The following is a 72,089-nucleotide window of genomic DNA, read 5'->3' on the forward strand; positions in this document are numbered from 1 at the left end:
TGTGCTTGTTTTGCAGTAAATGCTGCACGCCTCGCTAATAATAATCAGCTGTGTTTTTTTCTTCCTTCTACCCCAAGATGCACAGTTAGATATATATAGATAGATAGATAGATAGATAGATAGATAGATAGATAGATAGATAGATAGATAGATAGATAGATAGATAGATAGATAGATAGATAGATAGATAGATAGATAGATAGATAGATAGATAGATAGATAGATAGATAGATAGATAGATAGATAGATAGATAGATAGATAGATAGATAGATAGATAGATAGATAGATAGATAGATAGATAGATAGATAGATAGATAGATAGATAGATGCAGTGTGCTTGTTTTGCAGTGAATGCCGCGCCGCGGTAATAATAATAATATACCCAAGATGCATAGTTTATCAGGTGACTTCCTACGTTTGGTCCGCGTTTGGTCCGATGAAGCGAACTGAGACCTATGTTTTTGGTCGGACCCGAGTTCGACGCACATTCACACAAACCCGAAAAACCGGACTATCGAATTCTGGTCCGATAGTCCGGACCAAACAGCCCCTGTGTGAAAGCGACCTAAGTGACGGTAAAAGTCTGTGACAAATCCTCTCGATGTCTCCCTTTCATAAAAGAACTTGTGATATCTGTGGTGCTCAAGTGGTGCCTTTAATGGGACTCCATGAGCCTTCAAGCATGCTAATAACTGCCTGTAGAAATAATATGTGGAACTGGTGAGGTTGTTATGTATATCTTGATAGCTACAGAAACCCCGTTCGTTGAAGATATCTCCCAATGTATGTATGCCATTCTTTTCCCATTTGGGAAATCTGATCTGTTGTTGTGCAATAAGGAGTGTATTGTTATTAAATATGGGAGAGTGTCTATGCCATTTATGTTGGTTAGTAAATTTTGTTTGTGTTTCACGCCATATCCGGATCACATGTGTAATAAGAGGGCCAAATTTCAAGTTGCATTGCTTAATTGATAGGTTGGTGTATACTACATCCTGCAGTCTATGTGGTGTCACAATGTTTTCTTCTAATGTTCTCCAGGATACAGATGATTGAGAATCAAACCAGGTGATCAGTGGTCTTAATGAGTACGCTTTAAAATAGTGGTAGAAGTCTGGAAATGCTAAACCTCCGTCGGCTTTGTTTCTCTGTGCTGTGAATCTTTTAATTCGTAGAGGTTTGTTGTTCCAAATAAATGTATATGCGGCGGAGTGTAATTTTTTCCAGTAACCAGCAGGGTGGGGTAACGGTAGCATTGAGCTGAAGAAGTTGATTCTGGGTAAACATCCATTTGAACTATTGATACTCGGGCCTGTACTGAGTTTTTATGTTTTGACCACCTGTCAAAGTAATTTGTGATCCTTTCTTGGATTCCTGTATAATTATACTTCACTGTTTGGCATATAGTGGGGAATATTTCAACTCCAAGACATCTAAAGTGTTCTACCATTTGTATATTTCCTGGAAGGAAGGTAGCCTTCGCAGTGACATTAAGTGGAAGGAAGGCCGATTTTGGCCAGTTTATCCTAAATCCTGATAGATTGCCAAAATCGTCTATCAGCTTGAGAAGATGAGGCAGTGAGGTGGTAGGGTTTTGCATGAACAATATTACATCGTCCGCATATAAACTAATATGATGCTGTGTGCCCCTAATTGAGATCGGCTCTATGGATTGGGATTGTCTTATATACTGTGCTAAAGGTTCTAAGGATAGAGCAAATAGTCCGGGACTAAGAGGACAACTCTGTCTAGACGAACGCGAAACAGGAAAGAGAGGGGAGGTGAATTTACCTGTTATAACCATGGCCGATGGCTCTATGTATAGTACTTTTATCATATTAATGAATCCTACTCCTAACCCCATCCTTCCGAGTACTGCCCATAAATAAGACCATTCCAACCTATCAAAGGCCTTCATCGCATCCAAGGATAATATAGCTGTAGGAGGCACGGCATCCTTGCTGGCGTCTATCACATGTAGTAACCGTCTAATATTATCCGTGATCAGGCGGCCTCTTATGAAGCCTGTCTGATCAGGATGAAGTAGAGATGTCATATGCTTTTGAAGTCTGATGGCTAGTACCTTAGCATACAGCTTGAGATCGGTTCCGAGGAGGCTTAAGGGTCTATAACTACCACATTCGGTGGGGTCTTTGTCTTTTTTAAGGAGGACATATATGAGTGCCATATTGACATCCCTGGGGAAGTTCCCCTCTTTGATTGAATATAAAATCATATCAACTAATAGGGGTCCGATTACATCCCAACATGAGAGGTACAGCTCTGGTGGGATACCATCCCATCCAGGAGCCTTACCACTTTGCAATTCAGATATAGCCTCCCTAAGTTCCTCTAGTGTAATAGGTGTTTCTAACTGTTTAGCGTCTTCCTCTGAGAGTTTAGGTAGATTAATTTGATCAAGAAATGTATACATTTTATTATGATCGAAAACCACTTCTGATTTGTACAAGTTGGAGTAAAATTCTCTGAAAGTCTCGTTGATTTTTTTGGGGTCTGTAACAAGTCCTTGTTGGTCCTTAATAGTAGGGATATCAGCAAATTGTGCATTGGATCGTATCTTCATAGCTAGTAGGTGACTTGGTTTAGAGCCATGAAAGTAATAATGTTGTCTTGTACTGCGTATTTGAAATTCAGATTGTTGTCTTAAAATGGAGTTAATCTCTTTTTTTAACACATTAATTTGAGACTCCAATTGACCCGAGTAGTTGTGTTGTAAAGAAGAGAATAACGACGAGTGAAGCGTTTCCAGCTCTACCAATTTGGAATGCCGTTTCTTACGGAGGATGGAGGCAAAGACCGTAGTGTTGTCCTTGATAAAACTCTTTACCGAAATCCATAACATTCTGGGGTCCTTTACCGAACCCGCATTAGTCTCCAGGAATTTATCTAGTTTATCTTTGAGTTGTAAAAGGTATTCAGTGTTTTTCAGCAGTGTCGAGTTGAAGCATCATCTTGGGGCTCGGGATGTCAGTCTACCAAATGAGCCCTTCAGGAGTAAATATCTGTGATCTGATGTGCACTAGGTTCCAATTCCACGTCAAATCTATCAAATAGTCTAGGGGATGCAAAAACATAATCTATTCTGGAGAATGACTTGTGTCTTGCTGAGAAAAAATAATACTCTCTGGCCGTTGGGTTGAGTAATCGCCATAGATCATTTACACCTGTATTCTTGGCCCAATCCGTTATGCATACTTTTGACAATAAATAAAATATGAATTTGTTCTTACTTGCTTGCCTGGGTAAATAAAGGTTAAATAAATGTAAAAGAATATATATATATTTTTTATTTTTTTTAAACCGATACCGATCATTTCCGATATTACATTTTAATGCCAATATCGAACATCCCTAGCAGAGACCAGGAGCCTATAATCTGCAGAGACCATGCATGATTGGGAGTCAGGAGCCTCATCGTGGCTCATGCCACACCAATCCCAAGTTAATCCTTTCCTTTTACAGATGGACTTGAACAAAGTAGTCACCCTGGGCAAGTGGTGCAGTGGCAGGGAGGAGATGGGCCTAAAATAATCCCAACATCCTATACAACGGCATCTGTTTCTATTAGAGGTGTAACGGTACACAAAAAACATGGTTCGGTAAGTACCTCGGTTTTGAAGTCACGGTTCGGTACGGGTTTTCGGTACAGTGGGGGAAAGTTTGGCTTTCCATGTTCCACTCAGGGGTGATGTAGTGTGCAGTAACTAATTGTACTTGTAGGGCTGTCAACGAATATTCTATATTGAAATTAATAATCGAGTTTTGAATTCAATTCTGCACGTGCGTTCGTTAGTGGTTAAAGGGGAACTCCAACATTTTGGGAAATTAGCTTATTTAACATCTTCCCTGGAGTTAGACAAGAAGATACATACATTTTTTGTCTCTGTGCGTGCATTTTAGCTTTGGGAATAGACGCTCCGTTAGCATAGCTTAGCTTCATCACTGGAAGTGAGGCAGGACAGTAGCCTTACAGTGCCTTACAGTGTATTTCAAGGTCTGACATTGACCAAATTTGATATGCATGACCTTGGTGGGCTCTAGGTCAACTCCTGAAAAGGGGGTCAATGTCAGACCTTGCAATCAAAAGTTAGGGGGCGCACTGAAATTATGGCAAGGGTTATTAGCCCCCTAACTTTTGATTGCAAAGTCTGACATTGACCCCCTTTTCAGGAGTTGACCTAGAGCCCACCAAGGTCATGCATATCAAGTTTGGTCAATGTCAGACCTTGCAATACACTGTAAGGCACTGTAAGGCTACTGTCCTGCCTCACTTCCAGTGATGAAGCTAAGCTATGCTAACGGAGCGTCTATTCCCAAAGCTAAAATGCACGCACAGAGACAAAAAAGGTATGTATCTTCTTGTCTAACTCCAGGGAAGATGTTAAATAAGCTAATTTCCCAAAATGTTGGAGTTCCCCTTTAACGTACCGTTGTATTCGTTCGGTACACAGCCATACTGAACCTTAGGTCCAGGACTGAAACAGTTCGGTACGGATATGTGTACCTTTACACCCCTAGTTTCTATGTAAAGCCATTATTGAAGATTGCCCAAATTATCTCACTTCACTATTGGAGTGGACATCTGGACCCTATGGTACACGATCTAATGATTAGATTCGATTAGATTTGATTAGATTCAAATGTATTGCCATTATACAGCACAAGTACAGTACTACGAAAAGAAGAGTGCAAATGTAACAGTAAAGTGCAATAACAATATACAATGTACAGGTGATTAAACAGGAGTATTTATAAATGAATACTACTGAGTAATAATGTTATTGTATTATTTTGGACAGTGATACAGGTATTAAGACATTATAGTAGTAAGTAACACTGGCCTCTTGCATCAGATGTCTGTAAACAATACTCATGTTCTATCATGGCATCAATCTTATGCAGAAGTACTATGGTCTGATCTAAGTATGTTTTCCATCAAGAAATGTAGTCTGTGGTCCTGTAGCTCAATGGGTAGAGAGCATAGATATGAATGGAGTTCCCGCCAGAGTTAGGGGTTCGACTCCCACCAGAGCCGCCCATTCTAAAATGTGCACAAATGTGTAATGTAAGGCGCTTCTGTTGGCATATGGCATATGTTATGCTATGAGACAATGGACTGAGTCTCTCAGTAATGGATATCAGAGTAATAAGCAGGATTTCACAAGAGAGACCTCCAAAAGGCTTTCGACACTGTCAATCAATCCATTCTGATTGACAAGCTAAAAGCAATTGGTTTTGATAGTTCATCAGTGAGCTGGATGCAATCCTACCTGGAGGGGAGAGAACAGATGGTGGAGGTAAACGGTACACTGTCCCCCCCGCCTGAATGCCTTCTACAACAGAACTTTGTTTCCGCGTCTCTGATTGGCCAGGTCATTTCTGGTCATGTGACATGTACGCCCAATCGTGGGACCGCAAGTTTCTACACTGGTTAAGCTTAGGCGCTCTTTCGAAGTTGGTTAAGGTTAGAGTTTGTCTTAGAGCATGGCGATAGAACGCCTGCCCTGATTCCGACGGTTAAGCTTAGGCACTCTTTCGAAGTTGGTTAAGGTTAGAGTTTGTCTTAGAGCATGGCGATAGAACGCCAGGTAGTTTGCAGGCTGTTAGACCAGGAAATAGGCTCAGAACTTGCTGTCCCACGATTGGCGCACATGTCACATGACCTGGCCAATCAGAGCGCAAAACTTGAATGTGGAAACGAAGTTCTGTTGTAGAAGGCATACACACGTCGTCCCCCCCCCTCTCAGTGAGCTGTGGTGTTCCACAAGGAAGCATACTAGGACCGTTACTGTTCCTAATTTATGCAAATGACATGTCATCAGCTTGTCACTGCAATTTGTTCCTGTTCGCGGACGACTCAGCCCTGCTGGTCTCTGACAAGAACAAGTTGCAGGTTGAAAAAGCCCTCAGCTCTGAACTCGGCAGAATCTGCACCTGGCTTGCTGATAACAAACTATCATTACACCTGGGTAAAACAGAGTCTATTCTCTTTGGATCAAATAACAAACTCAGCAAGGCCAACGGCTTCTCTGTTACAGTGGGTGACAATATTGTCACAAGGAAAGATGAAATGACATACCTGGGTTCTATCCTAGAGGCAAATCTTTCCTGTGACAAAATGGCAACCAATGTAATCAAAAAAGTCAACCAACGAACAAGATTCTTGTACCGGATCTCCTCTCTGGTAAACAAGAATACCCCAAGACTCTAACAGGAGCACTCATTCAAGGGTACTACGACTATGCTTGCACCTCATGGTACCAAAGCACCCGAAAGGCACTAAAAACAAGATTACAAACATCACAAAACAAACTGGTCAGACTACTGCTTGACCTTACTCCTAAAATCCACCTCACCCCTGCCCATTTTGACAACCTATAGGATGGCTTAGAGTAGACGACAGAGTACAGCAACTTGCAATGGGCCTGGTCTACAAGATACACTACAACACTAAGGTACCCATGTACTTGTCGAAATACTTCCCAAATGTCAGTGAATACCACGACCACAACACCAGAGGGAGTTCCACAAATCATGTTCAACCCAGATTCGGCTCAAACAAGGGACTAAACACGTTTCACAATTATGCCACAACAATGTGGAACGCCCTACCCACAAGTTAACAATTGTGTGTATTGAACCGTACTGTATTGTACCCATTCTGAAATCTGTTAATACAATTTTCAATCAATCAATCAATCAATCAATCAATCAATCAATCAATCAATCAATCAATCAATCAATCAATCAATCAATCAGAGTGCATGCACCTTTCTACAGCCCTTCATTTACAGCCTACCAGTAGTTACATCCTCTGAGACAGATAGAGACGATCACTAAAGCAGATAGACTTTAAGCCCAGCGACTGTGACAAAAAGATTTCAATCTTATCATTGAAATGTAAAATGTATTTCAAGGAATTGCAATGTTAATTTCATAGAGTAGCCTAGTCCATAGGTTTATTTCGTTTTAATCTGGTTTCAGTTCATTCTTAGTGAGATATAGGCCCTAGCAGAAGTGAATAATGGTACTATTGTCCAGGCTATATAAAGAGGCATATACATACATGATGCCAACATTTGCATATAACAATACGCAAAATTGCTTATTTTTAAAGCAAACTACAAAAAAATTCTCATATCCAAAAGTAGTAGATAGATAAATAGGTCATACATGTAGGTATGCATTTGGTTATAGGCAGGTGGGTGGGTTGTTATATATTATTATGTACGCAGTATACAGTATATGCATGTATGTACTGTGTGTATGTATGTTTGTATTAACATGTATCTTTTGAATGTATTCTGGTATTTTATAATATGCATATTTTTGTATTTTTGTATGTTTGATTTTATAAAACAGGGGAAGTTCTTGATAAGCCTCTAGGCTTCTAACTTCTCCTTCACAATCGTTATAACTTATTATGTATTGTTTTTACTTCTGTTTAACTGTGTTAATAAACAAACAAACAAACAAACAAACAAACAAACACGTAATCGTTGATGTATCGACAAATTACATGTTTGTGATGTTTATTGTCATTCAATTCAGTGCAAGGCGGTGGATGTTTTATCACTTTATTGATCACAAATTCATTTTCCCCACTGTCATCCTCTGTTTCCATGCATCATCATAGGCGCATGTGTCATTGTGTGTGTGTGTGTGTGTGGGGGGGGGGGGGGGCAGTTGGGGTGGAGATACAGTACAAAGGGGCTGATTCGCTCAGCAGCGAAGTGGCATTCATCCGGTTTCTACAGCAAGCAGTGCGTATGGCAGTGTTCTCGCTGATGTTCAACCCAGCAGCAACACTATAGCCAACTGTTCTGCAGAATATGTCTGCGTCATATTCAGCGTCCGTGCATGATGCTTCAAAGTAAGCTATTAATGAGAGGAAAGTAGCACGCAGTCAGAGAGGAAGAGGCAAACCCGAGAGAGGCAGGACTTCGCTGGAACAACCCTGCAGCAGTCTCCCTCCTCATGCTTCGTCCCGGGCACTTTTCCCCGTGCACACTGTCCCCACTCCTGTCGACATTATTATTGTGACATTATTTATTTTGATTTGTTGTTATTAAGGACGGAGAGAGGAGCCCGGGACCACCATGGAACTGCTTTGCCTCGAGCCGGACACAGTCGTGAGAGCCCAATCTGACCCAAACCTTCTCTGTGATGAGAGAGTGCTGCAGAGTTTATTAACTATTGAGGACAGGTTCTTACCACAGTGCTCCTATTTCCAATGCATCCAGAAGGATATTCAGCCCTACATGAGGCGAATGGTTGCAGGTTGGATGCACGAGGTTTGTGGGGCATTTTATTGCATTGATGTTGAATGTTTGTATAGTTCTGCAGTGGAGTGACGTTAGGTATTAGCCTGGGCATTTGGTATTTTGCACTATGTCCATAATTCGGGGTGACGAATACAACTGTCATGGCTTGTAACTGTGTTATACTGTATGGCCATTGAATGAGAATGACTCACCAAAAGGCGTGGGAGCCTCGGAAATTTCAACATGAAGAAAACACTCTGCTTCAAAAGTCTTAGCTAGCTATTTACATCATGAGCTAAAAGCTCAAACATCGGGATTTGTCATTCAGTTGATAACGCAGAAGAAAGACGAGGGTTTAAACTTAATTTACATAAAGAAAGTATCTACATGCACCCTCCCCAATAATTATAATACATTTTTGAAAAGGTTATTATTATGTCTTGCTTGTGGCGAGCTGCATGCATGCAACCACTTTAATTTCATGAAGTTAGCTTAAGTTTCAAGTGAAACTGTGTTTTCTCTATTGTCGGTGTATAATCGTTTTTCGAACAACGTCTTGACATGTTGCACACGTAGTGTTACGCTGGTAGACAAATAATTGATATTTGAATATGTTTTTTGAAGATATGATGGTTAACAAGCAAGATGAGTTATGTATGTTATATGGCGTGGGTGTTTTGGCTTGACTATACTTCCTAGTAGAAGACTATTGAGTGTGTGTGAGCCTTGTCTGATTTTAGCCTTTGATAAAGTATTAACATGTCGAATAATTTTCACTCATAACATGCACCTAGAAAACAAATAGGCCCAAGCCAAGCACTCTGTGTGTGATTTTTCTTTTGCTGCAAGGACTACAATCAATTTAGAATGTAGCATTATAGACTATGACAAGCCTAGTCTAATATAGCCTATTTAATAAAATAAAATGCATTTTCTCTCTTTCTATAGGTGTGTGAAGAGGAGAAGACCGAGCAGGATGTCTTTCCTCTGGCCATTAATTATTTGGACAGATTCTTGGCAGTTGTGCCCACCCGAAAGTGTTATTTGCAACTTCTGGGAGCAGTGTGCATGTTCCTCGCCTCCAAATTAAAGGACAGTCGGCCTCTAACAGCAGAAAAGTTATGCACGTATACGGACAACTCCATAACACCACGGGAACTGCTGGTAAGCATGGTAGTCTCTCTCCGAATAGCATCATCCATCAAGAGGTGTGAAGTCCTGTATCATTATTTGGCTGCAATTTTGAATTGGTTTGCAAAGGGTTTATTTCCTATTTTATCTAAATTAAGCTGCACACACAATACACAGGACAGGAACCATCTACATACAATACAATAACCAATTGGGACTGAAATGGCCTGTGGCGCCATCTAGTGGCTACAGTAGCCTACACGTTGACTGTTACAGCTCCCATGCATGTTGGAGATTAAATTACAGAAATGTTCTCTTATCAGCCTATAGGTCTACACTGCAGTCGATAGAATCTTCCAATTTATGTGGCACGGGAGACCAATGTCTTGACCCGTCAAACCGGAGACTTGGAGCTTGTAGCCGTTACCACAATACAGATATTGATGGTCAGCTCGTCCAGTTTAACTGATGACGACATAGGATGTTAATCCTGTGCAGCCCAATACCTACAGTATGTTGCCTACTTGTCTTATCCTATACACTAGTCTACAGGCTTTGGGGGAAATATTAATTATTTCTGTTTGATCCTCTAGTTTGGTGGTTCCCAAAATGGGGTCCTCAAGGATGAGGAATAGTTTGATTATTATTCACCAGAAGCTATTACCATAGATTAATGATTGATTGATTCATTTGATCACAAGTTTCACTCTCCCCACCCTTATCTCCTTACCTACTGTATAGACAATTATGGAATTCTGTACTCAATCATATACACAAGCAACACAAATCTTATCAGATGGGAAGAATCTTTCAAGATGGGTGTCCATGACCTCATCAATGTGAGAGTCCTTGCCTTGAGAAGGTTCTGGATTGGAACCTTCTCTTAGATTGTCGTAATGCTCTTGTTTCCTGGATATCCTCCCAGGATGCATAGAGAAGTCCATGTGTGCCAAATAATGGAAGACATGACAATGTTGTCGTTTTCCCCCCCCCTTGATGAAGCGCTGTTGCTGGTGCTTCAGCTGGTGGAGAGAGAAGTTCGGGGGATGGGGATAGGGGGGGGGGGGTTGTGTCTGGGGCAGCTGGCCAGGAAGTGAACACTGTACAGCAGACCCCCTTCCTACTCATCCACTGTCAACATGCTCCATGGGGGCTAGCATACTGTAGGCTAAACGTTAGCATGTGTGTGGTGTCCTGGGTTCGAGTAGGAAGCTACTCTATAGGCATTTGGGTGACTGTGTTCACTACATTCACGTTTTAGTTGACACAGCGAGTTCACAGCCAGAGTTTTCCTTTTCGTTCCGTGAACTAATTTATACAGATTAAACCAAGTTAACCTGTGTAGCCTTGTTATTATACTGTATGTGCATGTTATTAACTTGCTTCATTAGTTGCAACTCAAAGATATCACTGAGTTAAACTGGGCATAGACCAAGTGGAAATAACTACCTGGACCCTACAAAGTGTCTCTTTGCTGTAGTGATACATCTGGTTGCTTGTCTTTGGAGAAAAGGATAGTAGTATAAATAATGAAAGTGGTCCATTTTAATTATGTGCACTCTATATGTAATTGGGCCAGTTATACTAAGTTAAATCTACAGTAAGTAAAGAGCTGCCAATAATATAATACTGTTAAAATGTTTCCCAGCCTATCTACCACTCAACTCGTGGAGAAGTTACTCCACCATGACCAATTACCGATTAATGTGTCAGATCAGCTAGAAATAACGACCCATTCATTCAATCAGTCATTTAATTATGGTTATTGAATTACTTTCACTGAGACACACTGTGTGTAGCTGTGTCTGCTGTATGGCATTCTGAAAAGCAATGAAATGTTGACTGTGTAATGTAAAATCATTACACATCATAGAAAAACTGATGAAATGTTGAGGTTGATCCAACAAGTCGGATTACTTTTATGCAATGAAAGAATGACAACATAGTGTCACTTCCTTTTTCCCTGGGGGGTGCGTAGGAGTACTCTGTGTGAAAGCAGCTAGTCTCCACTGCTACGAAAAAGTACTGCAAACCCAGAGATGCTAGCCATAGTTGAGGCTTGTGACAGGAAGGATGTTGCTCTTTGGCAGGGCCTCTAAGCAGGGCAAGGCTCGTCACATGAGGCCAAAGGCAGAGAGGAATGAGAAAGGCATGCAGATAATAAGAGACGGCAAAGAAAGATAAAGAAGAGAGAGATGTTACTCGTATTACGGGTGTATTTCATCTTGGAATGAGTATCACCTGTTATATTTAATTGTTAATGGAAGCGTGGTATTATGTGATTGATTTCCCCCCCGATTAATCGATTTATTTTACAAATCAATAAAATTGCAAATAACTCATTCAGAATGATAAAAAGAAGCACAAGAAAATGACTAATCGACTAAAGAAAAGTCTTAGTCAGCAAAGACTCTAAATCTAAATTGACTAAGAGAAAGCAGCTCTAATGACAGAGCTTTTAGTTGACATCACTGAGTAATATAACCAGTACTAACTGTTCACTATAACCAAATCAAATCTGTAGTAATCTTTCATCTTTCTGGTGTATACAAACTCACAAATGAGATTAGAATTGAACATTGAGAACTTGAACATTCTAATGACGACGGCTACTGGCCATTGGAAGCTATCGAGTGGTAGAATCCTAAAATGGAATTCTGAGAAAGCATGAGGGGGGGGGGGGGGGGTGTTCACCTAGAACGGGTTCTAAAAACCCTTTTCTTCTCTTCCAGGAGTGGGAGCTGGTGGTATTGGGGAAGTTGAAGTGGAACATGGCGTCGGTCATTCCTAATGATTTCATAGAGCACATCATGCACCGGCTGCCACTGCCCAAAGACAAGCTGGCCGTTGTTCGCAAGCACTCGCAGACATTCATCGCTCTATGTGCAACAGGTAAGACTGCTACATATTTTTTATGTGCAACAGGTCAGACTGCTGCATGTTGTTTATGTGCAACAGGTCAGAATGCTACATATTGTTTATGTGCAACAGGTAAGACTGCTACATATCTTTTATGTGCAACAGGTCAGAATGCTACATATCTTTTATGTGCAACAGGTCAGACTGCTACATATCTTTTATGTGCAACAGGTCAGACTGCTGCATATTGTTTATGTGCAACAGGTCAGACTGCTGCATATTGTTTATGTGCAACAGGTCAGAATGCTACATATATTTTATGTGCAACAGGTCAGACTGCTGCATATTGTTTATGTGCAACAGGTCAGACTGCTGCATATTGTTTATGTGCAACAGGTCAGAATGCTGCATATTATTTATGTGCAACAGGTCAGACTGCTGCATATTGTTTATGTGCAACAGGTCAGACTGCTGCATATTGTTTATGTGCAACAGGTCAGAATGCTGCATATTGTTTATGTGCAACAGGTAAGACTGCTGCACATAGTTTTGAGGGATGCACCAATGACAATATTTCCACAGCAGATACCAATTCCGAGTCCTAAACTAAAAAAGTGTCCGATCCAGAGTAGGGGAGAACGGGGATAGTTGTCACACTGTTTACTCTAGTGTGAATTTCTCATCATCAAAGCATCTTTCAATAATCATTCCTACATTAAATTGAAGCTTAAGATGTTGGCTTGAAATGTGTATCCCTCTCATTTTCCAACGTATTGTAACAAAGAGACACTCTGACACATTGTGACAACCAACCCCATCATGGGGATGGTTGTCACCATGTGTTTTAATGGGACAAATCTTAAAAAGAAGACAAGAAAAACAGCCCAGACACACATAAACATTATTTGTGCAAAGTTTGGGAAAGATTTGCTGAGATTTAGAGGTAGCACACAGCATGTGAAATATATGAAAGAGATGAGCTCCAGAATCTCTTTCCAATACTCCTGCATCTTGTCACACAGTAGCTTGTTTTTAAGCCTGATTCTGGTGCACCCCATAATCGTTTCATGCACTTCTTCTTACTGCTTTTACTTACTGTACTTATTCCCACATCCACCAGAATATTCCCCCACACACGCAAACATTCCCCCATCGTGAGTCATCAGTGATGATGACACGCCTCTGACCTCCTTCCTCTCCCAACATGGTTCTCTGGGCTTTAGTAGTAGACCAAGGAGAGTAGAGAGAGTAGAGACTAGGGCTGTCCCCGACTAAGGATTTGGATAGTCGACTATGATTGGCCAAAATTTGCCGTTAGTCGACTATTAGTCGAAAAAGAAAAAAAGTATAATTTAAAAAAAATAAAAAATGTATCATTACATTTGGGCTGTGTGGGGGTGCTTAATGTCTGAAGGAGTCGACTGAAGGCTTCTTGTCCTCTGTAAAAGCATGCAATTGGTCCACTGATGGATACATCTTGATATTTGTCTAGTCTAGTGTGTTCATTAGATGGGTGAAATCCTCTTTCAGTGCCTCTGTACCTGTTTTCGTAGGCAGTTAGCCTCTGGTATGCGTGCCATTAGCGTTAGCCACGCTTCTAGGCCTCTTTTCTTTTGGAAAGAATGATATAAAATGTTTGAAAAATAAATCGAATTTTTAATTTTTTTGTATTCGACTAAGAGGTTGGCAGTCGACTACGGCTCCTTTCGACCGATTAGTAGACTAATCGACTAATAGGGGTCAGCCCTCCACGCACACACACACACACACACACACACACACACACACACACACACACACACACACACACAATAATGCTAATGATAGAGCATCGCCGTCGGTTGTGTGATAGTAAAGGGCTAACTTTCTGTATTGTCACAGTGAAAGGGTTAACCGGCTGTCGTGTGGCAGTGAAAGGGTTAAGCAACACAGACTCAGAAGAAGTCCTCTCAGGCCTTTCGCCTCAGGGTGAATTCCAAAGGCGTTCCTCTCTGCCTGTATTAGAAAACCCCAGATTCATCCTTTTCATACCCTGAAGAGACGACGCCACCACCTGGTACAGTTATTAATACAGCATTCTACTATCACAAGGTTTTATCTCTCCATGTGCCACATCTCCCAGCCGCCTGATTACTTTTACCAACGGATTTCCAGTTCCGCGTTCTGCGATCTGATTGGCCACTGACGTTTCTGGTCACGCCAATTGTGTGACGCCTGTTTCTATCGCCGGTTAAGCTTAGGCACTCTTTCGAAGTTGGTTAAGGTTAGAGTTTGTCTTAGAGCAGGGCTATAGAACACCAGCCCTGATTCCAAACTCTAACCTTAACCAACTTCGAAAGAGCTTAAGAGCTAAGCTTAACCAGTGATAAACTAGGCGTTAGGTCGTTTGCGGCTGTTCGAGGCGGAAATGGGCGTGTCACGCGATTGGGCGCACATGTCACATGACCAGAAACGTCAGTGGCCAATCAGATCGCACCAGAAACGTCAGTGGCCAATCAGATCGCAGAACGCGAACGTGGAACTGGAAATCCGTTGGTAAAAAACTAGACGCCTCCCAGCCAGTTAAATGAAGGGAATAAAACAGTAAGTAATGAAAGCTACTTAAATGTAACAAGACCCTTTGTGTGCGCCAATGAATGAATGAATGAATGACATGTTTTATTTAAAATGGACACCACAGCTACATTGGACCAGTCACAGTGGACAGACCACATGTGTTGTTTTGCGTGTTTATAGCACAAGTGCTAGTTTTCAACACTAGTCCATTTAGGCTTTTCTAAAAGATAGAATAAAATGAACAGTATAATACAGAATTAAAATCACAAATCAGAACAAATAATTACCAGAAGAGTCCTTGATCAAAACAACAAAACCAGTCCACATAATGTGAGCACTGCTGCTTTGATTTCAGCGATACTTTTAGTCCTCTGTTGAAGACTTTGGTATTGGAGCTGACCAATAAGCATGTACTTACTAGAGCCAGTTATTGAAACCATTGGCCCATTCAAAGAATTTAACCCACCCTTTTAGTGCAGTTTTAGTGTCCCATTCTTTTCCTTTTTTATTTGGGCGTGTTTCAGTGGTCGCCTCTACTATTCCTAAGCAGCTGGTTATATCCAAGCTGCTACAAAACAGCCATAGTGGTAAAAAAAAAAGGGGGACCTGCTTGTGGTTTTTCAGTAATGTAAATGTTTGGAGTTTTATATGGAGTCGAGATGTTATTCTCTCATGATGGATGAGCTCCTCCTATGGACAGCTGGGCTCTGGGGGAGAAGAGAGACGTAATGCAGCGCCCCAACAAGCCGATCTCCATAGGTTAGCTGTCGCAGTCCTTTCTGAGAGAGAGGGGGGGGGGGGGAGACAGGGGGGGGGGGGGGAGAGTAGAGAAAGGATAGGTAGAACTTGAATTGATAGAACAGTTAATGGAGAGAGAGAGAGTGTAGAGAAAGGATAGGTAGAACTTGAATTGATAGAACAGTTAACAGAGAGAGAGTGTAGAGAAAGGATAGGTAGAACTTGAATCGATAGAACAGTTATCAGAGAGACAGAGAGATAGAGAGAGAGGATAGGTAGAACTTGAATCGATAGAAGAGTTATCAGAGAGAGAGAGAGAGAGAGAGAGAGGATAGGTAGGACTTGAATCGATAGAACAGTTATCAGAGAGAGAGAGAGAGAGAGAGAGAGGATAGGTAGAACTTGAATCGATAGAACAGTTATCGGAGAGTAGAGAGAGAGAGAGAGAGGATAGGTAGAACTTGAATCGATAGAACAGTTATCGGTTCAAATATAAATTCTTGAACCGTCTAAATTCTTGTGGCCGACTAGAATCATAAGAAGTCGGGTCAGTGTCCTAAAAACCTCCAAAATGGCTTCACCTTTAACCACTGGGAGACTACTCTCGTAAGAAGTACCTCCCAGTGCTGAACAACTTCCATGAGAACAGGGTTCGCACAAGGTCCTTGAAGTGCTTAAAGCAGGGGTTCTCAAACTGTTTTATATTGCGACCCCATTTTATTTAGGAATTCCATGAACTAAAATCTCACTAATAACATTTTACCCTATTGGTAAACAAACGTATTATTGAAAATATACACTATGACTGCTGATTTGACAGGATTACGGTCTTTACGCTTGGATACATTTTGGAAAAAAAACACAACATTATGTCATACAGTCTAGAGAGATTTATGACGTGATGTCATTTTGGTACCGGCACCGGACCCGTCAGCCTAAATCTGACGAGTCGCTGTCTCGCGTGCAACTGATTTTCCTAATTTCTTCGCGTGTGATGCTCTAGCTGGCAAGCAGGCCAAGAAGATGCTTAAAAAAACAGCATTTAAAAGTGAATTGTATCCTTCGAGTGACATCATTGAAAATGAAAAACAGTGCTTGGAAAAGTACTTAAAAGTCCTTTAATTTCATTTTGCAATGTCTGTGGGAAGTCCCTGTGAGAATGTTGGGGTGGTGTCTCATATTCTTCTTGCAGTAATTCCAGTTTGACTGGCACACTCGTAGAACTGTTTTAAAGTGCTAATGTGTAATTGTGGCTAGGGCTGGGTGGTTAATGGCTTTAACGATTTTGGCTTCTCACGATCATGAAAACAAAAATGATCAAGATCAAACGATTATTGTGCTGCATGCCGCGTTGCTCTCATTTAGTCTTGTGTTGTAAACGCAGTGCACCCTTCCTTGACAGCCATGCGTTCTGCCCCCCCCCCCCCAACCCCCATTCTTTGGTAACTTGTAGAAGCTGACAGAAGGGCAGCCTTTGGTCAAGAAGAAAGGTAAAACTAATTTGTCGTCATATGATGTTCTCAAATCGAGGAGTAATCGTGTTTAATAATTGTGATTATGAGGGCGGCTACGTGGTGCAGTGGGCAAGGCGCTCACCACGAATACTGGAGGCTGGGCTCAAACAGATCATCTCCCTGTTCGAGCCCAGCGCTCCACATTGCTTTCAGTTTAGCTGGTCGTCCGCACTAATACACATTGGCAGTATTAGGGGGAGGGAAACTGATGGGTGGGGAACGGGCGTTGTGGACAGCGACTCCTACAGGTCGGTTGGTGCGCCTGCGCAGTAGAATCAGGAAGCGACGGGGGCGGGGCCCCTCCAAAGTCCAGACCCCCGACGCTGAAAGATCGAGCTGCGCAGGTGGAAAGATGCGACTGCTGTTACCTCGAGTATCAGAGGGGACTCGTGCTTAGTCCACACATTGCAGCCGGCTTGTGGGAGGCATGAAACAGCGTTCAAAGACAGGGGAGGGTTGAATTGGACGATACGAAATTGGGATGGGAGAAAAAAGTGGATCAAAAAAATAATTGTGATTATGATTTTTGCCATAATGTTATGCAGCCCGTGAGCCCGTATTTGTGGTGTCTGCTGACTGTGAGTGGTATGGTTTTGGTGTTTTCAACACATTTCCTTTCGCATCTGTTCTGTGTGCTTTCTTTATTGCATGCAGACTTTCTGCAGAGTGAATTCTTGGTTTCTTGGTGATCGAAGTGGTGGCTGTGTATTTTTTATATTAAATTAAAAAAAAATTAAATACCCCACATTCTGTGCACAAAGAAACAATCACGTCTCATTCATTCTACAGGGTTCGCACAAGGTCCTTGAAGTGCTTAAAGTGCTTGATTTTTTCCAATTTCTTAACACAAGGTGCTTAAAAAGTCCTTGAAATTCAAATCAACCATTCGCATTGAACATTTTGTTCATCCATGAGGAAATTGTTCTGAATCAAGAAATATATATATTTTTATTTAAAGTGTAATTAATTGTCAGAAATTGGTTTTAAGCCATAAAAAATAAATGCATATAAAAAACAGCATTTAAAAGTGAATTGGATCCTTTTAAATGCCCTTTTAACTCATTCAGCGCTGGGGATTAGCCATGGCCCTGTGGTCGCATTGCCACGCTTTAAAATATAGGACTGAGTCACCTTGTTTGTAGAGCTATAACTATATTCTATATTATAGCTATGGATACAATACTATGGCCCATTTGACATCACCTATCTATCTTTAAATATGTGAGAAAGAATACATTTTTCCATCCATACGTTCCTGTGTTATACCGTGGTGAATATAAGTATGGTTTTAGAGCGGTCTAGGGTAATTCATGAAATCCTGAGTTAAAGCCCTATACGTCGATTCCACTATAGACGTTGCCATTTCTTGCCTGTATACGCTATTATCCCGAAATCAAATCTACATCATAGCTATTATGTTCCATCATGAATGCATGAAAGTGGGGGGGGGGGTCGTTTCTGATTATTTGATTGTCAGTAACGGCATTCGCATTGAACACTAAAAGCGGTTATCAGCCCGATCGGTATGAAAGCATTGCAGGATTGTACGTCAAATCGTCCATACCTGTGACCGGGACTCGGGAGTATTCCAAAAATAATATTCCAATTGTTTGATCGCCATCTGGTATATCCAATGTCCATTTGGTCGACGGCATAATCCACCACAACATATGGATCAGAGATATTTGACGCGCTTCGATGGAACCGGCAGAACGGCTGCCCTCGCCCGACAAGGAAACATGAAACCGTCCCATAGAGAAAGATACAAGGGTATGAAGGGTGCTCGATAACGCCGTCTAGCATGATGCGGCCAGTATTGCACTTTTACAATTCTCATGAGGATTCCCCATGTTAACCCAGAGTCCGTGTGCCTGTAATGAATAGAAATATTGAATAAAAGAAATAGCGATCAAATAACGTGGTTGGCGTTCAACGGTTGTCGGACAAACGCGTATATAATCGTTGTTGGCAGCCATTGAGTTAAAATAAAAACGGTGCTTGGAAAAGTACTGGAAAGTCCTTGAATTTCATTTTGCAATGTCTGGGAACCCTGATTCTAGGCCTGGTATGGTGAGAAGGCTGGCCGAGCTGGTCGCACCATTTGAGGCTGTAGCAGCTGAAGTGAGTGGTGCGTTGAAGCGCCTGTGCTCACTATTTGTTCTGTTCATGCTCCAGAGCTTAACTTCATTAGTAGGAAAATTACACATTGTCACTTTAGTGAGTTTGATCAGTACACATATGATTAGGGTTGGGTACCTTTCACATTTGAACCGATACCGGTACTCAACGGTACCTTTTTTCGGTACTTTAGTCTCTAAAAATGTAATCTACCTACCTCAGTTGTAAAAAAGAAAAGAAAAAAAAATCCAAATTTCTAATAATTTATTATCACTATTATTTATTTAGAACAATTTGTTAATATATACTGTATATAATATATAATATTGCAGCGAGCGTTGTCTGCATCTAGCTTCGTAAAGTGTAACAACACTTGCGACTGTTTTCGGCTTGCCATTGCCCCCCGACTGCTTTGTTGTTGAATCAAGTCAAATCCTAGGTAAGCGTGTATTGTGTGTGTGAACGTGCGGCACACTTCATAGGTTTCGTTTCACGGTAAACGAAACGTTGATGTCATCGGACTTAATATATATATATATATATAAAAAATTACAGTACCGAAATGTGGCACCGGCGGATCTCACATGAATCGGTACTCAGTAGTACCGACGTGATTCGGTCGGTACCCTTAATTCTGTTCAGTTTGGTACCCATCCCTACCTATGATAGCTGCCATATTACAATCTTAGATAAAGTTGTCATGGAAACCGGTGTTTGTTGGTTGTGGACTGGTGATGTGGTACCATGGCAACGGCATCATTTGGATGAGTATTCTAGTGGAAGCTGATATGTAATAAATGTGTATATTGATCCCACTCTGGATGTCCCGCCAGACATAACGACTAACTAACATTACTACCAGCCGTGTAAATGTCTGTCTGTCCCTGACTGACTGAGTGAGTGACTTTGAGTGTTGACACTTCCTGTGTCTGTTGTTTCAAATTAAAAGTCCTCTGGCGTTTCATACTCGTTCTGGCCATACACTGACCTCATTTTGACAAGGCTCCCGAATGGAGTGTTTTCTTTTTTTCCCCTTTTCTTTTTTCTGCAACCAAACGACCAATGAAAACTTAGTTGTCCAACATTTGGTAAACTATTTGGGGGAAGCCCCACCAAGGAGGATATAAAACGTCCTGTGTAAAGCCCCACCAAGGAGGATATAAAACGTCCTGTGTAAAGCCCCACCAAGGAGGATATAAAACGTCCTGTGTAAAGCCCCACCAAGGAGGATATAAAACGTCCTGTGTAAAGCCCCACCAAGGAGGATATAAAACGTCCTGTGTAAAGCCCCACCAAGGAGGATATAAAACGTCCTGTGTAAAGCCAACCAAGGAGGATATAAAACGTCCTGTGTAAAGCCCCACCAAGGAGGATATAAAACGTCCTGTGTAAAGCCCCACCAAGGAGGATATAAAACGTCCTGTGTAAAGCCCCACCAAGGAGGATATAAAACATGTAATATACAAGGAAATTACCTTTCTATCCATTCAAGCTCTGTGGAAAGAAAGACACACCAGTCTGTACTAGAGAGCCAAGACCTGTCTCTACTGGGGAAGATAAGATAAGATATTCCTTTATCGATCCCCTTGGGGAAATTCAGGCGTCATAGCAGCAGCATGGGGGAGGGGGGGTACAGGTAGTAAAAACAAGCAGTGTAAACAATATAACAAATCAATATAATTAACTAACTAACTAACTGAAGTGAGTATTCACATACGGTGCAGTATGCATAAGGTAGTGTTATCCTTTTTAGGTTCCTAGTAGTTGTAGTTGGATGTCTGGCAGCAGTCCCTGCCCACTGTTGTGGAGCCTGATGGCCGCTGGTATGAAGGACTGGCCCAGGTGGTTAGTTGAGTGTTGGGGGCCAGTCTGTACTGGAGAGCCAAGGCCCATCTCTACTGGGGAAGCATGGTGTCTTTAGAAAGCCACCAAGAGCAGATTCAAGATTCAAGAGTTTTATTCATCACATACATACCAGGGCATACAGTGAAATGCGGTTGGTCATGCCCACTTCGATTGTGCAATAAAAACAATAGTAATAGTAATAATAATAAAAAGATAACTAGATTAGACATGGTAAATAGACATGTTAATAAATCGCTTAAAGGCACTGGATCCTATGTACATACCTATACAATGTGCAGTTTTTCTTCTATGTCCCTATGCTATACTTGCTGTTACTAACTATACTATACAACAATCACAACAAGTGTCCTTTCCCTTCCTTTAAAGTGTCCTTTTCTTGTGTGTTTAAAGTGACCTGTGGTGCGTTAGTGTGTGTGCGAGTGCAGAATGTTGTGTTGTGTTGTGTATGTTTGTGTTCATGTGTGCTTGTGTGTGGAGAGATCCGTGTTCATTGTTCTGATGGTCTGAGGGAAGAAGCTGAGCCTTAGTCTCTCTGTTCTTGTTGCGTGTATACGGAGGCACTTGCCTGACCGCAGCAGCTTGAACAGGCTGTTGTTGGGGAAGAACAGTTTGTACAGGGGAAGGATGCTGTCTTTGGTTTCTAAGACCAGTCTGTACTGGAGAAGAATGACGTCTTCAGTCTACTGGAGAAGGATGATGTCTTTGGTTTAAAGGAAAACTCCAACATTTTGGGAAATTAGCTTACCGTCTTCTCCAGAGAGAGACAAGAAGATATATACCAGTCTCCTCTCTGTGCGTTCAGTAGAAAGCTATCTGGCTGCATGTTAGCCTAGCTTAGCACAATGCATGGAAGCGGACATGACTGGGTAGCCTTCGGGAGAGGTGTTAGTTGGACAATGCCTAGGCTACCCGGCTCAATTCAAAACTGGCCCCTGTAAATGTCCTAACCCAACCCCCTCCAATGTACAGTCATTTACCTAGTATGGTTTTGTCAATAGTCCAATGTACAATTTTGCTTGTTTGTACAGTGTCCCCCCCCCCCCCCCTCAATGTACAGTTTTGCTTGTTTATACAGTGTTTCTCCCCCCCCCCCCCAACCACCTCCAATGTAAATTACCCAGTATGGTTGACAATATCCCAATGTACCCAACCCCACCCAACCTCCTCCAATGTACAGTTTCTACGTCAAATGTATATACTCCCTTTTCTTGACTCCTTCTGTATCACAAACAGTACTGTATTTGCAAATCTGGTATGTCATAAATGTATAGATGTAGCAGTACTGAATATCTGTATGTCATGTATGTCATATATGTCCTGATGAATTGAAAATGGGGGACCCTGATGTAAACAAGACGAAAGTCTTTCTCTGGTCTGCATCCCCTTAACAATTGTGTGTATTGAGCTGTACTGTATTGTACCCATTCTGCAATCTGTTAATAAAGTTTTCAATCAATCAATCAATCATGTCCGCTTCCATTCATTGTGCTAAGCTAGGCTAACATAGCTTTCTACTCAACGCACAGAGAGGAGACTGGTATCTATCTTCTTGTCTCTCTCTGGAGAAGACGGTAAGCTAATTTCCCAAAATGTTGGAGTTTTCCTTTAAACTTGATATATTTGTCAGGTTAACGCAGTTGTACAGATGACCTATGTGATTATTAGTGTGATACAGTGTGTTTTTATGTCTTCCATCGAGGACCACCTTGGAAATAAGTATTTTAATTAATGATTTTTTAGGTGATATCCTCAAGAATACAAATTGGTCATGATAATTCGTTTTTATGATGTGTTTGTCATTTCCAAATAAAAATCAAATCAAATATCACCCGGGGGGGGGGCGGCTACGGACGGGGCGTGTGTACGGGCCGTGTCTGGATCCACCACCACCCACCCCGGGCCGGGACACAGAACAGAGTGGCTCTACTACCCAGGCCTAGTCCCTCCTCCGGTCGGGCCTGTTGTCGCTCACAGGCCTCTGGGCCGGGATGGGGCACCGGAGGAGGGAGCAGTTCCTGGAAGTCATTGCTCAGTGAGTAGGAGGATTCCTGCTCTGTTTTTCTAATCAGGGTTGAGGCTTGAGTGGAGGAAACCACACAGGTTCCGAACTTCCACCACGCCGCAGCTATGTTGAAACTCTTAAAAGTCTGTGGGAGAAGTCGGGTTCAAACGGGACGGTTGAAGATGGGGAGACGATTCAGATGTTTGCTCCTCATATGCCTCATCTCTCAAGCTGCTTCCCTCGGGGCGCTGACTAAAGTATCACTGTGCCTTGACTTGTGTTTGTGACCAACATCCCTCACTGTCGCTTTGAGTTGCTGCCTAACTATCATCATATGCCGATGATACATTAATTCTAGATGTTCCTCTGCCACTGTTTTACTGCCGATATGATTCTGATTCCATTGGCCAATACCGGTACTGATCCAATCTTTTACTTTTACTAGTATTACAGTGTAGACTTTAGTGTTGTCACGATACTGGAATTTCGACTTCGATACGATACCTTGAAAAGTATCGATACTTCGATACCATTTCGATATAAAAAAAATATATATATATATATATTTTTTTTAACAAATTTAGCTTTTGTTGCTTGTTGATTCTCCTCAGCTTCTCTCTGGTACTATAAGAGAAGATAAATATAACACTTTTAAAACCCTTTGTTTATCTTTAGATCACACATTTAAAAATAACTGTTCATCTCACTTCAATCATTTTAATTGCAGATGCAGAACATGGTATTTTCCCAAGCAGACAGATGTAAACACTGTAATCTGTGTTGCATGTACTTGACAAACTGAACTGTTTGTATTACAGTTAGTAACAGTTTCGATTTTTATTTAAAGATAACGAGAGAGAGAGAGAGAGAGAGAGAGAGAGAGGCTATGCTCGGAGCATTTTAGTAACGTTACATTTTCAACAAGATTGCTGCTATTTAAACACTTCATGGAAACGGGGTAACGTTAACCTTATGTCGACTGTAGTATTGTATGACCTCGACATAACGTTTAAACGTTAACGTTACTCCGTTTCCATGCAGTAATTGTAAAAGTGGCCAGCTAAGCTAACGGAGCTAACGGCTAGCAGTAGCTAGCTCTAACGTTACAACGAATCAGCTGTTGATATTATGCGCCATCAGTAGACAACGTATCATGTATTAAACTAGAGTTAATGGTTTAATGCTTCAGTCACTGTGACGTTGAAAGAGCAGCTGTCACGAACCTCTCATTTCTTTATGGAGATCCTCGTTGGCACTGCTCTAACACCGCTTGCAAATAGCATTGGGGCAGCTTTAGCTTGTCCTTCGTTGTTTACTCAAACCCGAGGTACCTCCAAACAGCACTTCTGCTGTTTTCTTTATCCACAAGCACAAGTTGCGGAGGCTCTGCATTTGCCATCTTCACTCAGCTAAAATGTTTATTTACAAACTGAAGACGGCTCTGAGGGGGAGGGCTGGACTCGGAGCAGGCGGAGGGGCAAGCGTGCTCTGAACAGCGCGTCAACAACTTGAGGTAGAACACTCGCCAGCTGGTACCGATACTGCAGAAAGTATCGGTATTTCGGGAAATGAGTATCGAAACCATTTTAAATATTCAGTATCGATATGTATCGATACTTCGATATTTTTGACAACACTAGTAGACTTAAACCGTTAGTGTGGGGTTGATAAACAAAAACAATTGAAATAGAGAGCTCTAACATGCTTCTTTGTGCCGAAAAAGCAGAGATCCAATTTTTCTTTGATTATACAGTATGACTCATAGTATCAGGTTTTTAGTACAGTATTGTGGAAATTCTCAGAAACCGATGCCCTGTTTTTAGCCTGGTATCTCAATATCAGACCCCAGTATTATCCATATTGGTGACGCCCCCCCAGCTCTCATACTTCTCTCCCCTCTCTCTCTCTCCAGACTTCAGCTTTGCGATGAACCCTCCTTCCATGATCGCCACCGGCAGTGTGGGAGCGGCTCTCTGTGGTCTGCAGCTGGACCATGCCGACCAGACACTGAGTCGAGACAACCTGACAGACCTGCTGGCCAAGATCACCAACACAGAGGTGGTGAGTACAGCCAGCCAGGGGGCAAAACAAACTATTAAACCTAATCTCTTTCCACAGGATTCAAGATTCAAGAGATTTATTTGTCACGTACATACACAAGGTATGTAGTGAAATGAAGGTGGCCCTGCCCGCCTCGATTGTGCAGAAATACAAATAATAAGATAGAATAATAAAATAAAATAGATAATAAAATATACATGCTAAAAAGTAATAAGAATATAAATACAATACAATGCTAAGCTTAAGAATTAAGGTAAAGTACTATATACTGTACAATAATTATACTAATGTACAGTTATGTTTCTTAAAGTGAAATTTTCTATTTCTTATTGAAATCATTCATAGCCATTAACCCTTTCAGGTGTAGGTTTTTGGAGGTTTTGCTTTCCCACTTATAATTAATTCCATGTCCCGGGTTCGACTCGCCGAATGTCTTCCCCCATATCTCTCTCCCATCCTTCCTCTCTGCCGGACTTGTCCCAAAAAACTATATAAATAAATCTACCAAGAATTTATTCCATCTTAGAATCCTACCAGTCTACAGCTTCAGTGGCCAGTAGGCAACGTGACGTCATCATTAGAATCCTACCAGTCTACAGCTTTAGTGGCCAGTAGAATATTCAAAGTTCAAAGTCCTTATCTCACATGTGAGTTTGTACAACCAGAAAGGGTTAAGGAAGGAACCTTTCTGGAACTATTGACACAAAACAAGTGTTCAAGGCCACCTAATCATCCCTTCCCCTTAATTGACTGACATCAATCCCTGTCTCCTGAGCCGTTCAGCCATTGTGTAGTGTGATGTGTGCCTGGTGCCAGTGTATGGCAGCCATTGTGATGTGTGATGTGTGCCTGGTGCCAGTGTATGGTAGTCAGTGTGTAGTGTGATGTGTGCCTGGTGCCAGTGTATGGCAGCCATTGTGTAGTGTGATGTGTGTCTGGTGCCAGTGTATGGCAGCCATTGTGTAGTGTGATGTGTGCCTGGTGCCAGTGTATGGCAGCCATTGTGTAGTGTGATGTGTGCCTGGTGCCAGTGTATGGTAGTCAGTGTGTAGTGTGATGTGTGCCTGGTGCCAGTGTATGGTAGTCAGTGTGTAGTGTGATGTGTGCCTGGTGCCAGTGTATGGTAGTCAGTGTGTAGTGTGATGTGTGCCTGGTGCCAGTGTATGGTAGTCAGTGTGTAGTGTGATGTGTGCCTGGTGCAGGGTTCGAAATTAACAGGGGCTTGGGGCATAATGCCCTTGAAAATGGACAAAATGCCCTCGAAAATCAGTTAAGGGGGGCACTTAATGCCCCCGACAGTTTACTAATTATATATATTTATCCGGTAATGGAGCGTCTGTGTATCGTACGGTTCAGATGACGCGCAAATAAAAAAATTCATTTGGCGGAGCCGGTGTTCTGCACTGGCTGCAGGCAGCAGCAGCACTGCAGCCCAATAGGGTCCAGCTGCAGCCAGGTGCTAGTCAGTTTGTGTAAAAATGGCACGCACAATATAAATCAATCTTCATTACGACTTTAAAAACATAGCCATTAACATTACATAGGCATACACACATCTTGCCATAGCGTTAGCAGTTTGTACAAAACAACGCACGTTTTAACTATGGTAGCCCGACGCAGCCCGCAAGCTAATACTGTACAGCAGGGCTGTACACTGCGATGAGATTATCGCGAATTGCCCCTTTAATTGGCCGTTGCGATTGGTAAATAATATTTGGGGGCGGGCTTGCGAGTAGTGATTTCAAGCCTTGCATTCGCATTTCACTCCTAAATTATCCAAGGCTGAGCACTCACTCTGATAGACTGGCTGACTGTCTGATTTAGCTATGAAGAAAAGTAAAGTTTCTTCATAGCTCATTTCTTAATAGAAAGTCACAGGCACCTGGAATCGCGTGCCTGTGACTTTCAATTCCCTTATCGCTGCCAGGTTTTCCCGACCGTTATAACGTTAGCATGTTAGCATGTAGCTAATGGCAGACTATTTGATTCCTTAAGGCAAGCCAAGGGCTCGAAATTGCCTGGGTTTTGGTTATATACTCCCGAAATGCTCCCGCTGTTTGGCTACTTCTATGTGCAGTGAAAACTACTCGAAATGCGTTAGAACCTAGTCATTGATTTAGTTCAGGGTTAGCCGCGGAGCTAACGTGAGCTAACGCTAGCTAATCAAGCTCACAGAGAGAGATAAACAGCTGACAGCAGGTAGTACAGGTACAAATACAATAAAACAAGGGGTGGGGGCTGTTGTGTAAACCTTGTACTCTTTAGTTCACATAATAGACGGAATGTTTGTTTACTAGTCTGTATCTATGGTCTGTACTCTGTAAGCCAGGAAGTACCATGGTGCAACATACAAATGTGTCCGTGTAGCAACACAAGCCAATACCTTACAGGGGCCCGGGGAGGGAGCTCTCTCTCTCTGTGTGTGTGTGTGTGTGTGTGTGTGTGTGTGTGTGTGTGTGGAAGAGAGAGGGAGAAAGATAAACAGAGAGCATGATTTAGTGTATGTCTTAGAGCTGTGTTGCAGTGTGCAGCAGATACTGACTATGAACACTGTTAATACACCATTATCAATGAAAGAAGAAATGTTTGCAGCTGTGGTAATACGAAGTTCAGTTGGTTCATTATAAAAGATACAAACCTGACAACAAAAGCACTTAAATGTTAAATAAAAGGACCACAGTAATGAGGCAGGAGGAACATATTTTTTTTCACTATAATGGTAAAATTGTTATTAAAAAATTTGCCCCTAAAAAATATTTTTTGCCCCTAAATTTCTCATTTAGGGGCAAGTGTGCCCCTAGTGAAAAAGCTTAGCGTACAGCCCTGTACAGTCAATGAAATGTCACCGTAGCTACTACTAGCTACTGTAGCAGAGGAGGAAATGGGAGTCTGAGAGGCGGGGTGTTTAAAGACAATGATAGGCGTTTATTCAACATCCAAGAAGGCTAACATACAACTGTGTTTTACTAACTCCAACCGGGACTATTACCGCTGTCCCACTGCATGTTGATGTTATGAACTCCTCCTAACGTTACCGGAGCTGAAGGTGCCACACGCTAAAATGTCCGTGGGGACCCGCGCCAACCCATAGATAGTTCCAACTCACCGAATTACGTAATCCACCACAGTTGCACTCAATATTTAAATAATGTTAGTCTAAATAGATGTAGACAGAAACATAATAATTTCAAGCAGAAAACGAATCTTTCCATTAAGAACTGACAATCAGGGAATTTAAACATGGTTGACATTGTTTTTGTGTGTTTATATTAAAGAAAGGAAAGTCTAGTGCTGGCTGAGCATATTGTTTGTTTGCACTAAGTTAATACTTTGACAAATGTAGCCTATATTTTTCAGTCAGTTCGGTCTTTGTGTGCCAAACATTATTTAAGGCTGTAAACACTGTAAACCTTTTATTTTATTTTTAATAAATGAGAAGCATGTTTAGATTTGAGTGTTACATTTTTTTTAATAAAAATGTACGTATATCGAACTGAAAACCGTGACCCCAAAATCGTGATACGAACCAAACCGTCCATTTTGTGAACCGTCCCACCGCTACCGTTTATCATAAAAATTCAGTGCCCCCGAAATACAAAAAAAGCCCCCGAAAATCAATTAAGGGGGGCAAAAAAAGCCCTTGAAAAAAAAAGTTTATTTCTAACCCTGGCCTGGTGCCAGTGTATGGTAGTCAGTGTGTAGTGTGATGGGTGCCAGTGTATGGTAGTCAGTGTGTAGTGTGATGTGTGCCTGGTGCCAGTGTATGGCAGCCATTGTGTAGTGTGATGTGTGCCTGGTGCCAGTGTATGGCAGCCATTGTGTAGTGTGATGTGTGCCTGGTGCCAGTGTATGGTAGTCAGTGTGTAGTGTGATGTGTGCCTGGTGCCAGTGTATGGTAGTCAGTGTGTAGTGTGATGTGTGCCTGGTGCCAGTGTATGGCAGCCATTGTGTAGTGTGATGTGTGCCTGGTGCCAGTGTATGGCAGCCATTGTGTAGTGTGATGTGTGCCTGGTGCCAGTGTATGGTAGTCAGTGTGTAGTGTGATGTGTGCCTGGTGCCAGTGTATCGTAGTCAGTGTGTAGTGTGATGTGTGTCTGGTGCCAGTGTATGGTAGTCAGTGTGTAGTGTGATGTGTGCCTGGTGCCAGTGTATGGTAGTCAGTGTGTAGTGTGTCTGGTGCCAGTGTATGGTAGTCAGTGTGTGGTGTGATGTGTGTCTGGTGCCAGTGTAATGGCAGCCATTGAGCCTGCGTAGCCCAAGGTTGGGTGCTACCAGTGGTGGTGAAGGAGGACATTTTCACCCTACATTGTGGGGAGCGCTTTGAGTGTCTAGAAAAGCGCAATATAAATGCAATTAATTTGTATTATTATTATTATTCAAACGCTTTACTGCATGCATTTCTTTCAGACCCAGTGGTAATCGAACCCCCTAAAACGGTGTCGGTGCCGGGCTCAGAGTGCCGTGCTCAAACACACCCCCCATTGACCGACCATTAGATTTGATTATTACATGGCAGTGATAACATTTCAGGGTAGGCAGGGTTCCCACAAGATCCTTGAAGTGCTTAAAGTGCTTGATTTTTTACCAAAAAAAAGTCAAAGCCTGGAATTCCTTGAAAACAGCCCATTTTTAACAATGTGCTTGAAAAGTCCTCGAAATGCAAATCAACCATTCGCATTGAATGTTTTGTTCATCCATGATCAAATTGTTCTGAATCAAGAAATCGTTTTTGTTGTTGTTCTGTTTTAATAAAATGGAGCTGTCTGGCACGCTCCAACTGCTTTTCCTCATTTCTTCGCGTGTGATGCTCTAACTGGCCAAGAAGATGCTTAAAAAAAACAGCATTTAAAAGTGAATCGTATCCTTCGAGTGTCATCCTTGAAAATGAAAAAATAGTGCTTGGAAAAGTACTTAAAAGTCCTTGAATTTCATTTAGTCTGTGGGAACCCTGTGTAGAGAACTTGTCTAGTAAACAACCATATGTCTGCCCGTAGTGGCAGATTGAAGCTATTTACTTTTCATGGAGAACGAGCCGCCTGTGGCTGTGGGCCGGGGAGGCTGCTATAAAGAGCCGTGGCAGAGCTCTTCTCAGAACCCAGGGCCCACATTCTTGCGGTAGGACACAGGCAGTTCCTTCTCGCCGGGCTCTCCCGCTTTAGCTGCGTTTTTTGCCCCTCCTGGCAGAAGGAGTATGTTCCTAACGCCTCGCCGCCAAAGGGCCCATCTTTTCCATGGGAAACGCCAGTAGGGGGGGGGGGAGACAAACAGAGAGATCTCTCCCAAGTGGTGGTTCACACCCACTCACCGCCCGCCCCCCCTCCCCCCACCCTCAAACGTGAATAAAATCAATAAAATAAAAGTTTTTAAACTCATAGGTTGTGTGTGTATGGAATATCCATCGTCGCAGCACTGTTGTTTACAGTTGAGTTACTGTGGCGTGCGATAGAGGCAGATGTGCTGCTGTCGCTACACCTCTTAACACAAAGAACTAGGGGCCAATTCAATTCAACGAGCGCCCACAGCCCGCGCACCAGAGCAACAACACAGTCAACCCCCCCCCCCCCCCCCCCTATTGGCTTGTGGTTATCGTCGCCATGGTAACGCGGGCCCCGCACACAGCCCGGGCCGTCACAACAGGCGCCCCCCCCCGACTGCGGCCCATAGGGTTCTAATTATCCGTACATTTCAAAGGAATGTTGGCCTCTGTGTGCGAGAGCCCCGGTGCTGCATTCTTCAGGGCCCCCGCTGTCGGTCTGCCGAGGCGGACCTCCCACATCTCCCTTAGTTTGGACCTGCCGGGCTAAAAGAGAGAGAGAGAGAGAGGGAGAGAGAGAGAGAGGATGAGAGAGAGAGTGAGAGGGTGAGGATGAGAGAGAGAGAGTTGGGGAGAGAGAGAGAGAGGATGAGAGAGAGAGGGAGAGAGAGAGAGGATGAGAGAGAGAGAGAGTGGGAGAGAGAGAGATGATGAGAGAGAGAGTGGGAGAGAGAGGATGAGAGAGAGAGAGAGAGAGAGGAAAAGGGGGGAGGCTCACAAAGGGATACAGGAGGGTACCTACACGGAGAGAACATCCCAAAACATCCTGCCTCACAGTGTCCTCTATTCTGTTTTACACCATGACTATCAGAGTCGGGGTGCAATAAGGTCAAAGTCATTTCCTCCAGACCGCTGTGCCTCAACCCCCCCCCCCCCCCCCACACACACACACACACACACACACACACAGTATGGCCCGAGGGATAGAGGATGGGAGTCTGTGGCAGCACGTCTGCTAGGCTTCTCTTCTTCTACAGTCCAGGCGGGAGCTCCATCCCCCCTGACCCACCCTGCACATGTCACATTTGTTGTGGATCATTCCCGCCGGGGCCACCGTGTAGCTTTGCTATAGCCGCCACGTCGCCGTATTGTGCCGACACCCATTGTTCTGGTCACGATACAGACGGGGGACCACCTAACTATTAAGACCTGTTAATTCCCTGCTGGTATGCCGCCACGCATGTGACCAAAAGCTGGTCCCGGCAACTTGACATCAGATGTGCTTAGGTCACGTATGGGACCGGGTGTGTGTGTGTGTCAGTGTCTGCCATCCACGTAGGTAGAGGTGTAGTAAAGTTGTTTGTATATATACATATAAGTCCGGATTGTTCTACACAGGGTTCACACAAGGTCCTTGAAGTGCTTAAAGTGCACACAAAAAAAGCCAAGGCACAAGGTGCTTAAAAAGTCCTTGAAATTCAAATCAACCATTCTCATTCAATGTTTTGTTCATCCATGATACAATTGTTCTGAATCAAGAAATGAATCAACAGAACAAACTGTTTTGTTCTGTTTTAATCAAATCTGACTAGTCGCTGTCTCACACGCTCCAACTGCTTTTCCTCATTTCTTAGCGTGTGATGCTCTAGCTGGCAAGCAGGCCAAGAAGATGCTTAAAAAAACAGCATTTAAAAGTGAATGTATCCTTCGAGTGACATCCTTGAAAATGAAAAACAGTGCTTGGAAAAGTACTTAAAAGTCCTTGAATTTCCTTTTCCAATGTCTGTGGGAACCCTGTCTACATGTATGTATGCATACGAGTGCGCGTGAGTCCAGTCTGTGACGTACGTGTATAGGGAGGTGTACTGTAGTCTGACGTCACTTTGGACCGCCCGCGAGGTCCACCCGTATAGGGATTTATCATTGGGAAAATGGATTATCGGCTATTGTAACAATTCTGCATCAGGAACATTGGAAAGCTTTTCATTTTTGCACAAAATGAGTTCCCTTCCATCACTAACATTATTGTTTTGTTTTTTTATCCACTTTTTCTCCTTATTTTCCAATTTTCATTTTTCTTCAATTTTCATTTTTCTCCCATCCCAATTTCGTGTATCCAATTCTCCCCTCCCCTGTCTTGAACGTTGCTCGACTATGCCCCCCACTGGTCGGTTGTAGAGAGGATAGAAGCCTTGCATCACGTGTTCCCTCCGGCACACGAGGAGGCAGCCTGTCACTTCTTTTCGCCTGCCAGCGCAGACTCTCATTGGCGAGGTGTAACGCATGGGAGGCTCACACTACCATCGCCACTTCCTGTCTCTGCTGTGCAGGCGTCTCCCAACCAACCTGTAGGGGTCGCTGTCCACAACGTCCATTCCCCACCCATCGACTTCCACCCGCTGACTCTGCCAAATGAGCCAGTATGACGGCTGGCCCAAGCCGAAGGCAATGCTAAGACTGGGATTCGATACCGGAGTCTCTTGCATTGGTGACGAGCGCAATCTCCGCTACGCCACCCAGCCGCTAGTAGCCCGCTACTAACATTATTGTTTAAGCATTTTTGGTTGAAATACATTTTTTTTTTTTTTTTTTTACGATTAATTGCGAATATCTTCGTGTTGAGCTATAGATTGTGGATGAATACGCACAGAAAGGTACACCGTGCAAATGTTCATGCTTTATTTGTTTTAAACGAGACGATTTAGAAATGGGCTATGGGGAAATACGTTGCATTTTCAAGATGGTGGACCGGCCGGAAACAGCAATGGCGTAACCACTACTGTAACTGAGGGGTATAATTCCCTGACTGTATTAATAAGTATGGTATCATTAAACCACTACTGTCTTATGTACATTACTACTGGCCATACAGTACACAGGTATATGAGATGAACACCTCCACAATGACACGGTTCCACAACAAATATGGGTTAGAATAATATTTATTAGCAGCACGAAGATTATCTTACATTACTTGAGAATTAGAGTCGCGCTTGTAAGGCGAAGAATGTGCATGAATAGGTCAAGAGCGTAAGTCCATTAGAATATTACGCAGGAGATAATCAATACCACCTGTATCATAAGAATTATATATATGGTACACTAGTAGGGCAGCTGGAGATACTAAGAGGGTCCCTCCGGTTGTAGGCCAGCAGGGGGAGGAATGTTCTAATGCAAACTCTGGATCAACGGGGAATCAATAAGCTCCAGCTACGGGAGGCGGTACATTACTCCCTTGATCGGCAGACGAAAGCAGCAGCTATAATCCAAGTATGCGTGCAGCATAGGTGAAAGCCAGCCAGCCTCTCCTAGAGACGGGCTCGAGTGATGCTCCTCACGGGTAAATCCCACACAGTAGTGGGTGTAGACGATTCTCCTCCGCTCTAACAGCCACAGGACCAAAGCAATAATCCAGCCGGAAAGGGCTCTGCATTCACCGGTGTAGATTCTCCGGTGCGCGGTACTTCACATTAACTAGGTCGAACTTGACGTTATTCCACTAAGTTCTGACACTTTTACTGTCCTATTCGCACGCGGTTATAAGTGCTCTATTTAGATGCACGGTTGCTCACTTCACTTGGTCGTTGACTCGTGATGAAGGCTTTAACGTTTGAGGGTAACACGTTTCTAGGTTAACTAACTGCTGTATCCACCTGCAACGTATTTATACGTTAGGTGAACAATCTAGTACCAGCCTTATTTCTGTCTCGTATTCTTGCGCAGAGCCGGTCATGTCCAGGCATGTCTTTGGCGGTGACTTTGAACTAGACATTGGGGGGTATGGCCGTGGCGCCTAGGGGATCGCTTCCAATAGGAGAACGAATATTATGGTCTGTCCTGTACCAGTTAAAGGGATATTCCGTGTATATGTACAAAGAATATACAAGGGATATCAAACGATATACAAATATTATACATGGGATCTCAGGCAATAAATATATATATTCGGTTTAATCTGACCCTTTGTAACAGCCGCCTCCTAATTAGTCCGCACCTAATTAGATAAGCAGAGACAGATTAACCGTCTTGTCCACTACTCAATGTCCGTTGTGAGGAGTAGGGCAATTCACAAAGTCAGTGGGTCATGGTCGTCATTAGGAGAGTCGGGGAGCCTTGGCAACTCTATCAGCCTCGCCACGGGTCGGGTGTAGGTCCGCCCCTGGACGAGCACTTCTGCCGCTCTGACCTTTCCGTCGGCACCAGTGATCACTTTGCTTACGCGGCCGGCCGGCCACACAGCTCGGGGTAGTGACTGGTCTATGATCACGACGACTGTGTCCACTTTTAAGTTGTCCCCGTCCTTGACCCGCTTCTGACGGGCTGGAAGGGATGGTAGGGAGGTTAGGAGGAAGCGGGCCTGAGACTGCTTTGATCTGTGCTTGGCTGCGCCTCCACCTCCTCCGTCTGTTTCTCTTGTTTGCTCTGTACCCCGTCTGAGGAGGGGCCGGTTCCGGCCGCCCCATCAAGGAGTCGCTTGGGGTGCTGGGTTCGAGGTCAGCTACGTCTGGAGCGCAGCTGAGGGGGGTGGAGTTCCGAACTCCCTCTTGTGCCCACGGTTCTCTCACAGGCCTCTCGCTTAATGTCAATAGCCTCTCAACGGGCTGTACGAGGGAGTGGCCGGTGTCGCTCGCCTTTGTGTGTAGGCAGCGTGTAGACGTGGGTTGACTGTCAAGTCCGTAGAGGGGGCCCTGGAGCGTCCACCCCAGTCGGGTCTGAACCGCGACTGGGCATCCTTTGGGTCCGATGTGGGCCGCCTCAATTGGGAGAATGAGGTCCGCGTGGTCGGAGCCGATGAGCAGGGTCGGTGTGGCGCCGTCGATAAGCGGTATAGGTAGTTGACGTAGGTGCACATACTTCGCCATCAGCTGTGGGATGGGGTAGGTGTACTGTGATAGGCCTATGTCGTGGCTGGTGAAGACGTTGGTAATACTATACTGCTTCTCGGGCTGGTCCACCGCTGCTATCTTGAAGGAGACCTTTTCACCCTTTATGGTCTTCTGGTCTCTTCTGATGGTGCGTATTGTCATGGTACCTTTGGCACCCCGCAGGCCCAACTGGGCTGCGGCGGAAGCGAGGAGGAGAGTCTTTTCAGACCCATCGTCCAGGACGGCGTAAGTGTCCAGGACCTTGTCCTCGTAGCTCAGGAGCACTCTGACCACTTTGATGAGCACTCGGGGGGTCCCGCTATGCTGGTCAATGTGGAGCACTCCTGTTGGTCGGTTGCTTTGGATCTTCTGGAGTGGTGCCGACTCGCGGTCGTCCGAGTAGCACCGTGACTCCCAGTGTCTGCTGTAGCAGTCGGTACACCAGGGAGCGGTCTGGTGGATCTTTGGTACTGGTGCCACCGCCTCGGCCTGGTACATTACCGTGACGGGCCCACTTTGTTGTCCTGGCGGACGCCTGTTGATGTCATGCAGGACCTCCAAGTGGGCGCCGCCGCACCTGCTGCACTTCTTCTTCAAGCGGCACTCGGCTGCCATATGGCTGCGCGCGCAGCGGAAGCAGCGGCGGTGGTCTTTGATCCACTGACTCACCTCGTCCGTGGTCAGCTTCCCGAAAGTGTCGCATTGATACAGCCGATGTTCCCCTTCACAGTACTGGCATTCAATCTTCCACTCCTCTTTCGTCGAGGGGGTGTTGTGGTTCTTGTGCTGCGGTACTGATTCGGCTTGGTGCATAACGGTCACCGACCGGCGGTTATCATTTAATCCCCGAGGTCCTGGTCTTGGGCTTGGTCCACTCCATACGAACGTGTCCAGTCGTAAGCTGCTGACTTCTCTCGCGAGGAAGTCAGACAAGTCTAGGAGGGATGCCTCTGGGCCGTTGGGGTCGCGGTGGTCTCTCTGCCGCCTGAAGCGCTCTTGTCGGGCGGGAGGGAGCTTCTCTAATATTCTTTCTACATTAGAGTTAGCGTACAGTTCGTATATCCCTTTTTCCTTTTGGGACCCCAGCATCCCTACCAGGGACTGTACCTTGATAGAGAGGTCATCTAATGCTCTGTTGTCTCTGGCTGGGGGGAGACGGTCGATGTCTCTTATCTCTTGTATCACGTAGTCCCATATGCGTCCATAACGTTGGTCGAGGGCTACTAGAGCCGCGGTGTATGGGGTAGTAGAGTTGGAATATGCCAGCGCTATATTGTGCGCTCTGGGCACCTTCAGGTGCTTGAGTAGGATAGCATACTTGTACGTCTCATCGGGGACATCGGACATCATTGTCTGTAAGCACATTCGTAGCTCTGTGTACTGTGCTCTGTTCTCGTGTGTGAAGTCCGGGAACGTCGGTGTGCCAAGGTACGATGCCATGGATGGCTGGCACATCGGTGAGCGTTGGGGGAGAGGCCTCCTGGGCGAGTCTCCCCGTACGTGTCGTCGTGGGCTGGTACTTGGTGGGTACCGAAGCCCGGGTACCCAGGTGCTGTTCCTCGGGGCTGGCGGTGCGTCAAACTCACCCGTGAGTTGAGTCGGGGGTTTGTAGCGCAGTGCCTCGGGGCTGACGTCTGGGCTGTACTGGGCCTCCTGGTCCAGAGTACGTTGCTGCTGGTCGGGGCTGTACTGGGCCTCCTGGTCCAGAGTACGTTGCTGCTGGTCGGCTTGACATTCCTCCTCTTCCTCTTCCTCTGCTAGGTCCTGGAGTCTTCTGTTCAGTCTCTCGGCGTGGTCCGGTTCTTCCCGGTTGCTGGGTCTCGTATGGACCGGCCGGGGAGGGGGTTCGGAGACGTGGACAGGATCCTCCTGTTGGCGGGGTCCCGGGTCGCTTGGTCGGGTAGGGGAATGCGTCCTAGACCCTTGTCGTGATGATCTCCGGGAGCTCCGTGCGGAGAGAGGGGGTGTCGCCATGGCAATCAATTTATCCATCATCTGCGCCTGCAGCCGGTCGCGCTCTGCCTCGCGCTGGGCATGGGCGGCGTCGCGCACTGCTTCGCGCTGGGCATTGGCGGCGTCGCGCTGTGCATTGGCGCTGGCATGGGCGGCGTGGAGCTGTGCATTTGCGGCGTCGCGCTGTGCATTGGCGGCGGCGTGCTGTGCATCGGCGCGGCTTCTTTCAATGTTCTCTTCCGTCTGAAGGCGTCTGGTCTCCAGTCTTATGCGGTCGTCTTCACTCCTTTGTTGCGCCTGGAAGCGCTCTCGCTCGGTTGCAGAATGTTCGCGTTCACTGAGGGCTTGCGCTTGGAGTTGCGCGTGAAGGCGCTCTCGTTGGTCTGCAGCTTGTTCGCGCTCGCTCGTCTGTTGCGCTTGAAGTCGATCGCGTTCGTCTGCAGCTTGTTCGCGCTCGCTCGTCTGTTGCGCTTGAAGTCGATCGCGTTCGGTGGAGGCTGCCAGGGTGGCGATGAATGCCTGCGCCAGCATCTTGTCCGCTTCGCTGGGGGAAGACACCGACGGAGGTGATCGGCTTCTGGCAGTGCTCGTTGGAGATCTGTTCTCTGGGCGCGCCTCGAGGTCCGTCTCCTGGGCGCGCTTCTCTTCTGGTAGTGGGTCGGGTTCTGTCCCTGGAGCGCTTTCTTTATCCTGGAGCTCTCCGGGGACCATCTCGTTGACGTTGGCGGGTGGTAAAGTCATGTCAGGTCCCTCCTGGTCCCCCCCGTGAGCTTGGTCAGTTACGTTAGAACCCACTAGGGTCTCTACTGGCAGGGTCGCCTGTTCGGTAGGGTTTGACATACTTTTACTATCCGCTTTTTCCGCGTTTAACGTCTGTATAAAGCTAGGTAGTAGACTGGCAGCGTAGTCCTCTAGGTAACGAGGTGGCTGCCGTCTGCGCTCCGGGCGATCTAGCTTAGGAGAATCGTTTGTGGAGTGTTCATCATTGGCCATGTTAATATTAATATTATATTAATATTACGCTAATTACCCTCCGGCTCGAAGGACCAATTGTAACTGAGGGGTACAATTCCCTGACTGTATTAATAAGTATGGTATCATTAAACCACTACTGTCTTATGTACATTACTACTGGCCATACAGTACACAGGTATATGAGATGAACACCTCCACAATGACACGGTTCCACAACAAATATGGGTTAGAATAATATTTATTAGCAGCACGAAGATTATCTTACATTACTTGAGAATTAGAGTCGCGCTTGTAAGGCGAATAATGTGCATGAATAGGTCAAGAGCGTAAGTCCATTAGAATATTACGCAGGAGATAATCAATACCACCTGTATCATAAGAATTATATATATGGTACACTAGTAGGGCAGCTGGAGATACTAAGAGGGTCCCTCCGGTTGTAGGCCAGCAGGGGGAGGAATGTTCGAATGCAAACTCTGGATCAACGGGGAATCAATAAGCTCCAGCTACGGGAGGCGGTACATTACTCCCTTGATCGGCAGACGAAAGCAGCAGCTATAATCCAAGTATGCGTGCAGCATAGGTGAAAGCCAGCCAGCCTCTCCTAGAGACGGGCTCGAGTGATGCTCCTCACGGGTAAATCCCACACAGTAGTGGGTGTAGACGATTCTCCTCCGCTCCAACAGCCACAGGACCAAAGCAATAATCCAGCCGGAAAGGGCTCTGCATTCACCGGTGTAGATTCTCCGGTGCGCGGTACTTCACATTAACTAGGTCGAACTTGACGTTATTCCACTAAGTTCTGACACTTTTACTGTCCTATTCGCACGCGGTTATAAGTGCTCTATTTAGATGCACGGTTGCTCACTTCACTTGGTCGTTGACTCGTGATGAAGGCTTTAACGTTTGAGGGTAACACGTTTCTAGGTTAATTAACTGCTGTATCCACCTGCAACGTATTTATACGTTAGGTGAACAATCTAGTACCAGCCTTATTTCTGTCTCGTATTCTTGCGCAGAGCCGGTCATGTCCAGGCATGTCTTTGGCGGTGACTTTGAACTAGACATTGGGGGGTATGGCCGTGGCGCCTAGGGGATCGCTTCCAATAGGAGAACGAATATTATGGTCTGTCCTGTACCAGTTAAAGGGATATTCCGTGTATATGTACAAAGAATATACAAGGGATATCAAACGATATACAAATATTATACATGGGATCTCAGGCAATAAATATATATATTCGGTTTAATCTGACCCTTTGTAACAACTACCATCCCTATAATGCTGACTATTTATCCCCATGTGTTGCAGGATTGTTTGAGGGCGTGCCAGGAGCAGATAGAGCTGCTGCTGGCCAACAGGCTGCGGACGGGCCAGCAGCAGAGGCCAGACCACGGGGTCAGAGCCGGCAGCAAGGCCATGGAGCAGCAGGACCAGTCCAGCACCCCGACGGACGTGCGTGACGTCAACCTGTGATGACTCCCCATTACTGCCACGCCAGCCAAATACTGCCACGCCAGCCAAATACTGCCACGCCAGCCAAATAAGTCAACCAATGAGCCGCCAGTACACATGTCAAGTCAACACAATGAGCTCCTGTGATTGGACGATAGCTCAAAACGCTAGCTCCCAACAGGAGGACGGTGCAACGATCCACGAGTTGCCGTCAAATGATAAGAACTTTTAGAGATTACATCGAGTCGATAGTTTATAGTTTTTTCCCCACCTTTTATGCCCCTTGCATGCTTATTTGGTCACATTTTGACCTCTAACTAAAACAAAGCTATTTAAAAATGACAAAACGTGTTGAAAACTTGATAGTGCCTTAGGTTCCCAGAAAGGAAACCTGAATATATTTTCATACTTGAAAAAAAAATATATATATATATATATATAATTATATTAAATATTAGATATCTTTTGATAATATCTGGCAACAAAATAGTTAATGTATTATTGTTAATGATCATTTATGATTATTTGTTGCTTATTATTATTATTTACCTGTTATCTAGTTGTGTTACTATTCTTTTGATCATCTTTAGAAAACAGTTATGAAGTTAGTTGGTTTTCTCCTCCTCTGTGCTTTGTTATTAACCCTTTCACTACCACACTGTAGTGTGATAGTAAAGGGTTAACCTTCTATAGTGTGGTATTGAAAGGGTTAACCTGCTGTCGTGTGGCAGTGAAAGGGTTAACCTTCTGTAGCGTCGCAGTGAAAGGGTTAACCGTGTGGTGGTGCGACAGTGAAAGGGTTAAGTTGGTCATGTGTGTGTGTGAGCAACGTTTTGATCATAAAAGGCGTTTAAAATAGAGCTGATCCCCAACAGAAGGGGAGCGAGCCAGCAGCAGCAGCTCCCGCCCTGTAGTACACTGTGCACCTGTGTTGAAGCTGGCCAGGAGTGGGCTGGGTCCACTCAGAGAGAGAGAGAGAGAGAGAGAGAGAGAGAGAGGGAGAGAGAGAGAGAGTGAGGTAGAGAGAGAGAGAGGGAGAGAGAGAGAGAGCGAGGTAGAGAGAGGTAGAATAGAATAAGAGAAGGCCTGGAAAGCAGTGGTTACAGTCCTCCTAGTTTGAAATGGAGGACAAAACAAATCAGATTGAGAGAGAGAGAGGATGAGAGAGAGAGAGAGAGGTAGAATAGAATAAGAGAAGGCCTGGAAAGCAGTGGTTACAGTCCTCCTACATTGAAATGGAGGACAAAACAAATCAGATGTCAAGGTCTTGATTTCACTGCCAAGCCAAAAGGCTGATATAGTATACCTTAGTTTTATTTTAATTTAGCAAGGCTCTTTTTTTTCTTTTCTTTTTATGTTTATACTATAGTTATTTTTAAGCTCCTGTATGATACGTGGAAAGAGGTCAGGAGCATTTAGTAGTTGTTTTGCAGCAGCCAGAAGCCTGTAGAGTATAGGAGTTGATTGATGTCATGTTAGGTAATGGAGGGGCTGCTGGCCTGTCTTGAGGGGGGTTGGCAATAGGTTGGACAACAGAGAGGAGAAACGTGAACGAGTTGGAAGAAATGGTGTGAGATGCCATGGGGTTTTTGTGGACCGGGGGGGGGGGGGGGGGGGGTTTGGGGAGGAAAGTTTGCTGTAAGTGGAAGAAAATGGTAATGGTATGGTGTTGAATGATGAACTACAGAATGCTTGAACAGAGGGTGAGGTGAACTTAAGCTATAGAATTCTCAACAGTCCCATGATACTTGAGTGGCACACCGAAAAACAAGCCTGCCACCTTCTCGCCCGTTTCTGATAGGAGTTGATGACGTGGGGACAGCGTGGTGGGTGTACTGTAATTTAACCCACCGGACTCCCCTGTATCGATTTAATTTAACCATTGACTTATATAAGTGGTGGTCGGGGGGGGGGGGGGCTCGGATCAACCTAAATGCACTTTTAAAACACACTCCTTAAGAATGGAAGAGGATGGTGGTTGAAGGGGAGTTAGGCAGGGTGCTGGGGTCTTTTTTCAATATTTTTTTTAAGTTATTTGATCTTTTTCTGGGCTGGATTCCCACTCGGGGGCGATGGCATGTTGTCTTGAAAGCTGTCCCCCGATAAGTAAGGAGACATAGGGTTTACCATTTTATAGTTGTGTTGAAATATGGAACCAAATCAATTGCAATGCAAACCTAGGAAAGCTAAAGTCATGCCTAGATATTTTCTTTTTTTTGATTGATTACATCCATTTAATCTTACTTGAATCTTTTGTTTTGCATAGTTCATATAGCCAACCTGATGGTTATTTTAAAGAGTTACGTACATGCTACAGTTTGTCCTAAATATTGCTTTCTGGTTCTTGTCCTGCTCCTGTTTAATATGTAACATTGCCTCTGAAATGAGTTTTGAGGAAAGAAAATGCCATGGGTAGAGAGGTTTATATGGTGTGAAATAGGGGTGGACGGTATGGTCTAAAATTTATATCACGGTATAATTTGAAGCATAGACGGTAACGGTATATATCACGGTATCAGTGTTTCTGTTAGAATAATTTTTTTTTGCCTGATAGGCAGGCTATATAAAGAATGACATCCTCAAGGCATGTAGATTTATAATATTTTAACTTAAAACTAGGCTACTTTTGCGTATAAAGTCATTATATTCCAAATAAAATAAGTCCCGAGTTGAGACTCCTGCTCCCATTGCAAACAGCGGGGCTGGATTTTGCTAGAAGCATAGGTAGCTGCAGAGCCGCAGAGCCAGGGGCTCTTTCAGGTCATTCATTTCAGCCATTGGCAATTCAGCAGTTGGGTGGGGGGGCGCTGTTTGACGGGCCTGTGACCAGACCTGAAAGAGCCCCTGGCTCTGCGGCTCTGCAGCTGCATGCTATTCGCAAATCCACTGCTGCCAGCCGTCCTCCCGGCTCCCGCTGCTGCCGTCGTTATCATAACACTACACACATATCGTAATGTTTACAGCAAACTGTAGTTGATCACCAGGTATGTTTTATTAACGTAGAATAATTCATATAAGAAAAACGATAGGGAAATATCTTACCTTTCTCCACTGGTTAAAAATGCCAGGAACTGAAATTGAAACTTGCTGTGCGCCGCGGTGATATGTGTTTATTATGAAATGACAATTGCGTGTTGACACGCCCACTGCGCGAAGCCTCCTAAATAACTTTTTCCAGTTTGCACATATCTATTATCTATGACTAATTCTATCTATTTTTAGGGGCAAATGCGATTGAAATAGTCGCGCTGTGGTTACATGACGTCATTGCTATTTTAGAGCTGCACTACCGGTTACATGGTATAGTCAAAATCCATACCGTAGAGCAAATTAATACCGTTTATACCGTATACCGTTTATACCGTCCACCCCTAGTGTGAAACTTAGTCTGTATTTAAACCATTTTCCATGAGAACATATGCCAAACAAATACTTAGCTCCTAATAGCTCCTAAATTGCATTCATGCATTTTCAGTTGTGCAAAAAAAGCCAAAACATCTTTAGTTTCCAAAAATAACCAAAAAAAATCTAACATCTGCTTTAAAAACATTTTTTTTTCTTTTTAAGTTTTGTTATATTAACGATTTGAAAGAAAGAGATATAATTCCAAAGTGATAAAAAAAAAAAAACACCACCACCGAAATAGATAGTGTTTATATATATCATAGATACTCTTTCTCTTGCTGCTATAAAGCTTTTCTTTTTCTTCCAGTCTTACAAGGATGACATTGCCTTATCGTGATATTCACTTGAGTGTGCTGCTATATTATGAAAGTTTTGAACGTTATACCGGTCTTCTTTTGCTTTTTCTGTTTGTTTATGTACGTTGCGTGTACTGGAGGGGAAGTGAGATATGTGTGGGGCCAGGGACTGGAAGTACTTGTGGTCTGCAGTGCTTTTGTATAGCATGTTTTATTTCTCTTACTTCACGTGTATCTTTTTATGTTCTATCATATTCTTGCTGCTTCCGATATTGTTTGTGTACCTCAGGTTTATCTGGACATAAAAAGAGCAAGATCCATCTTGCGTTACCTCATCACAACTCTTCAGTTTTCAGGGAGCAAGGGGGGGACGTCTCTTTACTCTCTTTTTGAGTTTGTTTGAACGTTTTTTTTTGTCCTGGATTAATATTTCACAAAGCAGGATTAGCAATTGACTTTGAAAAAAAACCTAAGCTCTAAAATCTATGTCCTCGATGTTTCTGATGTTACTCTCTAAAACTGAATTTGAATTATTATTGGGGCAAGGAATGTGATTGAGTCATACTGTACTTGATCATTGAAAATATCATTAGTTATTCAATTGAATATACCGCAGACAAAGAACCATATAAGTCCGTTTTAAGATGCGTTCACTCATAGTTAAAGACAGTCGAGGTTGAGTAGTTACTTGTGATATATCACATTCATACTCCCAAGTGAATTAGATTAACTTCACAACTGCAAATTTATGGGCTGTCCAATTTTTTTTTAAATGGACTTATATTGTTCTTCAGTGCAAGGGTTCAATTATATTTCTGAGTATTCCTGCTTTGTGAAATGCCCCCCCCCCCCCCCATGAGAGGAACGATACCCTCGTGGCATGTCACTCACCCACCAAACCACTGATCAGTTGTTAGTGACTATAATTGAAAACCATTCATGTCATTATTCATATCACATCTGGTGCTAAGTGAGAAACAGGCTATTACAGAGTATAATGTATGTATCTAAAAGACAAAAAAACATCTATATTTTTATGTTATAATAATTATTTTTTTCTACTTTTATTTACCTAGAATTTTACCTGGCACATTTTGAGACCAGTGCGTTGGATTAAGTGGACTTTGTTGATTTCGTGAGGTACCCATTTCATCTATAACGTTTTTTTAGCCACCAGAAAAGAGAACGTTACTGTTTTAATTGTTCAATGTGTGGAGAAAACAAAAAGTGCGGATGCCAGTTTTGACCTCCCTCCCACCTCCCCCACCATCAACCACACAATGTAACTCGGGAGTGTCTGACAACTTCTGTTCAATAAATTGGCAACAACAACAAAAAAAGGTTTGGTGTATTTTGTTTTTCCTACTCTGGAATATGGGTACCATCCCAGGATGTGAGGTAGGCAACCCCACCTATACTCAGTATTACCCTTTTAATATTGAGTTTAACCACTAATATTAATATGTTTTCTTTTTTTTTCAAATCAGACATTACACTGACACCACATTGTACAATTAGGGATTGATAACAGCATATACATTTGAATAGGAGCTCAGTTTGCCCACAAACAATACAGACAATCAGACTGAGATGGAAAACAAACAAATATTACCTATAACACATGCTCACCCAGCAATAATAATATCCCATCCTCATGCCATGGGGTGAAGATTTATCCCAGTAGTTAGTTGCAACCAACACAAGTTGATTTACCAAAATCAGTATTTGCTCAAATTACTCAGTGGGGATTTAAACATGATGTTCAAGTTTCAAGTTTTTTTAAATGCAAAAATGAGGTTGATTGAAAACTTTATTAACACTTTGATCGCCATGGGTTAAATTCATAATTTACCATCCCTCGCCATCTCTATTTGTCTATGGAGAAGTTCCCCTTCTTTGCAGGGCTATAACTTTTTAAATTCTATTGCTAAATTGCCATTATTATGGCCCATTCAATGTCCTATATGTATTGTTCAGGGTGTAGCAACGTTAAACTTTTTCATTCACATATTCATACTAAAATATGGTCTAAAGTATAAGTATGTTTTTATCGTTTTCTGCAGCTTTCTTCAGAACGTGATTTATAGCCCTAAATGCATTATATTGATGATCAAATACAGTTTGGTAGGAATCTGTGCGAGATAAAGAATTTCAACTGGATGTGCTTCTAGGAGTTACTACATATCATCTGATGATGACCGGATGGGCGGGGGATCGTTTATAATTCCGTGGGCAGCGTTAGATGATTCATCCAGAGTGGGTCATATGTTCATCATAGCAGTTTATATGGAACACGTTAGAATATAACGCTGAATCTTACCGTGGCTTCCTCGCGCTGCTGGCAGATGAGCGTGGAACAGAATTTTTTCTATTATGGGATGGAGAAATGCCCGATCCATTTCCAGGTTGTATAATAGTATATACGTCCAAATCATGTTGTTTTTTCAAGTTATTTGCACCGATCGATGTTCACTGTCAATACGGAGTCTCTCTAACGATAGCGAGTGCCCGGACCACATATGGATGAGCACTACCGGTTCAAAGGGTCATTTCCGGTTGGCGATCTGCCGATCGGCCACCAGATGGCGCTTTTGAACCGCTAGAGAGTTGAGTGGAGCTTTGCAGTGTGTCTCAGGGCTCCGGAGGGGAAATATGATTTCGATCACAGATTTTTGAATTATTGACATCAAAGACGAGTTACGGCGTCTTCGGCAGAATGAGCATGGCTAGGAATGACGTCTAAACACGTCATCGGCGATCATAGTGTTAACAGATTGCAGAATGGGTACAATACAGTATGGCTCAATACACAACAAACTGTTAAATTAAGAGGATGCAGACCAGAAAAAGACTTTTGTCTTGTTTACATCGGGGTCCCCCATTTTCAATTCATAATGCAGAATAATGAAGGACCCTCACCACCCCAATAACAGCCTGTTCAAGCTGCTGCGGTCAGGCAAGCACCTCCGTATACACGCAACAAGAACAGAGAGACTAAGGCTCAGCTTCTTCCCTCAGACCATCAGAACACTGAACACTGATCTCTCCACACACAAGCACACATGAACACACACATACACACACACAAACGCACCACAGGTCACTTTAAACACACAAGAAAAGGACACTTTAAGAAAATAACTTGTTGTGATTGTTGCATAGTATAGTTAGTAACAGCAAGTATAGCATAGGACATAGAAGAAAAACTGCACATTGTATAGGAATGTAGGATCCAGTGCCTTTAAGTGATTTCTTAACATGTCTATTTTACCATGTCTATTCTAGTTATCTTTTTATTATTATTGCTATTACTACGGTTTTATTGCACAATCGCAGTGGGCATGGCCAACCGCATTTCACTGTAGGCTATGCCCTGGTATGTATGTGATGAATAAACTCTTGAATCTGTTAGAGTCTTCAAGGTATTCTTTTTTACCAGAGAAGAGATCCGGTACAAGAATCTTGTTCATTGGTTGACTTTTTTTTATTACATTGGATGCCATTTTGTCACATTTACATTTACATTTACATTTAGTCATTTAGCTGACGCTTTTATCCAAAGCGACTTACAAGTTCTGTACGACAAGCCATCAGGAAGAGCACAACTCTATCAGCTGAGTAACAATGTTCATCAAAGTGTTGAGTGCTACAGTGTAGGTTAGTTTATTAGGACAAGTGCATGACAGTATGGTTAGTTAGGGTTAGATTTTTTTTTTTTTTTTTTTTAATTCAGATAATGGTTGAAGAAGTGAGTCTTTAGTCGACGGCGAAAGATTGGACGTGTTTCGGCTGTCCTAACTGGGGTGGGTAGTTCATTCCACCATTGTGGGGCAAGGACTGAGAATAGGCGACTTCTCTTTGATGACCCTCCCGGAGCTTGGATAGGAGTAGGTCTGAGGCGGCCAGAAGATGCAGAGCGTAGGGGTCTTGAGGGTGTGTAGTTAGAGACCATTGACCGGAGGTAGGCGGGAGCAGTTCCCTTTGCCGCACGGTATGCTAGGTCAAGGGCCTTGAAGCGGATTCGTGCAGCAATGGGGAGCCAGTGCAGGTCCCTAAGAAGTGGGGTGACATGGGCCGACTTCGGTAGGTTTGAGATCAGGCGGGCCGCTGCGTTCTGAATGAGTTGAAGAGGCTTAGTGGCAGTGGCCGGGAGGCCAGCGAGCAGTGCGTTGCAGTAGTCGAGGCGGGAGATGACTGTTGATTGGACGAGGAGTTGGGTGGCTTCTTTTGTCAGGAAGGGGCGTATCCTTCTGACGTTGCTCAGGAGGAATCGGCAGGTTCTGGTTGTCGCTGCGATGTGAGCAGAGAAGTTCAACTGGTCGTCGAGGACAACACCAAGGTTCTTGGCGGTCGGGGACGCGGTCACAGCTGCATTCTCGACTGTGATGGAAAGGTCGGTCAGGGGGGAGGATTTGGCCGGCAGGTGGAGCAATTCTGTTTTGCTTAGGTTCAGTTTGAGGTGGTTGGTCGTCATCCAGGCGGAGATGTCGGACAGACAGGCCGAGATCCGCTCAGAGACGTGGATATCTGAGGGAGGGAAGGAGAGGAAGAGTTGAGTATCGTCGGCATAACAGTGGTAGGAGAAGCCATGAGACGTGATAATGTTACCCAGTGATTTAGTGTAGAGGGAGAAGAGAAGGGGTCCTAAAACCGAGCCCTGGGGGACACCCGTCCGCAGGGGGCGGGTGGCCGACAGGGTCCCTCTCCATGACACTTGGTAGGAGCGGTCATTGAGGTATGATGACAACCATGTCAGCGCAGAGCCAGCCACTCCCATTCCTGCGAGGGCCGCGAGGAGGATCTGGTGGTTGACTGTGTCGAAGGCTGCAGATAGATCTAGGAGAATCAGGACAGAGGAGAGGCCTTTCGCTTTTGCTAAGTGAAGTGCCTCACATGAAAGATTTGCCTCTAAGATGGAACCCAGGTAGGTAATTTCATCTTTCCTTGTGACAATATTGTCACCCACTGTAACTGAGAAGCCGTTGGCCTTGCTGAGTTTGCTATTTGTTCCAAAGAGAATGGATAATGATAGTTTGTTATCAGCGAGCCAGGTACAGATTCTACCGAGTTCAGAGCTGAGGGCTTTTTCAACCTGCAACTTGTCCCTGTCAGAGACCAGCAGGGCTGAGTCGTCTGCGAACAGGAAAAAGTTGCAGTCACAAGCTGATGACATGTAATTTGCATAAATTAGGAACATTAAAGGTCATAGTATGCTTCCTTGTGGAACAAGGATTAGGATTGCATGATCCAGCTCACTGATGAACTATCAAATCAAAACCAATTGCTTTTGGCTTATCAATCAGAATGGAGTGATTGACAGTGTCGAAAGCCTTTTGGAGGTCCAGCATGACCAGAGTTGGAGAATTATTCAATAGTCCGAAATGATAGAAACAAGTATGGAGGTGGTGTCTGCATGTACATTCATAAGGACACCAAATTCATTAACAGTACTGACCTATATCATGAGGCAATTGAAACTGTATGGGTGGAAATTCTATTTGAAAGGGCTAAATCTGTTCTAGTCGGCACAATTTACAGAATTTTTTTTTTGTTTGATCCACTTTTTCTCCCATTTTCTATTTTTCTCCCATCCCAATTTCGTATCATCCAATTCAACCCTCCCCTATCTCGAACGCTGTTTCATGCCTCCCACAAGCCGGCTGTAATGTGGACGTGTAAGCCATACATTGCACGAGTCCCCTCCGGTATACTCGAGGTAGCAGCCGTCGCATCTTTTCACCTGCACAGCGCGATCTTTCAGCGTCAGGGGTCTGCGCTTTGGAGGGACGTCGCTTCCTGATTCTACTGCGACCAACCGACCTGTAGGAGTCGCTGTCCACAACGTCCGATCCCCACCCATCAGTTTCCCACCCCCTAATACTGCCAAATGTATTAGTACAAACGACCAGCCAAACTGAAAGCAATGTGGAGCGCTGGGCTCGAACCCAGCGTCTCCAGCATTGGAGGTGAGCGCCTTGCCCACTGCACCATTAAAATGGCTTTTATGATACGCTGGATGTGTGCTTAGCTGGAGCTGAGGATGCAGAAAAGATTCTTATTGGGGATTGGAACACGGATATGCAACAAAAAGATGCACCCATCTTCAAATCCTTCTATAGGTTTTGTGATTTGCACGGCCTCAGCCAGCTGATCACCCAACCCACACGTGTATGTGAATCAACTCAGACTACCATTGACCTCATCCTGACCTCTGACAAGCCAAATATGCACTCATTAGGGATGTTAGTGATGTTGTACTGACTGAATGTCATGTTAGTGTGGTCATGTCAGTGATGTCAGTTTTTATGAATGAACGTTGTATGGTCCGTTTTGTGTTTGTTTTATGTTAGGACTACGGGTGGAAATTAGCCCTGTGCTATTCCCGGCATATTTACGTCCTTATCATGCTGTGATGTTATGCATACACTCATGTAAATGATGTTCATTAATTTGCATTGTCCTTAATAAACAAATCTTAAAGTCCAAGATCTCCAATAAAGGGGTTATAGCATGCAGGTTAAGTGATCATTATATGATATTCTGTACCCGTAAAAAGCTAAAACAAAAGGCCGGCTGTCACAAAACAGTCACATCTAGAGACCTCAAAACCTACTCTAGCGAGGCCTTTAACCTAGAACTGGAGAGCCTGGACTGGTCAGATGAGCTCAATGGTACACTGGTTGAAGAAACATGGCTTGGTTTCAAAACCAAATTTTCAACAATACTAAACGACTAAGAACCACCAGGGTAAAAAATCGTGCTGAGCCATGGATGCACTCTCCGAAATATTGGCCGCTATGAAAACCAGAGACAAAAAATGCTCTGAGTTTCGTAAAAGTCAGTCAAAGCTTACCAAAAGCACGAGCAGTGCATGACAATATCCCCTCCAAATTCCTCAGAGACTCAGCAGCCGCCATCACCCCAGTCATCACACACATAATAAACCTCTCCATAAAACAGGGACACGTACCCAAAGACTTCAAAATTGTGAGAGTAACACCCCTGCACAAAAAGGGCAGCAAATTAGACCCAGGCAACTACCGCCCTGTTTCTATCCTTACCTCCATCTCGAAAGTCATGGAAAAAATAGTATACGAACAGGTCGAAAAGTACCTCACGGAAACAAATCTAATCTACAATCTGGCTTCAGAACATCTCACTCCACTGACACATCATCATGCCTTCTCTATTTGAACGACCACATCAAACAAGAGGTGGACATGGGCAAATACTGCGGCATGGTCATGCTGGACCTACAAAAGGCCTTCGACACTGTCAATCACTCCATTCTGATTAACAAGCTAAAAGCAATTGGTTTGATAGTCTATCAGTGAGCTGGATGCAATCCTACCTGGAGGGGAGAGAACAGATGGTGGAGGTAAACGGTACCCTATCCCCCCCCCTCCCAGTAAGCTGTGGTGTTCCACAAGGAAGCATTAGGACCGCTACTGTTCCTAATTTATGCAAATGACATGTCGTCAGCTTGTGACTGCAACTTGTTCCTGTTCGTGGACGACTCAGCCCTGCTTGTCTCTGACAAGAACAAGTTACAGGTTGAAAAAACCCTCAGCTCGGAACTAGGCAAAATCTGCACCTGGCTCGCTGATAACAAACTATTACACCTTCTCTTCGGTTCAAATAACAAACTCAGCAAGGCTGACGGCTTCTCAGTTACAGTGGGTGACAATATTGTCACAAGGAAATATGAAATTACACACCTAGGTTCCATCCTAGAGGCAAATCTTTCCTGTGACAAAATGGCATCCAATGTAATAAAAAAAATCAACCAACAAACTCGATTCTTGTACCGGATCTCCTCTCTGGTAAACAAGAATACCCTGAAGACTCTGGCAGGAGCAGTCATTCAAGGGTACTACGACTATGCTTGCACCTCATGGTACCAAAGCACCTCAAAGGCGCTAAAAACAAAATTACAAACATCTCAAAACAGGGCGGCTGGGTGGCGCAGCGGACATTGCGCTCGTCACCAACGCAAGAGACACCGGGTTCGACTCCGGCTGTCGGCGTTGCCTCCGGCTTGGGCCAGTCGTCATACTAACTCAATTGGCAGAGTTAGCGGGTGGAAGTCGATGGGTGGTAATCTGGATGTTGTGGACAGCGACTCCTACAGGTCGGTTGGGGACGCCTGCACAGCAGAGACAGGAAATGGCGGGGGTAGTGTGAGCCTCCCACACGTTACACCTCGCAAATGAGAGTCCGCGCTGGCAGGTGAAAAGATGTGACAGGCTGCCTCCTCGTGTATCGGAGGGGACACGTGATGCAAGGCTTCTATCAACCGACCAGTGGGGGGCATATGCGAGCAATGTTCAAGACAGGGGAGGGGAGAATTGGCACAGCGGGTAATTGGGATGGGAGAAAAATAGAAAAAGAGGAGAAAAATTGGATGAAAAAAATAAACATCTCAAAACAAACTGGTCAGACTACTGCTTGACCTTACTCCTAAAACCCACCTCACCCCTGCCCACTTTGACAACCTAGGATGGCTTAGAGTAGACGACAGAGTACATTAACTTGCAATGGGCCTGGTCTACAAGATACATTACGCGACTAAGGTACCCATGTATATGTCAAAATACTTCCCAAAGGTCAGTGAATACCACGACCACAACACCAGAGTGAGCTCCACAAATCATGTTAAACCCAGATTCGGCTCAAACAAGGGACTAAACACGTTTAGCAATTATGCCACATCAATGTGGAACGCCCTACCCACAACTGTAAAGGAATGTGAATCACTACCCACTTTCAAAACCACTCTCAAAGAACACCTACGGGAGATTGCAATTCGAAACTGGCCCCTGTAAATGTCCAAACCCAACCCCCTCCAATGTACAATAAATGTCCTATTAAACTCAATAATACACGAGACCCTCTTCTTGGGACCAAGTAAGGTTTCGTCGATAATCCAATGTACAGTTACCCCCCCCCCCCCACCCCCCGCCTACCCAACCCCCCCCCCCCCCCCACCCCACCACCTCCTATGTACAGTTTCCCCCCCACCCCACCTACCAACCTCCTGTACTCCTGTAGCAGTACTGTATCTGTATGTCATCTGTCATGTATGTCATATATGTTATGATGAATTGAAAATGGGGGACCCTGATGTAAACAAGACGAAAGTCTTTCTCTGGTCTGCATCCCCTTAACAATTGTGTGTATTGAGCTGTACTGTATTGTACCCATTCTGCAATCTGTTAATAACATTTTCAATCAATCAATCAATCAACCATGCCGCAGTATTTGCTTTGATTTGATTTGTTTGATGTGGTCGTTCAAATAGAGAAGGCATGTGTCAGTGGAATGGGATGTTCTGAAGCCAGATTGGAATTCGTAGATGAGCTTTTTTCCACCAGGTACTTTTCGACCTGTTCGTAGACTATTTGTTCCATAACTTTCGAGATGGAGGTAAGAATAGAAACAGGGCGGTAGTTGCCTGGGTCTAATTTGTCTTTTTTGTGCAGGGGGGTCACTCTCGCAAGGTGTGGATGTAGTGCAATTTTTTTGTAATAAATAGATAAAATATGGTGTAGTGTGTTTAAAGTGTCTAAAGTGAATGTTAAAGTGAGTGTGTGCATGTGGATGTGTGTGCAAGGAATGTAGACCAGTGGTTAGTGATTCATAGTGATTCATTGAGCATCCTGATGGCCTGGGGATAGAAGTTCCCTTTGAGTCTCCTTTGAAAACATAACAGTTCATGCTTTTAAATCATAGTCAACGTTACCCAATCCCATACCCATTACCCATATTTGTCTGCATTCTGCCAGATTATCTACCCCAGTGTGTGATTCTTTCAAAGCACACCCACCTCACACATTAACCTAGCTTTTTCATTGTGACATAGAGTTTAGCCACATTGTTAAGCTAAATCTAGTAAGTAGATCAGATTGATGCACATTACATGGAAGTAGTATTTATTTTTGGAAATGGTTTACCTTCTTTCATTTGACCACTGCATCACTGATCCCCATCCCCACTTCCTTTAGGGCCCCACAAGCCACAACAAAGTAGGAGTGATGATCTGGGATCAGACAGTGACCACTGACACCTTATTCAAACTAACAGACTGAAGCTGACTCTAGATCAGTATTCCCACTTACCCTACTGAGAGGCTATGGACCCAGATCTTGATCATTCTTTCACTTTAGTGATGCCTCGGTTCTCCTCGGTCGCCACAAGAGGGCAACTTTAAATCTACTCATAATACAGTGTGCGTTACAGCCACATATAACTCTGGTTACATTGAACGAGGACATGGTATTTAATCAATTTAGAAAATGATAGGTATTTATTAGATTGGTGTGAATACGTATTTATGGTGAACATATTTACAGACAGTGATAGTTTTCTTTTCTTCCCTGTAATTAATGAATGAATAGGCTTCCAGCGATACCATTGGTCAGTGGTAGGACGCGTCACGCGCCGTCACAGCGGTGTGTATCAGACAACCAGGAAGCGCCTCACAATCCACAGCAGAAGATGTTTACATTCAGCTTGACAATTATCCGACAGTAAGTCAGTGACAATTTTATTATATTTTCTCTCTAGATCTGAATGTGTATCATCTTCGAGGTTCGTGTGACAGACATCCCAAGGTCACGTTTCTTGGAACGGGCAATGCTCTCGAGTCAGGTGTGACCTGTAGCGATAACATGATCATGCGACGGCCGACGACCCGGCACTATTCTGTATTTCTAGTATTAGATACTTAGAATTGTGTTATATAACAAGCAATAGTCTTACATAGGGAAAATAAAAGCCGTATTGATTATGTTGTCATATTTTATTGTGTCCTTTATGCCAGGCACTGACACTATTTGTTTCCACAGTGGGGAGACACAATACAACAGAGACAAGTTGCTGCAAGGTATGTTTAATAATAATAATAATAATAATAATAATAATAATAATAATAATAATAATAATAATAATAATAATAATAATAATGATAATGATAATGATAATAATAATAATATTAATAATAACGCTTGAAGGGTGTGCGTTCTGCTCTCACCTCCACCAGCATGCATACTGTACGTCAACCATGCAGTGTGTGTGACACTGTGGTTAACAATGTGGGTCTGACAATTGTTTCACATGTCCAGGTGTGTTTATGACGTTGCTCCATATAGGCTATTGGTATGAATTGCATGACACGTGATTGATTGATTGATTGAAAATTGTATTAACAGATTGCAGAATGGGTACAATACAGTACAGCTCAATACACACAATTGTTAAGGGGTTGCAGACCAGAGAGAGACTTTCGTCTTGTTTACATCAGGGTCCCCACTCCCCACTTGGTTACATTTTCAATTCATCAGAACATAAATATGACAGGAGCATGTCTATGTTCCCCGGGTTCTATGTTCCCCGCTTTGATTGATTGATTGATTGAACATTTTAGACCACCAGCCCTGATTCCAAACTCGAACCTTAACCAGTTCGAAAGAGGGCCTAAGCTTAACCGTTCGAAACAAGGCGGACATTAATAATTAATAAAATAATAAAAATTTATAAAAATTTCAATCTATTAATCAATCAAAGCGGGGAACATAGAACCCGGGGAACATAGGACCCGGGGAACATAGGGATGATCCCAATATGACATACAGATAGACAGTACTGCATCAGGGTCCCCACTTGGTTACATTTTCAATTCATCACAACATAAATATGACATACATGACATACAGATAGACAGTATTGCTACATCTATACATTTAAATACAGTACTGTTTGTGATTTTTTTTTAAATAGTAAAAAAAAGAAATTAGAGTATATACATTTGACGAAGAAACTGTACATTGGGGAGGTGGTGGGGGGGGGGGGGGGGGGGGGGGTAACTGTACATTGGATTATCGACGAAACCTTACTTGGTCCCAAGAAGAGGGTCTGGTGTATTACTGGGTTAGGACATTTACTGTACATTGGAGGGGGTTGGGTATAGGACATTTACAGGGGCCAGTTTCGAATTGCAGTCTCCCGTAGCGTAGGTGCTCCTTGAGAGTGGTTTTAAAAGTGGGTAGTGATTCACATTCCTTTACAGCTGTGGGTAGGGCGTTCCACATTGATGTGGCATAATTGCGAAAACGTGTTTAGTCCCTTGTTTGAGCCGAATCTGGATTTAACATGATTTGTGGACCTCCCTCTGGTGTTGTGGTCGTGGTATTCACTGACCTTTGGGAAGTATTTTGACATGTACATGGGTACCTTAGTCATGTAGTGTATCTTGTAGACCAGGCCCATTGCAAGTTGCTGTACTCTCTACTCTCGTCTACTCTAAGCCATCCTAGGTTGTCAAAGTGGGCAGGGGTGAGGTGGGTTCTAGGAGTAAGGTCAAGCAGTAGTCTGACCAGTTTGTTTTGTGATGTTTGTAATTTTGTTTTTAGCGCCTTTGAGGTGCTTTGGTACCATGAGGTGCAAGCATAGTCGTAGTACCCTTGAATGAGTGCTCCTGCCAGAGTCTTCGGGGTATTCTTGTTTACCAGAGAGGAGATCCGGTACAAGAATCTAGTTAGTTGGTTGACTTTTTTTTATTACATTGGATGCCATTTTATCACAGGAAAGATTTGCCTCTAGGATGGAACCTAGGTATGTAATTTCATTTTTCCTTGTGACAATATTGTCACCCACTGTAACTGAGAAGCCATCGGCCTGTAACTTGTTCTTGTCAGAGACCAGCAGGGCTGAGTCGTCCGCGAACAGGAACAAGTTGCAGTCACAAGCTGACGACATGTCATTTGCATAAATTAGGAACAGTAGCGGTCCTAGTATGCTTCCTTGTGGAACACCACAGCTCACTGGGAGGGGGGGGGGGGGATAGGGTACCGTTTACCAGGCTCCACCATCTGTTCTCTCCCCTCCAGGTAGGATTGCATCCAGCTCACACTATCAAAACCAATTGCTTTTAGCTTGTCAATCAGAATGGAGTGATTGACAGTGTCGAAGGCCTTTTGTAGGTCCAGCATGACCATGCCGCAGTATTTGCCCGCGTCCACCTCTTGTTTGATGTGGTCGTTCAAATAGAGAAGGCATGTGTCAGTGGAGTGGGATGTTCTGAAGCCAGTTATGAGTATACTATGAATACATCAGTGATAGTTAGGGATGGGTACCGAATTCTGTACTTTTGAGGTACCGAATCGAAACACGTCGGTACTACCGAGTATCGAATCAAGTGAGATACCGATTTTTTTTTTTTCTTTTTTTTACTTTTTTCTTTTCATGTCAACGTTCACACACACAAATCAAATCAAATTTATTTATAGGGCCCGACAACACACGTTAATGTCCCCATGGGCCGTACAGGTCTTCTTTAAACAAGTCAAGAAGACAACATAACAATAAGTCAAGAACAGAACAAGAACACCATAGGGTCCAAACATTTTTTAGATGAATGCAAATAAATGAAAGAATGCAAGCACTCCCAGACATACCCCACGCGAAGGTAAGGAAAAACTCACTAAAACCTAACAATAGGGAAAAAAAAGCTCCACAGGCAATGTGGAGGAGAGAAACCTTAGAAGGGCCGTTCAAGGGGGGATCTCCCTTCTTAGATGTCGGTGATAGTAGTGTTGCAGACGGACAGTTGGTAAGCATGCACTCATGTGTGTGGTGAGACACAGATGAGTGCATGCAATAGCAACTGTACATTTTGAAAAATTAAAGATAGAGCTAATAGCGATAGCAACTGAACATTTTGAAAGATTAAAGATAGAGTTGATAGCGGATCTATTTGAGGCACAGGGGCGGCGCAAGAGGGTCACGTCCTCCCCGTCTTAGTCACGGGACATTCAACACTCCGGTCGTTGCTCAGGGACAGCCGGAGACAGGGGGAAGGGGGGTGGCGCAGAGAGGGTCGCGAACTCCCGACATCATCGCGGGACATCCGGCACTCCGGTCACCACTACGAGACCTCCGAAGACAGGGGGGCACGCAGAGGGGGTCGCAATCTCCCGGCCTTCGTCACGGGACGTCCAACACTCCGGTCAACACTCCAGGACAGCAAGTCATAGGAAGACAGGGAGACGGGACAGGCGTTAGACAGCTCATGAGATTGTAGTAGGCGGACATAGCAATAGATACAAGTGGTAGGCATATATGTGAATGGAGTAGATATATGAAGTAAGCGTATTATGTGAATAGAATAGAAGTACTTAACCCAGCAATGAAACCGCGTTGACTGTTAATCTGTTAACAGTCTGTTAATCAGTTGACAGGACCACGGACAGACGGCGGTGAATAACTGATCCAATGCCTCGGAGGTGCATGTAGAGCAGTCACTACAAGCTTGGCCAAGACCCCGAGGCATCCATCACCTTGGTCAGCGCCAGGAGACGGGTACTCAGAGAGAAGGGGGAGGGAGGGGGGGGGGGGGGGGGAGAGGGGGGGGGGAAGAGTTAGAGAGTTCCCATGTTTGTGGTGCTGCAAAGGAGCAGACATGTAGTACCCTGTAGTGCCATGTAGTACCCCGTAGTGCCATGTAGTACCCTATAGTACCCCATAGTGCCATGTAGTACCCCGTAGTATCCTGTAGTACCCTGTAGTGCCATGTAGTACCCTGTGGTGCCATGTAGAGCTATGTAAGCCATGTAGTACCCTGTAATGCCATGCAGTACCAAGTAGTACTCTGTGGTACCATGTAGTACCCTGTACCCTAACTAAACTACCCTATAGTAAACTACCCAGTGGTACCATGTACCATAACTAAACTACACAGATTAATCTAAAGGTCAGTCCCCGACCAGGTGAGATCAAGGTAGGTTGAAGGAGAGAGAGAAAAGATGAGTCTTAAGCAGGGATTTAAAAGCTTCGACAGAGCAGGCGCCCCTGATGACGGCAGGTAATTTGTTCCACAGGTAGGGAGCGCGGTAGACAAAGGCTCTGTGGCCGGCGGATTTCTTTTTAACCCTAGGGGTCGATAGAAGCCCCGCATTTTGTGAGCGCAGAGCACGAGCGGGCGAGTATCGGGAGATGAGATCAGATAGATAGAGCGGTGCAAGCCCATTTAAAATTTTGTAGGTGAGGAGTAGCACTTTAAAGTCAGAGCGGGCTTGGATAGGAAGCCAATGTAGGGCGGACAGAACTGGTGTGATGTGATCAAATTTTCTAGTTCTAGTTAGTATCCGTGCAGCCGCATTTTGCACGAGTTGAAGATTTTTGATGCTTGAATTAGGTAAGCCTGAAAAAAGTGCATTACAGTAGTCCAGACGTGATGAGACAAAAGCATGAATCAGGGTTTCAGCATCAGCCAGAGTTAAAATGGGGCGTATTTTTGCGATATTACGAAGATGGAAGAATGCAATTTTGGTGACATTTTTTATATGTGCATTAAATGAGAGGGAGGAATCAAAAATGACTCCGAGGTTTTTTATGGTGGAGCTCTGGGATACATGACAGGTATCAAAGTTGAGGGAGATGTCCTGAAACAGGCCTCTGTGGTTTGGGGGGCCAACAATTAACATCTCAGTTTTATCTGCATTAAGGAGTAGAAAGTTTTGCGACATCCATTTTTTGACGGCAAGCAAGCAGGCCTCAAGGTTTTGTAGTTGGGAGGAATCATTTGGCTTAATAGGTATATATAATTGGGTGTCATCAGCGTAAAAATGAAAGTTTATGCCAAATTTGCGTATGATATCGCCGAGGGGTAGCATGTAAATCGAAAATAGCAAAGGGCCCAGGACAGAGCCTTGTGGGACACCACATTGCACTGGGAGGGTCTCAGATGTTAAATCATTATAGACCACGCAGTGTGTTCTATCAGTTAAATAGGATTTAAACCAAGCTAGTGAGAGACCCCGAATGCCAACATGGTTCTCAAGCCGACCTAGAAGAATCGAGTGATCGATAGTGTCAAAGGCTGCACTGAGATCAAGCAATAAGAGCACAGAGGTGAGGTTTGAGTCAAGAGAGAGCAGTAAGTCATTTGTGACTTTGGTAACCGCCGTTTCGGTGGAGTGTAAGGCTCTAAAGCCAGATTGAAATGATTCATTAAGATTATTGTTTGATAAATGGTCAGTAAGTTGCGTTGCGACGATCCGTTCTAATACTTTGGATAGGAATGGGAGATTGGAGATAGGTCTGTAATTTTTCAAGATTAGAGGGTCGAGGTTCGGTTTTTTAAGTAATGGTTTAATGACGGCTGATTTAAAGGCCAGGGGCACCACGCCAGTAGACAAAGAGGTGTTGAAGATATTGAGTAGGGCAGGGCCTAGAGTTGGGAAGAGTTTTTTGATGAGAGTTGCTGGGAGAGGGTCAAACAGAAAGGTTGAAGGTTTAGCCGCGCCAACCAGTTTAGAGAGGGCACTAAGTGAGACGTTTTCAAGGCAGCATAGCGTATGACTGGAATCAAAGTCAGGGGGAATGCCCGTCAAAGGTTGGGAGGGACTCTGATTGTTGAGTAAAGCAACAATTTCATCTCTAATGAGGTCAATTTTCTTGGTAAAAAATGTCATGAATTCGTTAGCCGAGAACGCATGGTTTAGGGCACTTGGTTGTTTCTGCGTAAGTTTTGCAACTGTGTCAAACAGAAACTTTGAGTTGTTTTTGTTTTCATTTATGAGCCTGGAAAAATAAGAGGTTTTGGCAAGTGAGAGTGCCTTTTTGTAGTTACGTAAACTATCATTCCAGGCGAGGCGGAATACTTCGAGTTTGGTCGAACGCCATTTATGTTCAAGTTTGCGACAAGCCTTTTTAAAGGAGCGCGTTTCCTCCGTAAACCAGGGAGTTAGTTTTTGCGGAGCACGTTTAATTTTAGGTTTAAGGGGAGCGACAATGTCGAGGGTGCTACGAAGGGCGGCATTAAGTTTGTCTGTAAAGAGATCAAGGGGGCCAGAGTAAGAGAGGAAGGGAGAGAGGGTGTCTGGTAGGCAGTTAACTAGAATTGGGACAGTTGAGGCGTTAATACGACGGCTCATGTAGGATTCTACACTGTCTGGGCGAGAAACAGTCAGATCAATTTGAAATTTGATGAGGTAGTGGTCTGAGAGAGCAGGAACATAGGGGGAGACGGTCAAATTTGACACAGTGAGACCGCGGGCTAGGACTAGGTCAAGGGTGTTCCCACCACTGTGAGTGGGTTGGTCAACGATTTGAATGAGACCGACAGAGTCAATGATGTCGGTAAAAGCCTTATTTAGGGGATCTAGAGTTTTATTGGAATGAATGTTAAAATCACCAACAATTAAAATGTTATCTGAGCGCATAACAAGCTCAGAGATGAAAGTTGAAAATTCATCTAGGAAGAGGGTGTAAGGGCCTGGGGGGCGGTATAGGACAGCCATTACAAAGGATGCAGTGGAGGTAGGAATCAGACCGCCACACTTTCTGTTGGGTGGAGAGGGATGCAACAGGAGCACCTCAAACGAGGAAAACTTACAGTTTGCGTCGGATGTAAAGTTGTGCTTAGAGTCATAAATTAGAGCAACTCCGCCTCCTTTCTTGGAGGTGCGTGCGATGTGGGAGCTACTAAAATTAGGGGGTGAGGCCTCGTTTAAGGGCAGAAAATCATTAGGTTTAAGCCATGTCTCAGTGAGGCCAAATAGGTCGAGACTATGGTCTGTTATCAGTTCATTTACCAAAAGAGCTTTGGTTGGCAGAGAGCGGATGTTGATAAGGCCAACCTTCACACTCTCTGTATACTTAGCAGCGCGGTTTTCAGCCATGCGGGTAGGTTTAATCGCAATTAAGTTGGCATGGTTTATCGCACAAGGACGAGCTGGGTAAAGCGGAGCGTAACGGGATATTCTAGTTTTGATTGGGTATACAGGTTTAGGGGTAGAGATAGAAAGAGAGGAGTGGGGAGCCTGGTGGAGGAGGGACCGAGCAAGAAAGGTATAAGGATTGGCAGGGTCCATCAGTTTAGCATGACTAGCAGGCTCGCTAAGAGCCTGCACCCTGGCATGCTTGTGGGGTGGCTGTCAGCCCGAAGCTATAATCTTGTCTATATTGCGAGATAAGAGAGAGGCGCCTTGCATGTTAGGATGCACGCCGTCCTTTCTCAGCAAGCCAGGGCGCCCCCAGAAAGAGGACCAATTATCCACGAACCCTAAGCCCTGTTCTTTACAGTATTTTTCCAGCCATCGGTGTAGAGAAGCTGTCCTACTCACGAACTCATCATCATGCCGGTTTACAGGCAGGGGGCCAGAGAAGATTACTCGATGCCGACTCATCTTTCTGGCGAGGTCAGAAAGCCTAACTATGTTGATCTTTGTGACCTCAGAGACTTTCATCCTACAGTCATTATTTCCGACGTGTATAACAATATGGTCGAATTTATCTTCAGTGGGTGTGATACGTGGGTTACCTTTTGCCTTGACTATGCTATTCGCCAGAAATCTCAGGTTGGCTTCAATGTCGGTAGCTCTGGCTCCCCCATAACATTTGATCTCGGCTGGCTTGTCTAGCAAAATATGCCGGGTGATGGAGTCGCCAATCACAAGGACGGAACGACGGGGTTGCAGTGGAACCGGCTGCGTACTGGGACCGGAACCCGCAACACGTGTAAAATCATGTTGCGGAGCAGGTGCTGTTGAGGCCAAGGCCGAGCGGTTACACTGCCGCTTCGTAGTGGGCGCAAAGGCCTTGTCCTGAGCACTATGTCTGGGACTCTCCAGACGAGAAGACCCCGCTAGAGGCTCCTCAGAAAAGCCTGTAGTGTCCAAGACGTCTAAAGCTGACTGTTTTCCTGACTCAAGTTCAAGGACACGACTCTCTAACAGAGTTAACCTTTCTAGGAGAGTGGGACAGACAGGACAGACAGAACACATAGCCATGCTTACACCAGGTAGAGCAGGAACAAATAAAGATACGAAGTACTATGGATCAGCTGCTAAAGGCTATGTGTATGAAGCCGATTGAAGGTTTAGCTAATGAGCTAAAACCAGTGGGTCGAGTAAGTTGACAAGCTAACAAGGCAAGACCAGAAAATGCAGGTACAAAGGAGTGGCCTGCTAGAGGAGGGCAGGTGAGGGGCAGTAGATACTCTAGTGCACTCGGTTGCCTCCTCGGATAACTCCAAGTCTTTGTCTGTCTTAGTCGGTCGCCGGCGCTCTGCTGGCGCTTGGATAGACTACACTTAAATCCCTATTGAATATTGTCCCACACCTGTAGGGGGCTAGTCTCTGACTGATTGGACTAATTACCACAGGCTGCTCAAGTCAAACCCAATGGGGTTGCACAGAGCCTGATTGATTACGAACAAACAATTATCAAAATATACAATGGATTGAGTACTAACTTACATTACTCAGCAAGAACACAGTGAAGTCAGCTCAGGTTTTAGAGAAATGTGTGCACAGGCAAATGTATTTAAACAAGCTTTGCCTCTGACTGATTGGACTAATTACCACAGGCTGCTCAAGTCAAACCCAATGGGGTTGCACAGAGCCTGATTGATTAACAACAAACAATTATCAAAATATACAATGGATTGAGTACTAACTTACATTACTCAGCAAGAACACAGTGAAGTCAGCTCAGGTTTTAGAGAAATGTGTGCACAGGCAAATGTATTTAAACAAGCTTTGCCTCTGACTGATTGGACTAATTACCACAGGCTGCTCAAGTCAAACCCAATGGGGTTGCACAGAGCCTGATTGATTAACAACAAACAATTATCAAAATATACAATGGATTGAGTACTAACTTACATTACTCAGCAAGAACACAGTGAAGTCAGCTCAGGTTTTAGAGAAATGTGTGCACAGGCAAATGTATTTAAACAAGCTTTGCCTCTGACTGATTGGACTAATTACCACAGGCTGCTCAAGTCAAACCCAATGGGGTTGCACAGAGCCTGATTGATTAACAACAAACAATTATCAAAATATACAATGGATTGAGTACTAACTTACATTACTCAGCAAGAACACAGTGAAGTCAGCTCAGGTTTTAGAGAAATGTGTGCACAGGCAAATGTATTTAAACAAGCTTTGCCTCTGACTGATTGGACTAATTACCACAGGCTGCTCAAGTCAAACCCAATGGGGTTGCACAGAGCCTGATTGATTAACAACAAACAATTATCAAAATATACAATGGATTGAGTACTAACTTACATTACTCAGCAAGAACACAGTGAAGTCAGCTCAGGTTTTAGAGAAATGTGTGCACAGGCAAATGTATTTAAACAAGCTTTGCCTCTGACTGATTGGACTAATTACCACAGGCTGCTCAAGTCAAACCCAATGGGGTTGCACAGAGCCTGATTGATTAACAACAAACAATTATCAAAATATACAATGGATTGAGTACTAACTTACATTACTCTGCAAGAACACAGTGAAGTCAGCTCACCTATATATGCTTACCTAGGATTTGACTTGATTCAACAACAAAGCAGTCGGAGCAATGACAAGCCGAAAACTGTCGAAATTGTAGTTATTTTAAGTTTGGATTTTTTTTTTTACGACTGAGGTAGGTACATTTAATTTCTTGAGACTAAAGTACCGAAAAAATGTACCGTTGGGTACCGGTATCGATTCACAGGTACCGGTACCGGTATCGGTTCAAATGTGAAAGGTACCCATCCCTAGTGATAGTCTTCTTTCTTTCTTTCTTTCTTTCTTTCTTTCTTTCTTTCTTTCTTTCTTTCTTTCTTTCTTTCTTTCTTTCTTTCTTTCTTTCTTTCTTTCTTTCTTTCTTTCTTTCTTTCTTTCTTTCTTTCTTTCTTTCTTTCTTTCTTTCTTTCTTTCTTTCTTTCTTTCTTTCTTTCTTTCTTTCTTTCTTTCTTTTTATTTTCTGCTCAATCTTGTGTTGGTTGTAATGTGATGCTCTCTTTAAATTGACATTTATGTTGGTTTGATTTGCTTAATGCTGTCAAACAGCAACTTCTATGTAAAAGAGCTCTGTTTGGTATTGCACTTGGTTTACTTTTTGTTTTGTTTTGGACCGATGTGTGGACCAGTTGAGTGGGGATAGGGGAGGGGTTGCTATTGCTGGACATACCCCAGGCTCTGCCAAGAGAGGTCTGGAGAAACTCACTCTATAGTAACTCAGCTATATATAGCTATATAGAAACATAGCCATATATATACATTATATTATAGTATAAATAGATTTGATTATATTAGATTCAAATGTATTGTCATTATACGGCACAAGTACAGTCCAACGAAAAGAGTAATAATGACAATCGGATGTATGTACAGTGTTATAGTATTGTGTACAGTGATACAGGTATAAAAAAACTCTATGGTATTAAGTCATACTGGCCAGCAGTATAATTAGTAAGAGTAGGTAAGGATATATACAGTACAGATATAGTATATACAAGTATATGAAAATGATTATATGCAGGTATTCAGACTGATGTGGATAAATATATATATACGGTAAATATGAATATATAAAAAAAATATATATATGGTATCTACAGCATTATTGTGCTATTATACAGAGTTATATGGGTATCATACATATACGGTATTATAGTTATAGCCTGAGGTGTGGCCATGTAATAGCAACCCATGCCCTATTCCCACTGAACACCAACCCACACATCATACCAAAAACAAAAATGTAAACAAAGTGTAATACCAAGAGGGGCTCTTTTCCCAAGAGGTTTGACAGCATTACAGATAAATGCTCCATTGTGGCTTTTAGATGTCCCACGGTCTAGGCTAAAAACAAAAGGTGACCGAGCTTTTGCGGTGGCTGCCCCTAAGTTGTGGAACAGTCTTCCTAGAGATTTTTAAAGCTCAGCTAAAGACTCACCTGTTTTCATTGGCGTTTTGAGGCTTGGTAAGCCATACATCCCCGGTCGTGTCGTGATTGTTTTAATTGTAGCTTTTGATTGAGTGAATACTGTATTTTGTATTTTTAGTATTTCTCTGTTTTTATATTGTAAAGCACTTCGGTTGGTTTTAAATGTGCTATATAAATGAAGTTGACCTTGACCTTGACCTTCTCTTATGCTGTAAGGCCAGGGGGTGGACACTCCTCTCTCAGAGCCAGGCCTCCAGCAGGCCGACACAGTGGGACAATACCTCACAGACCTCAGGTTCCATAATGTGTTCGTCAGTAACCTGCAACGGGCCCACCAGGTAATATGGGATAAACTTGCACCCATACAAAATAATGTACTAATTTCCTAATCTATGTGGTTGAGATCTGATTAGGATTTTTTAGTAATTTTTTCCAGTGTTCCCCCACATGTTTATTTATATATTTTTTTTATCAAATTGTTTTATTTTCTTTCTTTCTTTTACATGAAATATAAAACAAAACATGATAACACACAATACAATAAAAATAATAATAGACATGACTTCACAGGACAATAATAATACTAACAATAACAATAATGACAATAGAATAACAAAAATAATAAATACAGACGCAAAAATCTAAATAGAAAATTTTATTATATTACTACAGACACCACAAAAGACTTCCCCCACCACCCCAGGACCCCCAGGCCCCACGGGTTTTAAGGTTATTTTTGGTGGTGACAAGCTGGGAAAAAACACATTCTAGCAGTGGAAGGACAGCGTACATGCAAGACAAGAAATATAATTGGATAGAAGGCACAGACCTATTGTAATGAATGTTCCAAAGAAGAGGTTGAAATATAGGAAGAGGGAAGCCAGGCGGGAAAATGAATAGGAGGAGGCCATGTCCTCACTGAAAACTCAACGCACGTCATTCATGTCATTAGATAAACTGACTTGTGCAATAACAACAAACTGCTTAAATATCAAGAATGTCAATTTCAATATTCTAAATCAAATATTTTCTCAATTTGATTAAAAAAAATGCCAAATCGTTAGCCTAGCTTACCCTCGTTCAAAAAAAGTAACCAGTATGTACGCAAAATGTAACAAAGATCCATTAAAATAAAAATAAAAATCTTCTGAAGAACAATGGGTCTCATTCCCGAATGGATTTACGACAAGACATTTTATCTCAGGCTGATTTGCGACATATTAGGGCTGGTAGAGAGATTCCCCAAACTTCCATGAGATTGGATTCGGCCGTGGCTGAGAGCAGGATTTAAGAGTGCTGAGGAGTACACTTATGATTGATTGATTGATTGATTGATTGATTGATTGATTGAAAATTGTATTAACAGATTGCAGAATGGGTACAATACAGTACAGCTCAATACACACAATTGTTAAGGGGATGCAGACCAGAGACCAAGGCCTCCTTGGAATGAATTAATTAATCATAATTTCAATAAATATGACAATATTTGTACGATACAAAATTACCCATTTGATGTCGGAAAAATAAATAATATGGATATGGATTCATCTGATCACAGGGCAGCTGGATTAACCATATCTGAACCAGCTATTTTGGACAAATGTATAATTACTTTAATTACTAAGATATTCAGACACAATTATGCAATTATTGTGAAATGATTGAAAATAATCATTATTTAATGCCTTCTGTGGCATTTGTATTTCTTATTTGTTAGATATCTGTTTTATTGATTAATTATACATTTGAAAGAATGCAGGTTATAGCCAACATGCAATATATGATTTGTACAATGGGACAGACATTTGTTTTATATAGCTATAACTAGGGCTGTACCGAATGCTTCGAAGCTTCGATCATAATGTTGACATTCGAATTCTAAATCAACATTTGAATTTTTTATTTTTTATTAAAAAAAATATTTATTTTTTATTAAAAAAAAAGTGTGTGTCTATTCAACCTGTTTAAACCAATGGGGGTTTTCTTCACAGTTGCAGTTAAAGATTAGGCTACACTAATATTATAATATTATACTATAAGACGTCACCATCACTTTCATACCAACCGTGCCCTTATTGGATTATTTATGTTGACGAAACTGATGAGTTATATTCATTAAAGAAAGTTGATTTAATAAAAGAAAAAGACTAATTTAATCACTTTATTCAAATTGAGGATTCAGTTAAAAAAAAAAGACATTTGAAGCTTTGTTCGAATACTTCAATCGAAGCTTTGAATGTTAAAAAATGACATTCGGTACAGCCCTAGCTCTAACCTGCATTCTTTCAAATATATCATTAATCAATAGAACAGATATTGGAATACACTATGTAGCCTACGTGTCTAATGAATGAACAGTAGGCTTATATTATTCTAATGACTTGTTTAATTAGGATTTAGTAGATACTATATACTGTATATGCTCTGCCCTATACGTACAGTAAGTACAGTACACATTAAGGCCGCCAGAGTCTGGCAGCGGACTGGTGGACTGTACTATGCAGCGCACTATCTGAGATCTCCTAATAAAACAAGTCATTAGAATAATATAAGCCTGTGGGCGGCTGGGTGGCGTAGCGGAGATTGCGCTCGTCACCAATGCGAGAGACTCCGGTCTCGACTCCCCGAGTCAGCGTTGCCTCCGGCTTGGGCCAGTCGTCATACTATCTCAATTGGCAGAGGTAGCGGGTGGAAAGTCGATGGGTGGGGTTTGGACGTTGTGGACAGCGACTCCTACAGGTCGGTTGGTGCGCCTGTACAGCAGAGACAGGAAGTATCGGGGGCAGCGTGAGCTTCCCACGCGTTACTCCTCGCCACTGAGAGTCCGCTCTGTCTGGTGAAAAGATGCGACAGGCTGCCTCCTCGTGTACCGGAGGGGACACGTGATGCAAGGCTTCTATCCTCACTATGAGTGACCAGTGGGAGGCATAGTCTAGCAACGTTCCAAAAAACAGGGGAGGGGAGAATTGGCAATATGAAAAATTGGGATGGGAGAAAATAGAAAAATAAGGAGAAAAAGTGGATAAAAAAAAAAGAATAATATAAGCCTACTGCGTTCATTCATTACACGTAGACTATACAGTACTGTGAGCGTGTGTGTGGGGGGGGGGGGTGCGCGCGCTGCGGCGGCAGGTGGTCACGAGTAGTAGCCTGTATTCTGTATATATGATGACAATACATTAATCTAATCTCATTTTGATCGGTCGCAAAGCACTTCCGCCACCATTTTCACACAGCTGCATCGCATCAGTTGCATTTAATGAGCTGGACAGGTGTGTCTAAACTCATTTGCACACGGCCTTTTAAGGAGCTCTGGAGGCGTTGTTTTGTATGCAAATGACCTAGACGGGAACGCGCGTTCATGTTTCTGAGCGGTGAGATTCCTCAATGCCGGCACCCCAGCTGTGATCGTTTGAGCCACTTAAGACATCTTCCCCACGCGTTGGGGCATCACTGACATATTGACATTTTAAACTCAATGGGTCTCATTCCCCAATATTTTCCAAAGACTTCTTTTAGGGCAACCATCTTGGAACTGACTGAGACAGAATCGACGACAAGTTCACTCTCATGCCGCATCAGAGTGAACTTGTCGTCGATTCTGTCTCAGGGGTTGGACATTTACCAGGGGCCAGTTTCGAATAGCAGCCTCCCGGGCAAAGTGTCAAAGTGTCCTCAAGCAAGACACTTAACCCCTAAATGCTCCCGATGAGCAGGTTGGCACCTTGCATCATTGCCTCCGCCATCGGTGTGTGAAAATGTGAGTGAATGTGAGGAACACATTTTTTAAAGCACTTTGGATAAAAGCGCAATATAAAATGCAACATTTGTGTCACTGTTGAAAACTTGAGGGACACATCTGTCACTCCTTCTACAGATTCTCAGATATTTATAATGGGAGACTTGCTCATTCAGAATGATATAGACATGCAATACATTACTTATTTATGTCAATATTGTGTGACCTGAAAATTCATCAGGCACACTTGACTGAAAGAATTTCTTACAGATTCCTTTTAGTCCAGCTTGATTCTTCTGTATTAATGTATTTAGCGTGTTACTGTAGACTTCCTGTCAGGTTTTATTTAGGCTTTAATTCATGGAAGAATACCATTCTTTTTTTGTATTGTGTACTTGTCATTGTGGAAATACTGTGGAAAACAGGATATTAATATCCAAGATATGAAATAATAAACTGTACGATGACTTATTTACATTCCCTGGCCTTGGACTTGGTGTTGAGAGGAGTGTATTGATTACTTGGTCGTGTTTCCCCCTGACTAATCATTGAGGGGAAGAGAAAGTCATTCCCAGTTGTTGTCATTTAATTTTCTTTCCAGACAGCTGAAATAATACTGAGAAATAACGCTCACTGCTCTGGCATGGAGATGGTGTTGGACTCGTTACTCAGAGAGAGGGTACGTTCTCATAACATTAAGAGCTAAAGTAAAATGCTCAATTATGGCAAAAATCATAATCATGATTATTTTGGTCAATATTGAGATCACGATTATTTAACAAGATTACTCATTGGAACTCATTGGAAACATGCATTTATCTAAAAAAAAAAAAAACAAGATCAAAATATAATTAGACTGAAAAACAAAAACATGACCTGGCTCAGAAATAATGACAATGAAGTCGATTATCTTGTTTTCATAATCGTTAGAAGCCCAAATCGTAAAATGTTTAAATAAAATGTGAATAATTTCCCAGCCCTATGTTACAGCCTCATATACTGTACTACATGTAAGGTGTTATGGTTGGGTTGGGATTTTATATTTTCAAGTCTGTCAATTCAGAAAGTTGATTTTCTTTCAAATACTGAAAATCTTCCAATCATCCAACCTTACTGAGTAAACGAGAATGGAAGTTCTGTCATCAGCAATTCAACAGCGACTTCTGTTTAACTTTTTGAATTGGTTGAATTTGAAAGTGAATTGATCCCTAGCCCCTTTCGTGACTGTGATGCACGCCAACAAGGTTTGGCCGAGTGAATCCACAGTCCTTTGCTCCCCCATAGGAAACCACCTTATTTTAACTCTGAAGAACTGGTCCGACGCGAAACGTTCGTTATACAAGTATCGCAGAGAAATTTCAAAGGTACTCGCAGTTGCACGTTGTTGTTTCTTGGACACCATCTAATCGCAATGGTTTGAAACTCGGCGTTGCTAATAAACATTTTAAATAATTTGTATAAATGTGTAAACATCACCGAGACGGCCATACATCACAGTCACGAAAGGGGCTAATTGATCCCCAACCCTGGTGTCCTCGATCTTTGAAGTGTAATTTCATAATTCTGGACCCCTAAGCCCTATTTCCTACTTACTGTACCAACAATGTTGTGGACTCCTTTCTCGGCACAATCCAATTCTAGACACTCAAAGCGTTCCCCACAATGTAGGGTGGAAATTTCCTCCTTCACCACCACTGGTAGCACCCAACCTTGGGCTATGCAGGCTCAATGGCTGCCATTACACTGGCACCAGGCACACATCACACTACACACTGACTACCATACACTGGCACCAGGCACACATCACACTACACACTGACTACCATACACTGGCACCAGGCACACTACACACTGACTACCATACACTGGCACCAGGCACACATCACACTACACACTGACTACCATACACTGGCACCAGACACACATCACACTACACACTGACTACCATACACTGGCACCAGACACACATCACACTACACACTGACTACCCTACACTGGCACCAGGCACACGTCACACTACACACTGGCTGAACGGCTCAGGAGACAGGGATTGATATCAGCCAATTAAGCGGAAGGGATGATTAGGTGGCCTTGATGTCGGAGACCTGATTGGGCATTTGGCCAGGAACGTCGGGGAACCCCCTGCTCTTTGCGATAGGCGTCCTGGGTTCTTTAACGACCGATATTCAGTCTGGACCTCGGTTTAGCGTCTCATCCAAAGGACGTTTTGACAGTGGCCCCATTAACTTTACATTAGTTTTGTGGCTAACTAAGGAGGAGCTGGGTATCCAGTATGTGCTGATAAAAGGACTCTGCCCTTCGACAACATTATCGACGAGTAGGAAATTAGGACTAGGGGTCCAAAGTTGTGAATGTTTCACTGCCACACTACAGAAGGTTAACCCTTTACTATCCACACTACCGACGGTAACCTTCTGTAGTGTGGCAGTGAAAGGGTTAACCTTCTGTGTGTTGTCGCAGTGAAAGGGTTAATCGTGGCTGCTGAATCATCACGCAGGGCTTTGGCATCGCTGAAGGACGGCCCAAGGAGGACCTGAAGAACATGGCCAACGCCGCCGGAATGTCGTGTCGCGACTACACCCCTCCAGGAGGAGAAACCTTGGACCAGGTGACTCGAATGCAGGTTTTTTTTAAAGGGGAATGTCACTGAAACAAAGTTTGTTTTGAGTTTATTTTGAGTATGTTTTGGCTGTGGCCCCATTAACTTAGTTTTGTGGCCAACTAGCAGGAGCTGGGTATCCAGTGTGAGAAGCACAGCGTGGCTTGAGCTGCTGAGAAAGGACTCTACCCTTTAATATCGTCAATGACTTGCACTTTACTTAAAATTATTTATTTACTGTTGTATTGTTCTTAATTGTGAAAAAAAAGTATGCACTGTAATGCCAAAACACGTTCCTTTTTGTACATGTATGAAATGGCGAATAAAGTAATCTGAATCTGAATCTGACTTGGAGATATAGGGCTAATAAGTGTAAGTTCATTCTTACTAAAGTCATTCTTACTAAAGGTAGGAAAGTTGAAACCAGCATCTTGGAAACTCAAGGTCAAGGCAGTATTGTATGTACAACACTGCCATCTAGTGGCCTCACTGGGATATTGCATGTTGAAATCACAGGCTATTCTTTTCTCATGATCTGTGTGTTCTGTTTCCGTCTCTGTCATCCCCCCCCCCCCCCCCCCCCCCAGGTGAAGATGCGTTTTGAGAAGTTCCTCAAGGTCCTCTTCCAGCGGATGGTGGATGACCACGGCTGGCCGGGCCAGCAGAGCG

At 43.5% G+C, this 72,089-nt stretch overlaps 2 protein-coding genes across 2 annotated transcripts in view; both read left to right on the plus strand.

Moving 5' to 3' along the window:
* Positions 1-7,782: 7,782 nt before the first annotated feature.
* On the plus strand, positions 7,783-42,383 carry LOC311241383 (G1/S-specific cyclin-D2-like). Its single transcript, XM_084330187.1, has 5 exons — positions 7,783-8,316; positions 9,235-9,450; positions 12,150-12,309; positions 24,983-25,131; positions 39,491-42,383. The coding sequence occupies exons 1-5, from the start codon at positions 8,122-8,124 to the stop codon at positions 39,653-39,655; spliced, it is 885 nt and encodes a 294-aa protein (XP_084186313.1). The 5' UTR covers positions 7,783-8,121; the 3' UTR covers positions 39,656-42,383.
* An 11,431-nt stretch (positions 42,384-53,814) lies between these two features.
* Positions 53,815-72,089, plus strand: part of tigarb (TP53 induced glycolysis regulatory phosphatase b) — a 21,314-nt gene continuing 3,039 nt past the window's right edge. Inside the window, exons 1-6 of the mRNA XM_084330765.1 lie at positions 53,815-53,864; positions 54,183-54,220; positions 65,275-65,396; positions 69,402-69,479; positions 71,319-71,429; positions 72,008-72,089. The exon at positions 72,008-72,089 is cut by the window's right edge and continues 3,039 nt beyond it. Of these exons, the coding sequence (XP_084186891.1) occupies positions 53,833-53,864; positions 54,183-54,220; positions 65,275-65,396; positions 69,402-69,479; positions 71,319-71,429; positions 72,008-72,089 (463 nt within the window). The 5' untranslated portion in view covers positions 53,815-53,832. The remainder of the gene's footprint in view (positions 53,865-54,182; positions 54,221-65,274; positions 65,397-69,401; positions 69,480-71,318; positions 71,430-72,007) is intronic.

The sequence above is a fragment of the Notolepis coatsorum genome (genome assembly GCF_963971535.1).
Source record: "Notolepis coatsorum genome assembly, chromosome: 15".
In the NCBI taxonomy this organism is placed as follows: Eukaryota; Metazoa; Chordata; class Actinopteri; order Aulopiformes; family Paralepididae; genus Notolepis; species Notolepis coatsorum.

Coding starts and splice junctions, on each gene's coding strand:
- LOC311241383 (XM_084330187.1), top strand. CDS start 8,122: ATGGAACTGCTTTGCCTCGAGCCGGACACAGTCGTGAGAGCCCAATCT. Junction 9,451..12,149: donor TAACACCACGGGAACTGCTG/GTAAGCATGGTA, acceptor CTTCTCTTCCAG/GAGTGGGAGCTGGTGGTATT. Junction 25,132..39,490: donor AGATCACCAACACAGAGGTG/GTGAGTACAGCC, acceptor CATGTGTTGCAG/GATTGTTTGAGGGCGTGCCA.